The 72,089-nt window shown below is 42.1% G+C and overlaps 1 pseudogene; it reads right to left on the reverse strand.

Annotated features, from left to right (window-relative positions):
* Window positions 1-13,806: 13,806 nt before the first annotated feature.
* Window positions 13,807-41,618, reverse strand: LOC132002065 (large ribosomal subunit protein uL6-like; annotated as a pseudogene).
* Between the last annotated feature and the right edge of the window lie 30,471 nt (window positions 41,619-72,089).

Consider the following 72,089-nt stretch of genomic DNA (forward strand, 5'->3'; position numbering starts at 1 on the left):
GGAGTCCTCACTCGCCTCACTGGGAGGCCAGGGGGGCTCCAGAGACAGAATACTGGGTCTGATCCTGGAACCAGCTCCTCATCTCTGTGGGAACTTGGACAAGTTCATCTCTCAGAGCCTCGGTTTTCTTATCAGTTAAGTGAGAGTGATAATAACAGTGCCGACTTTTTGGGGTTGTTGTGTGGATAATTGAGGCAATTCGTGAAAGATGTTTAGTCTGGCTTTTGGTACATGATTAGCTTTTATTATCTTGATAGTGCCTCGGTTTCCTTTTCTGTAAATTGCCGATAACAATGATCCACATTTCATAGGGCCTCTGTAAGGATTAAGTTTAATAAAGGATGTAGATTGCTAAGCCTGCTTCTTGGCACATAGTAAGTATTCAAGAACTACTACTAGTGGGAAAGAAAGGTCACTTTGTGCCAGGAGAGTCAAGGAAGGCTTCCTGGTAGAAAAGAGACTTGAAGGATAGTTTCTGGAAAGACTAGAGGAGGAGGGATTCTAGGAAGGGCACAGACATCTAAGCAAGGCTTGGAAGTGGGAATACATAAGGTGTGCTCATTAGAGGGTAAGATCCCTGAATGGAGCACCAGATCAAATCAGAAACCTAGAAAGACCATTAGACTCAGTGATGGCCACGCCACATTGTGGCAACCCAGATTGCGGCTGACTTACAGACAAGTCATTTTGACAAAGCCACTTCCCTGTCTGGGTCTCAGCTTCTGGGCTGGAAAGATTGGACAGGAACAATTCCTCATCAGGGACTCTTCCAGTGCTAACATTCTCCATCTGAGTCCAAGTTTGTTCTACAGTGGATTAAAATAAATACGTGAGCATGCATGTTTACACAATTGAAATTCACATGGAATGTCTATGCTTGCACCAGGAGGCAAAGTTTCCTCAGAGTCTCTCGTTCATTCTTTCATGCTTCCCTCCATCTAGTCGTCCATCAAATGCTTACTGAGCACCTACTATGTGCAAAACACTGTTCTAGGTGCTAGGATCCAAAACCAGGATCTGACCTTGTCACAGCTCTGCTCAGATACTTTCAATGACTTCCCACTGCCAAGTGGAAATTCCAGGTCACACACACCGGGTACTTTGCCCACCTGCATGCTTTCCTTGAAGCAGTTTCCCCTCTCTGGATTGCTCCACCTCGTGATGCAGATGCTTTTGAGATGTCTGTCATCTCTCCTCTCTGAAGTTGTCAGCAAAGCTGCCTCAGTTCCTATCCCTACCCCAGGCTGGCGTCGTGCCCTCTCCTCTGTGCTCACATGGTACTATCACCTGTTACTGTACTTGTTGCCTTTTGCTTTAATTCATTGTTTGTGTGGCTTTCTTTCCAGAATTTTTAATTCCAGGAGGCAGAAACAATGTTTTGTTCCTTTGTAACCTCAGCTCCTAGCATCCTGCTTGGCACAGGGGACGTCATGAAGTCTTTGAGGAATTTGCTGATTGAGACTTCAGAAGTGGTGGAGAAGGGTGAGAGGAAGAGTACTGACAATAATAGTAATTCTCTTATTTCATGTGTTTCTCACATGCCAGCTCTGAACCAAGAGCTTTAGAGCCATGATCTCTCTAGTTTTGGTCCCCACAATGCCCTGTGAGGTTGGAGGATGAACTGGTGAGGGGTACAGTGTCACTGTCTGAGTTTTTCCTCCATGAGAGCCTGGGACAGCCCTGCACTTTGTGCCAGGCGTGAGGGGGCTTGGCTAGGGAAGCAAGAGGGGCTAAATGCCCTTTCTGTTTGCCGAGCCAAGCTCTCTGGATCAGGGCTACATCTGCCCAGAGGAACGAGGCTCCTTTTCCAAATGTGAAAAAAAGACAATGGCCTCACTTGCTCCGCCTCCTGCCAGCGGTGGCCTTGTGCACATTCCTTAACCCAGTTTTTGCCTTGATTCTTTACCTGTAGAATGGGCTAATAGCACCCCAGCCTCAGAGGGTCCATGTTAGGGTGAAGCGGGATAATGCATGGGATATGCAGGCACCTGTCTGATGTTTGTATTCGGTAAGTGTTAGTTATTGTTGTTATTATTAGTGGCAATAGCCCTATTTTCTTTTCTTTTTTAAAATTTTATTTATTTATTTATTTATTTATTTATTTTCATTTATTTGACAGAGAGATCACGAGCAGGCAAAGAGGCAGGCAGAGAGAGGGGGAAGCAGGCTCCTGCTGAGCAGAGAGCCCGATGCAGGGCTCGATCCCAGGACCCTGGGATCATGACCTGAGCCAAAGGCAGAGGCTTAACCCACTGAGCCACCCAGGCACCCCAGCCCTATTTTCCAAACAAGAAAATATCAAGAGAAAAGGCTTGGCAGAGAGAAGAACGTAAGGCATTCCTCCATTTAGGGGCATCAGAGGAGCCAGGAAAGAGAAGGGTTGAAAAAGCATTGAGGAAGAATGAGTTAGAAGAGAGGCTGGTCAGGTGTCAAGTGCTTCTGAGAGATTAAGTGGGAAGAGGCTGAGAAAAATCCCCCGGACTTGACCGTTAGAGGTCATTAGTGACCTTTGTGTGAAAGTATCAGGACAGTGGTGGCAGAGGAAGCCAGATTGCTGTGGGTTAAGAAATCAGTGACTGATAAGGTAGAAATAGTAACTCCGGCCTATTCACCAGAAGTCGGGGCATGAAGGGTCAGATACATAAGTCGGTTGTCTCAGTGAGATACAGGATGGGTAAACAGCCCTCTCTTACATACTTTATTTAGGGAGAGAAGCATTCCCTTCAAAGGGCCAGATCCATGGAGCTCTCAAAGAGCATGGGCCAGCCGCTCCTTCTCCCTGAACCCTAAATCTGTTTGGAGCATCTGGCAATCTGTCCAGACTTCCGGGATGACAAACAGGATGACTGGCCTCAACTACCCAGCTTCGAGATGGGACCCTCTTTTCTTTAAGGAGAGAGGAGAGTTACATGTATATTTGGGGGCAGAAGACAGTCCACAAAATGCAGGTGCAAAACAGAATACAGGATGGGATCGATCCCCCACATCGATGGAACCATCCTCTGGGTGGTGTGCGTGGGGAGAGCAGGGGTGAAGACACATAGACAAGTCAGGGGTGTAGCAGAAGGAAGTTGAAAAACTTCCAGGTTGGCCTGTCTTTCTGGGAACAAAAAGAGGCGAAGTCCCTGAGAAAGTGATGGGTGTAAGGTGAAGAGCTGTACTTGCGTCTGGATAGATTAAGTGCTGTAACCGGCCGTCCCTGAGTTTTGGTGGCTTAGGAGAGACCTTTGTTTTGTGCAGTGATGAGGGACTCGGCCGCCATTTTATGGATTTCCCCATTTTGTGGTTCCTGTAGGATCCCAGAGTCCTGTTCTGGACCTTCTGCATCGCTGGCCAACACAAGAAGAGAGAAAGACCGTGGAGGATTGTGTAGGAAACTTTGTAGGCCACTCTGGGAAGCGTACACACCACTTTGCTCGCCAACAGCTTCCATTAGCCAAACCTCAATCACATGGCCACCCCTAACGGCCACGGAGGCTGGAAAATAGTAAATGGTGTACACGACACGGTCTGTACTTTCATGCCTAGCACATCGCCTAGAATAGAGTGGGTGCTCAGCACCACAAATACACGCCAGAAGAACATGATCTCGTTTGCTCATCATCACTATTTTACTCGTGTCTTGCTTTGGGTTCAGAGACAATATAGACCCACTTTCCTAAATATGAGCTGAAGGTCGGGGTTGTACTTAGAGTTTTTCCTCCTGTGATGCTGATAGACTGCAGGGATCCATTCATAATTAGTACTGGGATGTTTGTACCTGCGTTAGGCCTGAAGTATGTGGTTAATGAAGCTGGTAGAGGGACGCTGGCTTGTTTTCAGAGAGATACAGATCAGGGTCTTTCTTCCAAAGCCCAGTGTTATAGCAAGTTGAGTTAATCAGCCAGAACAATATATTAACTAACCCCTGAGCTATAATTTCTGACCCAAATATGAGCTAACCTGACCAAGGTTTTGTTAACCAGATTTCTGCTGAGCTATTCGGCGCCTTGCTAAACTAGCCAGTCCCAAGATGAATAGACTGGTCACTGAGATAACCATCCTCCAGTTAAGCTAACTGGTTCTAAATCAGACTATTTGTCCTGAAGTTACCACTGAATCAACTATATCTTACCGAAAACATTTAAAACTCAAGACTGGGATTAATCTTCTCCATGACCTTTATAATGGCCCCTTTTATGGATAACATGAGCTCTAGAAAGGGAAGGAAGGCTGGTGATATGAGTCATAACTTCCCTAAAGAGCAAGTAAAGGGCTCCTTATCAGGCTGGCAAAGCTTGGCTGCGAGGAGAGCATGACGCGGAACCATGTCGGGCAGCAAATGCCAGGGATATTTTTATAAATGACTCCAGAGATATCAACAATGTGGGGCTGGTGCAGAGATTCCCATATTTGCAGATGATATTCCGTTAACAAGGGTGCCCGCAAATGAGAGTGAGTGCCAATGAGCCCAAGAAGGAAGAAGGGAGCGGAGGCAGAGGGTTATAAAACAAGTCAGGGTTTCAGACTTGGGGAGACACAGAAGTGGGGGCCGACATCTCTGAGTCCTGGCTGGGTAGCTGGGTGCTGGGGCCATGTGAATAGGTACCCAGGGCCAGAAGCCCTGCCTGGATTGAAGGGACACCAAGGATGAGGGTTCTGATGGTGAGGAGATGGGCATCCCCTTCAAAGGGCCAGATCAACAGAGCCCTTAGGGAACATAGATCCTTCTCCCCTACCCGAACCCCAGATCTGTCTAGACAATATGGCTGTCTCCAGATCCCTGGGATGGTAAGAAGGGTGATTTGCCTCAGCTACCCACCTCCAGGCAGGACTTCGTTGAACTGCTCATGTTAAAGTAACTCATTTCAAAGCAACAGTTGCAGTGTCCTGCTTGGAAAGAGGCTAAGATTTGGAATCAGTGGGTTCTAATCCCCCCACCCCCAATTGCCTCATAATAACTCTGTGGCCTTGGGCAATTCATTCAGAATCTCTGGGTCTCACTTTTCTCTTACCTAAAACAGTAATGCCATCTTAGTTTGCAGTTTAGTGAGCATTTAATGAGATTGTGCATGGGAACAGCCTAACCCACTGCCCAGCAGCAGTAGGTACTTAATATAAATGTTCCTTTCCCTTACCTTCAAGCCCCATTTTTGGTCCTTGGGCTAGGCCCCATCCTTCCCTCATCACAGTGGAGCCCTGGGCTGACCTGTTTCCTGGCTCCTGCAGTGCCCACCCTGACCGGCCTGTCTGGGCCACACGGCCTGCTGATGGCTCCTGTCTGCCTGGCAGGGATTCCAATTGCTCCCTGGTTATGATTAAGACTCAGGCCCAGTCTCCTTCTCTGGCTCTTGGGAAGTACAGGCAGGCAAGATACTGGCAGGCAGGCAATTGAGACTGGGAACCTCGGCCAGATTTCACATAAAGAACCAGAGCCCGTCTTGTGAATAAAGGCAGAAGTGACTCAGTCCCCCATGCCTCTGACGATGGCCAAGTTAATGTCCAGTTCTGCAAATAAACTTCAGATTCTAAAACACAGTGCCGTTACCTGAAGATGGGCTAAAATTTAGACTGTGTAATTTCTACGAGCTGAGTTGGCGTGAACGGGAATACATACATAGGTTACTAGGAAGAGTTTTGCATTCTTGAGTTAGGTTGGGGTGGTGCTGATTGTGGTCTAGGGAATCCTTAGCACATGGAAGATTCTGGGCTGCCATTTATTACAAGGTAGGGGGAGTCTCTGGATAACCTTTCCCAGCACCCCCAGGGATGCTTATGTACATTAAATTCTGGAACCCCATCCTTCCTCCTCGACCCCGTCTGCTCTCCCTCTTCACTCTCTCACTCTGCTGTTGCACCTTTGTCTTCCCACTTGAACACTCCAAGCATTGCCACCACAGATTTGTTTCTGCTCTTCCTGCTGTCTGAGATTCTCTTCCCTCACCTCCTTCAGGAATCACCTTCTTGGGGCCTCTTGCTGACCCTTTTATAAAACGTCAGCCCATCCCATCATCCTCTATTTCCTTATCATGATGATTTTCTTCTTGGAGATTAGTGTTAGACCTATCACTTGTTTAGAGGTCTATCATCTGTCATCTGTCTGCCCCACGCCGAGTGCAAGCTCCATGAGAGAGAATTCCATTTTGTTTGCTGCTGTCTTCTCAGTTCCTAGAGCTGCCAAGCCCCTAGTAGGCTGTTGATAAATACTTGGTGGATGGATATTGAATTTCACCTTCAATTTGGCCTCCCCCGCCCAGATTTATTTAGAGAGAGAGTAAGTGGAGAGAGAAGTAGAGGGAGAGAATGTCAAGTAACTCCCTTCAGAGCATAGAGGCTGACATAGGACTTGATCCACCAACCCTGAAATCATGACCTGAGCCAAAACTGAGAGTTGGGCACTTACCTGATTAAGCCACCCAGGTGCCCCTGGTCTTTTGTCAATATTGTGAATTAGGTAGAACATCATAAGTCACATTATACAGATGAAGAAAGTGAAGTTCAGAGAGGTTAAGTGACTTGCTCTGTGTCACCAACTAGTTAGAGACAGAGTCTTAGAGACAGAGTCAGGACCAGAACCCAGATAACCCAAGTCTCAATCTGACGTGGGTGCCGAAAGCCACTTGTATCTCCTTCATTCCTCAGCATGTTGCATTGCCCTCAAGACCACCCTCAAGGGGAGCACTGACACCATTTAAACTTGATTGGATTTGCTCATGGGCTTGTCAGAAACCGGAATTTAGAGGTAATAGGCAGGGCCTATGGGTTTTTTGGTAAAAACCACTTTTCAGTTCTCCCAGCCTCTACTCTGAACTCTGTTTATTCCAGGTCTAATGCAGAAAATATACACACTAAAAAACAAATTAAAAATAAACGATAAGTGAGTTAGAAATTGCCCAAGGCTGTCAGGAATTTATGCTCCGTGCTATGTGGGTTTTGAGTAAATATTTGCTTTGCAAGTCAAGGAGCAATACATATTTACTGAGGCAGCCTCCGGCTGAAGGGCACATATGCTACTTTTGGGAGTTGGCACAATTTCTCCAGGAAAGTGTGCACACAGGCCTAAGCACCATGGCCTTTTGCAAAGAAGAGGCAACTTGGCATCAGGAGGCCTGGGTTCTCCTTTAAGCTCTGCCCCCTCTCTTGTTTGGTCACGTGGGGCAACTTATTGCCCCCTCTTGAACCTTTTGTTTTTAGTAGCATCTATGACTTCAAGAGAGAATATCAATTTTTTGATCAGTGACTCAGAGGAGAAAGAGAAAGAACCTCAGCGCACCCCACCCTTTTTTTGTCTGTTCCACTGAGTCAACTCTTTTCTCTCTTAATGTTGTCCCCAATTCAAGCATCTCTTTTTCGAAGAGCTTGTAACCAATGCCAAAACCTTCTGTTTTGGCACTGTGCCCAAGACCCTCTGGGCTTGTGGAGTAAGTGGTTGGCTCTGTGGGGTGACATGAGGGGCCTAAGAGAGGAAATACATTTATTCTGCAACTATTTATTGACCTTTTGCCACAGGGAACAGAACTCAGACCTCACCCTTCTGAAGCTTAAGGTCTGGTGGTGGAGTAAGAGTTAAGAAATCAGGCACATTTCAGGATCCCATGGCACAACTACATAGGGAGATATATCTATATCTATATCTATATCTATATCTATATCTATAGGAGGGTTACCTAACTTGGACCTGTTAACTTTAAAAAATAAAATTGCCAGTTATTTATGCACAAAAAAGATTTTACTCCAGAGTAGCAGAGAATTATGTGGGACACTCCAGCTGTGACAAAACCATAGACAAATCTACAAAAGTGAGGATCTACAAAGGCAAGGATCCTTCTTTTATAGAGGAAGGTGGGGGAGGTTACAAAGACTGCTAGAAACAAAAAATCCATTGGGGTAAACTGGGAGTTTGAAGTATAGCGGTTTTTCATTGGCTGAGCAGTGACAGGCTCTCATTGGCTGGTCTGTTGCAGAGGGAGAAGGAAAAACTGTCTTCCTCCTGCTGGGATAGTAAAGTGCTAATTACCTGGCAGGTGGTATCCTCTCTTCCTTTTGGGTCTCCAAATAAGGACGGGTGGTAGGGCGTGAGGGCTCCCCCTGCTGGCCTCCTGAATCCACTCTAAAAGAGTTTCCTTTTGGTAGACCTGTTTTGGGAGGGAAGCTTCTGGCAAACCTTACCGAAGTAGATGACATCTAAACTAGGAGACATTAAGAGAGGAGAAGTTATTCAGACAAAGGTGAGGAGGGGGCAAGGATTCAAGGCTGAAGGTATTTAAGTGTAACTGAAAGAGCCAAGTTCGGGATATGTGTCTAGGGGGGCTGAGTGGCTAAGCAGAGAGTATGCGTCATGGAGGGACAGGCAATGAGGTCTGAGAGCGAGGAAGACACTCTTGCTGCAGGGTGTGGAGCTCCCTCTGCAAAGAGGTTAGGCTGGAGGACCAGCTATGCCTCAGAGGAAGAATAATGCAGAAGAATCTTTTGACTCCAAGAGCAGCTTTGGAATTTCAAGAATAAAGTTTGGCTCCTGTCCTTTCTCAGACCCCCATTGTTCCTTTTTTCCATGGGCCACAGCATTCTCAAATTTGATTTCAGTACATTCTGGAGCTTTTATCACATAAAAGCAATGGGATCCAAACCTTTCGAGGATAACAACCCTTGGTTAATGTAAGACTTCCCCCCCGCCACCCCCCACGTCACAGTCTTGCGGGTTTCCTATCTGTTCATTGAGAAAATACCCAAAGAACAAAGTCCTCGGTAGGTGCATGCACCCTTGAAAATTATGCCTGTGTATAAGTGGGAGCCAGTATTTAGCTAGTCGACTGACATGGCTCTTGCAACATATGGGTCCCCAGAGCTAGCTGAAAGAAGTCTGCATCCCCCTGAGGGACTGGGAGCCACTGCTCTGGAACATGGGCCTTAAGAAGCCACATAGACATCTGTCCCCTGAGTGCCGTGCATGGCTGCCTTCTCTGTAAACCGAGGGGTGCATAAGCTCAGCTGGTTCTAATTGCACGGGGCATGCCATATTGTTGCCCGATGTAATGTCAATTTTTATTTATTTGTGTTTGTGAAAAGCAGGGCTGATTAGACCACTTAAAACTACACAGGCCAGCTAGAGCCAGGCTGGCGTTAGTGATTTCAGCTGCCCTCTCCGAAGTCCTCAGCGCTCACAGCCCTCAGCCTCCCTCTGAGAATGTAAACTTGGGGCCTTGTGCTATCATGATTTCTATTTCATCCTGACTCTTATAAACTACCATATAAAAAGCAGCCGCTGAAGGTTTTGTGTTTTTTTTTTTCCAATTTCATTTTGAGGCTTGGAAAATCACAAAATAAAAATAGCCCTGAGAGTGGAAAGTTTGGGGGAGTTTGTTTAGCTTTCTTTGAAATGCACTTTGTGAAGGAATAAGTAAGTCATAAGATCCCTCTTTGTGGAGTCCTTTACAGTTTAAATAATTTTTTCACATCCCTTTCTTCCTGTTTGATTCTCATGGAGACTCTGTGAGGTGTGGATTATTACTATCCTCCATTTTGCAAATGAGAGAGAAACTCCAGGAGATGAAAAATCCAGCCTGGGCCAGGATTATGTGACCGGGTAATGGCAGCATCAGTCCAGGTAGACCCTTACCCGCTGCACTCCTTAGTCTCTCCAGAAGTCCCCTCACCCAGGCCTGGCTTGTGTCTTCCTCCTTCCTCAGAGCCATTCTCATGAAGGATGGTCTGGACAAGCAAGTCTCCGTGCTGGATCTGGGGTTTCTCTTCCCATCAAAGGGCTTACTTCTCAGTATAACATTTACTTAGAGACCATCTGAGTCCCCTCACAGGTGGCCAACTCCTGAACTCAGAGCCTTTTTGCTTTTGTCAATTCTGTGTCCTTTGGGCGCAGAGCAGGGTCGAGATATAGTAGGCACTCTGTAAATGTCTTCCCAGTTGAAACACAGTTGAATAAGAAATCTTTATTTAAATTTTTTAAAAATTTATTTATTTATTTGAGAGAGAGAGAGAGAGCAATCGAGCAAGGACAGAAGGAAAGGGAGAGAGAGAATCTTAATTAGACTCCGTGCCGAGCACGGAGCCCAACACGGGGCTCGATCCCATGACCCTGAGCTCATGACCTGAGCCAAAATAGAGTCAGATGCTTAACAAACTGAGCCACCCAGGTGCTCTTAAAGTTTGCTTTTTTTTTTTTTTTTTAAATCATTCTTCTATTTCATTTGATTTATTTCCTGATTTATGAATTGGCCATTGGAAGACAGTAAAACCTTGAGGTGGTTACTTGGCTCATTATTTTCCAAACTGTATTTTGAGGAATGTTATGAGACACATCAACAGATATATTCCAGAAAAATTAAAAGTTTTGTGGTCAAATAAGTTTGGGAAATAGTGATTCAGTAAGTTCAACAGATTTTTTAAATTTCCTGAAAGCATAGATTCTCTTCTAGGTCTGGCTCCCTTCAAGATCTCCCCATCTGTGTGAGTTTCAGGCGTACCTCTCCATTCTCACGATTATTTAATGAGTAACTCTTAAACATGAACATCTGCACTCATACACAGAGCTGTTTTCCCAAATGGACCAGAGTTTTCAAGGCTGCTTCTCTCACAGCACCATAGTTCTCAGCAAAGGGCATCCCACCCACGGCCAGACCATAGCCTTCCTGAGAGCTGGAAAACTCCCTTTCCTCTAGTTCCTTCCCCTTAGCCTAACATCTCTTTCATTTAAAGAAATCTATCCCTGACCATACCACCTCAAGCTGTGGCTCCATTTCTCTGCTTCTCCTTGACTTCAAACCTATGTGAACAGTTGCTCTCATCCAAGGTCGCACCCCCTTCCTGAGGGATCCTGAGTTCCATCCAAGGGGTCTGAAGTTCCATCTAAGCTCCAGAATGCCACCTGGGATTAGCTGAGATCTTTGCTGTGAGACCTTTTGTTGTGCTTCAACACCCTAACTTCTTCGTCTGGCTTCAGTTCTGCTTTTTCATGCCCTTCAGTGTGTTTATTCTGAGAGTATTCCCCCAGTAAGTTTATTAGATGCTAATGTCCATCCCAGATTCTGCTTTTCAGGAAATCTGACCTGCAGCAGTCAGTTCCTGGAGTGTCCAAGAAAGCAGATGTTAATATGAAATTTTTGAGCTAACTGCTGGCAGTAAGAATGCCATCACTGGTGGAAGATAAAATACATATGTTCCTGGCATGAGGTAGCAGTGCAGTTGTTAGAATTTTCACCATGGTAAACTGGGAATATATATGAATGTATTTCTACTCAGTGGTGCGTCAAGTATTTGGGTAATAAAGAGGAAACAAGCTATAAAGAAAATGGAACTGAAAGGGTATGATTGGGAGTAGTTGATGTTTTTGAAGAAAGGTGTGGTGAGTCAAGATTTTGGTTGATTTGGAGACAAAACTAAAAAAAACATTTAATTTACAAAATAATGATAACATCTAATGTCTGTTTGGGGCAGAGAGACTAGAATTATAATACGGACAAAAATAGTATGCAGTGGGGTGCCTGGGTGGCTCAGTGGGTTAAAGCCTCTGCCTTCACCTCAGGTAGTCATGATTCCTGGGTCCTGGGATCGAGCCCCACATCAGGCTCTCTGCTCAGCAGGGAGCCTGCTTCCTTCTCCCTCTCTGCCTGCCTCTCTGCCTACTTATGATCTCTGTCTGTCAAATAAATAAATAAATAAATAAATAAAATCTTTTTAAAAATAGTATGCAAGATTGGAGGAGTGGGTGATTAGATTTAAGGTCTGGCCCTGCCAACTTTGAAGCTTATAGTATTTTTTTGAGAAAAAGGCAGTGACACCATTTAGACTTTGTTGAAAAAGATAGAATAGGGCATTTAATGTCCAAACAAGTAGAAAGAGAAGTAGGATGGATGAGAGAAAAAAAATGCAGTCATGTCAAAGAAGGTCAGAAGGGTGGTGTGAGAACATAAAAGTGGTATGAAGAAAAAGACAAATAGAAATGAGAGAGTAGAAATAAAATTCAAATTCATCAGTAATCCAAATAAATGTCAATGGATTAAACTCTACTGTTAAAACCTAAAGACTCTCAGACTATATAAAAACAAGATTTAGCTACATGCTTTCTATAAGAGACTCAATTATAATGTATGAGCACAGAAAACTTTTAAGTAGGAGACCAGAAAAAAATGTACCAGGAAAATACTAACCAAAAGAAAGTAGGTTTAGTCAAATCAATGCAAATCAAAATAGACTTTGAGAGAAAAAGTTTTAAGGAAGATAGCATCATGCTATGAGCTTCAATTTATCAGGAAGGTAACAGTTGAAAACATATTCACTGAATAGCATAGCTTCAAAATACATAAACTCTTTGTTAGATCTACAAAGATATTAACAAATCCTTCACTATTTTAATACAGCTTTCTTAGTTATCAATAGGTCAGCAGAAAATAATATTGGCAAAGATATTCAATTTGACTTTTTTTTTTTAAAGAAGATTTTTATATTTATTTGAAAGACAGTGAGAGAGAGAGAGAGAGCATGAGCAGGGTGAGGGGCAGAGGGAGAAGCAGACTCCCTTCTGAGCAGAGAGCCCGACGTGGGGCTCAATCCCAAGACTCCAGGATCATGACCTGAGCCAAAGGCAGTTGCTTAACTGACTGAGCCACCCAGGTGCCCCAGGATATTAGATTTGAAAAGCACAATCAACAAAGCTTTGGAAATTGCCTTGGTTTACCATTCTCATAACCCATTCCCCTGCCCCCATCCAGTTTCCTCCTTTACTGCAAGTATGCTCCCATCACTCTTGCTTCTAACACTTCCATTTGCTTGTCCCAGGGAAGCTCTTGCTTGTGTCCCGTGCCTCAGTTTTACTTTTTGTTTCTGATTTGAGGCTCTACTCATGCCCTCAACGTGGCTTCCTCAGCTTCTTAAGCAAGATTTTTCTCTTCCAGTGTCTTAGTAGAGAGAAGCCCCTAGAAGGCAGGGCCAGACTTTAAACCTTCATGGTCCTTGCATTTCCAAGTGAGTGGGAAGACAGTTCCAACACTACGTAAAGGTTAGTGGTGACGCATGTTAGATGAGTGCTCATGAATGTATGTAGATTAAAACAGTAAACATGAACTTATTTGAGGAGTTATCTCCCAGCATCCTTTACTTCCAGACAAAAGTGCTTGGTCATGTCATATTGAAGAGAACCTGATCGACCTTCACACTCCCAGGCCTGCATCCTTACACATTCCGGGTCTGTACTTTCTTCTCTATTTAGTACCCATTTCCTACCACCTAGTGCCCATTGCAAGATTTGAGAGTCTGGGAATGGTTTCTTCAGTAGGTCTTGTGACAGGAACAGCGGTGACAGATGGAAACCATCCATAATATCTACCACATATGCTGGGCTCTCCCAGCTGACAGCCTTCTCAGAAAATGAAAATTCATCTGGCAATAAACAGCAAGGACTACAAAGCTGTTCCTACTCTTCGATCCAGTAATTCTACTTCTGGGAATTCACTCCAAGGAAATGAGGGGGAAAAAATGTTCATAGCGGTCCAATTCATAAGAAAGGAAAACTGGAAACAATCCAAATTGCCACCACTGGAGAAATGGCAGGGAAAATTATGACATTATCGCAATGGAATACTCTATAGCTATTAAAAATGACAAATATAGACAGCAGGCCAGTTCTTGGAAATGTATTTGTGAGGTAACGTCCAGTGAGGGGCAGCAGACCAGAAAACAGTTACCAAGTGTCTCTTGCATAGAAGACACTTCAAATCCTGAAAGGCGAGGGATGATCTGGGTATAAGGATGAGGGAACTGAGGTGCAAGGGGTCTAGTGGTCTCCTCGAGAGGAACCAGAATTCAAGTCTGTATCTCTCAGATTCCAAAGTCCACATCTTCTTGCAAATGCAGCTCCTGGCTGGTCTGATTTTCCAGCAAAGATCTAAAGAAAACAAAGAGTGAGCCAAAGAAATTCAAGTTTATTTTTAATTATCTTATTAATAAAAGTTTGTTTAAATTTAAGTTAGAAAAAAGAAATAAAATGAGTTCTGCCTGGTCTCCAAAGCTTGGCTAGGCGGTCCCCTATTAGGATCTGTGTCATGCAGAAGACCACACTGTCCTCCATTGTGCATCCAGATCACGTGAGGGGCTTGTTCAGTTCACACATGCGCAGTCTTCACCGCACGTTCTCAGCGGGCAGTAAAACTCTACGTCTGGGCCGTAGTGAGTTGCTGCTCCTGGTGGAAACATGAATACTTATTTTTTGTTTGGAGCCAAAAGTGAAGACTGAAAATCACTGATTACAGATTTTCCTCAAAAGGTCCCTATGAAATCCCAAGAGCTTGTATTTCAGATGCAGAGAATAAGCATTTCTTACACAAAACATGTCACCTGTGCAGGTGACGTTGGATGATATGCAGGATGCATGGTGTTTGTGTGGATTTTGGAGTAAGGGTTATTTAAGTTGTTTACAGTCTTGGCTCAACTGTAATTTTGGGCAAGAACTATTTTATTTTATTTTATTAAGATTTTTTTTTAAGATTTTATTTATTTATTTGATAGAGATGACAAGTAGGCAGAGAGGCAGGCAGAGACACAGGAGGAAGCAGGCTCTCCACGGAGCAGAGAGTCCGATGCGGGGCTCCATCCCAGGTCTCTGGGATCATGACCTGAGCTGAAGGCATAGGCTTTAACCCACTGAGCCACCCAGGCGCCCCTTTTTAAGATTTTTTAAATTCACTTGACAGAGATCACAAGTAGGCAGAGAGGCAGGCAGAGAGAGAGAGAGAGAGGAGAAAGCAGACTCCCCGCTGAGCAGAGAGCCCAATGTGGGGCTTGATCCCAGGACTCTGGGATTATGACCTGAGCCAAAGGCAGAGGCTTTAACCGACAGAGCCACCCAGGTGCCCCTATTTTATTTTTTTTAAATTTTTTAAATTTAATTTTATTTTTTCAGTATGGTAAGAACTGTTTTAAATACACACACACACACACAGGGCTTGTCCTTAGAAACTCTAAGAATCTCATGTTTATCTTGCCCTTTACCCTAACGAAGTTCAATTTTATAACCAAGGAAATGTCCTTATTCTTGGGCTAATGGTTTCTCAGCAAAACATAAGGATTAGAAATATTTTGTTCCTAATGATTTTGTGCTCCTGGGCTGCTATAGACTGAATATTTGTGTCCCCTAAAATCACATGTTCAAACCCACTCCAAATGGACCTTTGGGAAATTGGGCTTGTGCGAAAGCCCTCATGAATTGGGGCTAGTATCCTTAAAGGAGAGGTATCAGAGAGGTCTGTCCTCCCCTTTAACCCTTTAACGGGGTCACAGCAAGAAGATAGCCATCTGTGAACCAAGACAGGGGCTCAACAGACAAACAACAAGTCTACCAGCGCCTTGATCTTGAACTTTCTAGTCTCCAGAACTCTGAGAAATACACTTTTGTTGTTCTAAGCCACCTTTGCATTTTCTGTTACAGCAACTCGAACAGATGAAGACATTGGCTTATGCTTGTGTTTTGGCTCCTTGTCCTCTCCCTCGTGCCCCCAGAGGTACAATGGCAGCTGTCCTGCTGACTTTTCCTGAGGCCCCTGCACCTGCCCTCCGGCTGGCAGACTTCCCCACCTCCACCTTAATTGCTTGTGATTGGAGAAGCAATGGGATCACATGCTTGAAGTGACCAGCGAATAAAAGGTAAGGAGACGTTTTGAAGTGGCAGCCTCCTAGTCCCAAAGAATCTGTAAAAGCAACCTAGGCAGGAAAATGGAAGAGGTCTCCAAGCTTGAGAGCAACAGACCCAGAAGGCAGCTTGTCATCAAAGGACCAGCTTCTGAATTGTCTTCCTCGGGTACCCTTCAGAGCCAGAGTTGTTCCCTTAATGACTTTGCGGAAGTACCAAGGTGAAGTTCCTGGGAGAAGTTAGGGAACACAGGTTCCTGAAACTCTTGCCATCAGCCCATCTCCCTGCCCGCCCTGTCTTCCTGCTGCCATGACCATTACTTTAGTTAAAAGTAATACTTTTCTTCTTATTAGGTGGCCGGTAGTTGGGATTTTTTACTTTGTTATTACGAACGCATAGGAGGGAAACTACCCATAGGGATTCAGAGCAGGCAGAATGGATACTAAAGTCAGGATCTTGGCCACAGGGCAGGAATTCAAAGCAGCATGTACTGTACAAGCTAGAAGAGCCACTAGCAGATACAATGACTTATTGGTAGTATGATTTGGGGCTAGTACTTAACATCTCTGACCTTGAGGTTCCTTATCTGGAGAACAGGGCTCATTCTTCCCATGTTGCAGAGTTGTTACGAAGATTAGAGAATATGTGTCTCACCTGCCTGGCTACCAGTAGCCACGAAATGAGTGAGATTTACTTTCATTGCCATTGTGCATTGATTTATTGGATTCTCTTTCTCCCCTTTTTGCTTCCAAAAGTGAACTGGCTGTGAATCAATGGGAAAGCAGGCAGGACAGGTGTCACCAGCTGTGTTGGTTAACTTTATGTGTCAACCTGACTGAGCATGGGGTGCCCAGGTATCTGGTTAAATAAACATTATTCTGGATTTGTCTGTGACGCTGTTTCTGGGTGAGATTAACATTTTAATCCGTAGACTGAGTAAAGCCGATTGTACTCTCTAATACGGGTGGGCCTTATGCAGTCAGTGAAGGTCTGAACAGAACAAAAAAGGCTGAGTAAGAAGGAACTCCTTCCACTTGACTGCTTTGTAATGGGACATTAGTCTTTTCCTGCCCTTGGACTTGAACTGGAACATCGGCTCTTCTTGGGTCTTGAGCCTGCGGGCTTTTAGACTGGAAGTCACGCTGTTGGCTCTCTTAATTCTCAAGCCTGTGGATTTGGACTAGAACTACAACATTGGCTCTCCTGGGTTTCCAGCTTCTTGATTACAGATCTTGGGACTTGTTGGCCTCACAGGTGCAGGAACCAACAGCAGGTGTGATAGGGAAGGAAGGAAAACTTTGCCCCATTTCCTTGTTTGTCCACTTTAACTGTCACAGATAGTCTGACCTGGTCTGGCTCGTGTGAGTATTCTAGGAATGGTGCTTGTCTGGCTGAGCCCAGAGGGAGCTTAATATGGAACGAGACAGAATGAGTTGTCCTACCTTCCGTGTGCCCTGAGCATTTTGTACATGGTAGAACTATAACCATGCAATATTCTACCATATTTCAGTAACATACCTGTCTTTCTTTCTTTTTTTTTTTTTTTTAAGATTTTATTTATTTATTTGACAGACAGAGATCACAAGTAGGTAGCGAGGCAGGCACAGAGAGAGGGGGAAACAGGCTCCCTGCTGAGCAGAGGGCCTGATGCGGGGCTCGATCCCAGGACCCTGGGAACATGACCTGAGCTGAAGGCAGAGGCTTTAAACCACTGAGCCACCCAGGCGCCCCCATACCTGTCTTTCTTTTTAAAAAAATATTTTATTTTATTCACTTTAAAGAGAGAGCATGTGCGAATAAAGGGAGGGGTAGAGGGAGAGAATGTTCAGCAGACTCCGTTCTGCCCCCCGTCACAGGGTTTGGTCTCATGACCCTGAGATCACAACATGAGCTGAAATCAAGAGTCAAATGCTTATCCAACTGAGCCACCCAGGTGCCCCAACATGCCTGTCTTTCTTACTGGTCTGTGATCTATGTGAGAAGAGAGATAAAGTCAGATTCATCCCTATTTTCTCAGTGCCTCGCTCAGGTCCTGGCACCATGCCTGGCTCAGAGTGGACACTTTTGTACTTGGAAATTGTAGATTAGTATTTGGGTGTTGGAAACACCTCATTCTTTCCCTCTTTCCCACACATGTGCCTCATCTATTTCTCAGATCTAAAGGAATTTGAACCAAATAGACTTTTTTCCTTTTTTTCTTTTTTTAAATCAGGTTGGGCTAGGCTGTTGTATTAACAGCCCACTCTCAAATCTCAGGGACTTCATGCAAGTTTATTTCTGACTCATGAAAAGTCCCCTGTGGTTACGGGCGGCTCTCCAGGGCAGCTGTTCTCCATACAGCATCTCAGCAATCCCACAATCCTTTGATTTGGTGTCCCCATCATCTCAGCATCAAGCGGGCAAGAACTTGCGGAGAAAACACGTCCTCTCAGCTGTGCCTCAGCCCAGGAGTGCTAGCTGTCACTTCCCCTCAGAGCCCGTTGGTCAGATCTTCTCACGTGGCCACACCCGGTGGCAAGATTGCTAGTATGACTCGTTTTCTGTATGCCTAGGCAGGCGGAGAGAACTGGATGTTGGTGTGTACTAAACATGCCAACCTCAGGAAGGCTCAAGGTGAAATGTAGGGCAGCCCAAATCAAAAGTGAGAAAACTGCCCAAATTTGTCATTCTTGTTATGATACATATGTTTATTTATTTACCCAACAAATTTTTATCGACCACCTACTAGAGGTCAGGTAATGTTCTTGGTACTAGGGCACAACGGTGAATAAAACAAGTCTCAGACATCATGAGCTTACTTTCTAAAATGGGGAGATAAGCAGTAAGTAGTATACAAACTCTCAGAGGGTTATGTGGGCTATGAAGGAAAATAAAAGTGAGTAAAAGACTACAGAGGGATAGAGGAAGTTGCTCTTTTGGATCTGGTAGTAGAGGGAGTCCTTGGTATTAAGAGATTTGGTGAAGTGAGGGAGACATGCCAATGCATGGAGGGGAGGGGAGACAGTATTGCAGGCAGAGAGGACACAGGGCAGTGGTCAATTTATTAATTTGGTTCATTCGTTTATTAAACATTTACTGAGCTCTTATCACTATGCCCTCTCTTATATAGCTGATGATACAAATATGAATGAAACCCAGACAGTGGCCTCCAGCAGTCCACAATCCAGTAGAGAAGACAGATAAGGAGTCAGAAGAGACACAAAAGAGAGAGTTGTGATTTCCATTTGAGTGGAGAAGAGTCAAGGAAGATGTTATGCAGGAGGTGACGTGATGGTCTAAAGTGGAAATTAGGAAAATCTGCTATTAAAACAATGCATGCGTTGTCTACTGCTGTGTAATAGACCTCCCCCCCAATCTCATGATTCTGTGGATTAGCTGGGTATTGCTAGAAAATTCTTCTGGTGCATGTGGTACTAACCAGGTCACTCATGTGGATGCATTCAGCTAGGAGCCTGGTGTGGGTTGTGTATCCAAGATGCTTCATTCCCGTGCCTGGTGCTGCACTGAGGTGGCTGAAAAAGCTGGGACCAACTGGGCTTCTCTCTCTCTCTCTGTGGGATCTCTCATCTAGTCTAACTTGAATTTCTTTATGTGGCAGCTGGATCCCAAGAGCGTACACAGAGGCTTCAAGACCTCAAAAGGCTAGAAGGCAACAGTGTCATTTTCACTGTATTCTATTGGTCAAAACTGGTTAAAAAGCCAGCCAGGATTCAAGGGGGACATAGACTCAACCTCCACATCCCGAGAGACAGGAGGAATTGGTAGAAGTGATGTCATCAGACAATCTGCAGCAGACATAGACCGTATAGAGAAGCGGATATGTGTCAGTGACAGCAACTACTAATTGTTGCAGCACGCTTACCTGCCAAGTCGAAGAATTTTTTCAAGTTAGCTCCCCAGGTGGACTGGCCAAATTGAGGGTAAGAGATGAGGCTCATTTGTTCTCACAGCCATGAAGGAATAAGGCAGCTGCCAAAATGGTATCTGCGATCTAATTATGCTAACTCTATAGCTATTGGGTCTGCAAATGAACTAGGAACAGGACAAGTAGCAGGATGTGGGTGATGCTTTTGGGTCCTGTTTTTGTGATAAGTAGGCAGGTTTAAATACCTCAGAGATACAGAGATTTTAAAAATGATGATTCTATGGGACAAGGATAGGGAAAGGAAGAGAAAACTCTATGAGAGGAGATTTGGGTAAAGAGCAAGAATGGCTGGCTAGAGAGACGGGAACTCGAGGGGGCTCAGAAAAGGAGGCAGGTGACCTAGGCGTGTCAAGGGCTTCTGGAAAAAACAATTTTGGCCTAAGCTCTGGAGACTGTACTTGGTTTCCAGCCAAAATGAGCGTGGCACTCCCCAGCATTGGGGTTGGGGAAATCGTCTAGCTGGACTTAGAGATATAACAGGTTGGAATGCAAACGTAGCTTTCTGTGTCTGACTCAGCGAGCTGAATTCTACAGCAGATTCAGTACTTGCGTTTGACCTGCTTCCAAGAGGTTTGAATCCCCAGACGTACCATAATGTGTTAAAGTCAGTTTTGTGCTCTAAACTGCGGAGAGTGTTATATTTCAGGCACCTCATCGTAAAAGAAGGTTACAGAACAACTGTTAATGCTGCACTCATAAGGCAAGAGGCAAGAGAGGAGAAAGGCAGGCTCTTGCCTTTGGTGGTGATGGCAGTTGAATTAACTAGGCACCAAAGTAAGGGTCTAAGAGGTTTCCTGAGAGATCACATATTTATGGTATCTCCTGACCCTTCAAGTTATAGGTATTTTAGCCCTGTCCCTTCAGCAAAGCCAAATCCCGAGGTGGAGCCACTGTGTGTGATTTAAGGAGGAATGTCTTTCCCTTTGCCCCAGGCAGGAGCGATGTGGTGGGAAACCTGTTGCATCCGCAGTCAGGAGGGTACCGCCTAAGGGGCATCTGCCCAGTGGGATTTAGTAGCATCCTCTAGATTTGGACTGAAGCCAGACGCTGCCACTTCCCAGCTGGACGGCTGGCGTGCCTCAGGCAGGTGAGTTTGTAAGGTGGTTCTAGGATACCCACTTTTCAGAGTTATTGTGAAGGTAAATATCTTCAAAGTTCCCATGGTAAAGGAGTGGTATCCGCAGGGTACTCACTGTCCAGCACGGGCTTGTCTCAACTCCACCGTGTTTATCAGCCCGCAGGCCTTCCGATGAATGAATCTCTCTCTTAGTCAAATCGGTTGACTTCTGCTGCAGCTTGGTTAGAGGGACCCTAGTCCAGCTGCTGAGTGGTCCCAGATGTAGGGGCCCGGGACCCCCTCCTGAACAAATACAAAGAGATCCTTTTGTGTTGAGGCTTCAGGTTGACTCTCTATGAGGCCAGATCACTGTAGATTCTGGAATTCAGGGGAAATTTTTTCCCCAGATAAAACAGAAAATTGTATTTCCTGACATCTCAACCACCATCTGGGTTTCCTTCCACATTAAGTATCATATTTTGGCTACTGTACCCTGTTAAAACATTTACCATAAGCTTTCCCCCAGGGTATGTCAAGGGCCTCCCCATTCAACTTCCTAAGCAGAAAAATCCTCTGGGGATAAGAGGGCTGGTCATGGATTAGGACAAGGATTGCAGCACTTCCATTCATGCCACAGGAAACCTCCCCTGGTGGGACTGTCACAAGGGTATTTTATTGAGGGATTTCTTCTTTTGTTTTACTCTAAGTGTAATGTCACTTAAGTCCAAAATATTTCCGTATTGCTATCTGTTGTCATGTTCGTCCGGCCTGTCTTGTGGAGAGAGGCTCAAAGCTTAGTTAAAATTCTTTCCTGGATGTTCTAGAAATACTCCCTTTGTTTCTGGTCCCAAGATATTTGGTTTCAGGATATTCTGGTTCAGTCTTGCATCCATTTACTATGTTCTTGTGGTGAGGGGGATCTGGGAAGTTATGTGTTGATTGAGCACATGTTGGATGTGTGCTGGGAAGCAGGCCCTGTGCAAGTCCCGGATGCAGAGAACAGTGAGACAGCTCCTGTCCTTGAGCATCTTCTTGCCTAGTGAAGGTTGTCCTTCTGATCATGGGTCTTTCCTGTCTTCAGAAAGGCCAATTAACCTATATGTACCCGTGATTCAAAACAGGTACATATAGGTTAATTTGTTGACTACCTGTAGGCTAGAATGAATTCTATCCCATTATAACTCAGAGCCTGGCACTTCGGCCTCATCTACCATATTTAGTTAAGGTCATGCCAGAAGCTGTAACAGGTAACACTACCCACCTTCCCCAGCGCGTGCGCACACGCACACACACACACACGTATAATGGACCAACAGAATGGAAGCACTTGTTCACATCAAGTCCAAATGTATGTTTCTGTTTACCAAGCTGCTCTTCTCCCAGCAGGGTTGCAGGAAACCTAGTGTCCACAGGATCACTGCTTTCTGCTAGTTGTAGGTAGAAATGGGAGTAGAGAAGGCATACCCATTTCTTCAACACTCTAACCCAAAAATGATATATATTGCTTCTGTCCACATTCTTTTGGAGAGAGCTAGTCACATGGCGATAGCAAGATGCAGGGGGTAAGGGAGACCCTGGCTTGGCAGTCACTTTCTGCAACATCTCTCTGCTATGGAAAAAGAATATGTCACATTGTTGCGAAATTAACTGTCTTATCACTACTGCTTTTCACTGGTAGGTTAAAAAACAACAAACAAACAAACAAACTTTAGTTTCTCATTGATTTGCCTCTTTCACTCTTTTTTGTGTGTTGGGTTTCTGTTGGATCTCCAGGATTTTAAAATTCCTTTTCTGGTATGATGGGATTAGAAGAACTCTGATGGAGGGCTCCTGGCAGGCTTAGTTGGTAGAGCATTTGACTCTTGATCTCAGGATCATGAGTTTAAGCCCCACATTCAGCATAGAGCTTACTTTAAAAAAATAAATAAAATAAAGAGCTGGAAGTCAGATCTGGGTTCTAGAATTATTAACACTATCTCACAGGATAATCCTGAGGAAGTAATTTTCCCTGCATGTGCCTCAGTTTTCTTATCTGTAAAATAAAGATAATAATACATCCCATACAGGGGTGTTATGAAGATTAAATGTGATTCATATCCAAAGCACCTAGCAAAGTGCCTGACAAATAAGAGAAACTCAATATATATTTACTTACTGTTGATGAAATTTATCACTGATGAATGATGAAAGAAATGTTTATCTGCTATTTTCCTACTAACTTCCCCTGGTTCCTATGATGGTGTTTCTTGACATTAGGTATGTGGTGGGGGTAGGGAGGAGGAGGGAGGACTAGAGTTTTACAGATCTTCAGTAAATTCACTGAAGGCAGGAGCTATGTGTGAGCTCCCTTACAGTTTGTCTGTATTATATGGATGCCTAGTAAGTCCATGCTGGGTGAATGAGTTTTGTTGAACTATGAATAAGTGATTTCACCATTACCTCCAATGGGCCAAACACTGAGGTGACCATGGTGTTGACCATAGACCAGAGCTGGGTTTGTTTAACCTCCAAGAATCAGACTATTTTTGTTCTTCTGGTTCCAGGATGTGAGGTATCATTTCCAAGTTGGGGAAGTTAGTGTTGGTACTTTGCTGACTGAAAGTGTGAGAGGACCCTTCTGCTCACCAGGTAGTTGGCTTTTGGCCTCCAGCTGGACATTGGCTAATGAATTTCCCATGTGGGTATTCAAAGCAATGAGTCTTTCTAGCAAATCATGAGGAACTGTAGTTGGGCTTGAGTTAGACACCAAAAGACTTGGTTTCAAGTCCTGAATGTGCCAGTTAACAGGGCGGAGTGACAGAGTGGAAAGAGCATGGGCTTTGTAGTCCCACAACTCTGGCTTCAAATCTGGGCTTGCCAGGAAGAATTTAGATACTTTAGTCAACCATCGCAAGCCTTGGTTTCCTCATCTGCAAAATGGGAACCATAGTCCCGCCACTTTCTCTTCGTGTCTCCTTCTCTCACAGGGTTTTTGGGGAGTCAGGGTAAAGGTTGGGAGGTTAGACTCTAGAGGCAGACTTTATGGCCTCTTGTGATTGTGGGGTAGTTATTTAAACTTACTGTGCCTCCATTTCCCCATCTGTAAAATGGGGACAATAATATGTCCTACTGTATATGCTTATTGTGAGGAATAACTGGGTTAATTAAAGGGAAATGCTTAGAAGAGTGTCTGGCATAAAATAAGCAATCAACTGCAGCAAGTAAGGATAGCTGTTGTGGTGATGATGATGAAGAAATGAATGTAGAGTTGCTTGCTAACTCCAGAGCTGCAAATCTCAGGTTTCATTACTAAAGCAATAGGCCTTTCCCCATGCCCACCCAGCTCTATTTTCTGACCTCCCTGGAATCGTGGGAAGTTTCTCAGCATGGAGGGAACACTTGCTTGACTTGTAAGCCTGTGTTCTGGTGCTTTTGCCCCATTGTTTTTGGAGTCCATGTTCCCATCTGTGCAAGTCCTCATTGCACTAACCAAAGTTCTGCCAACCATGTGTTTACACTGTCCCTGGGAGTGGGAGGGAGCTGGCCCCAGACCAGCACCACAGGCTACAGAGGAGAAACTGGGGCGCCAGGACCTCTCTTACTGTGAGCCATGTTCTGATACTTTGCCCTGGGAAATGGGGCAGGCACGGAGTTAGTGGCAAGAAAGACCAAACACCCAGAAGCTGAGTGTGGGGCTTGAGGTCTGACCAGCCTGTGTCTAAGTCTCAGCTATCCCTTTCTGCAGCTGTGTTACATTGGTTTGTTGACTTCTGTTTGAGCCTCAGCATGTTCATCTATAAATGGGCATGATAATTCCAATTCCATAGAGTTGTGGTGAGCATTGGATGTGATGGTTCAGAGTCTGCCACACAGCAAGGGTTCAAAAAATATGAACTAAAGCCAGTTGGCATGGGGACAGCTGCTACCATTGTCCTGCAAGGCCATGGGCAATTCCGTTGATTTCTCTGGGTGGTAATTGTCTTCATTTGTCAGGTCGGTGTGGTGGCTTGCTACTGTGTCAACTCAGCTAAGCTGGAATTCTGGTTCTCAGAATTCCCTTCCTGATGGATCTGCCATAGACTTGGCCCCAGGGCACCTGTGTGCCAGCTTTGGAGGCGAGGTGAAAGTGAAGCAGGAACTGTTTTCCAGCTGTGTTTAGGCACTGTGGCGGCACGTGTTGCTGCTGGCCTGCTAGCTCGGCCAGTTGGTGAAGCTGGGCCCACAGTGCCTTCAGCTCCTGCTAGATCCTTCTGTCGCTTTGGCAACTCCTGACCCAAGTGTGTGCAGTTACGTGCAAAGGGCACAGCTTCTCCGGCAGGTCTTCTGTGACACTGAGATTGGAGGTGGTGGAAGACCAATGCGGGTTCCAGTTATCTCCATGGTCTCTAGATCTTCCACGTGGGTTCTAGTTTGTCCTGGCTCATGTTATTTCATGTCCAGCTTTCCTTCCCAACTTCCAGCCCACTGACCTGTATCATCTTGAGGCCCAGCAGTGATGTCCTCTTCTCTGGCAGTTCACACACTGCAGAAAGGCTTACTTCTACAACAGATGCCTTATTCTTTATCGGCCCAGTGACCACTTCTCTACTCCAATTCTCACCGACCCAATGGACCACAATGGCAGCCCCTTCATGAGGCTGCTTTAAGGATCAAATGAGGACATGGAGGAGAAATTGTTTTGAAAAGTATAATGTGTATTATGCAAATGTGAGCCTTTTCTTTAAAAAATCACACATGGAAAAATTTCTTAGTAAAACTCAAAAGTATAATTCTTTCAAATACTTTTAAAAAGCAGAACTCCTCATCTCCCAGGACTTACAACACTGTCCTCTTTCCAGTTGTTCAGGCCGAAATTGGAGCTCATCCTTGATATAATTCTCTCCTACACATCCTTTCTTCTATTCAGACTCCTGTCACTTCTCACCACCTCCACCACTGACTCCCCACTCCAAGCCACCTGTCTCTTGTAGAGATTATGTTCTCCTCACTGGCCTCCCTGCTTCCACAAGGACAGGTCTAGTCAGAACTTAGCTAGGTCACAAGATGCTCTGCTCACAGCCCTCCAGTGGGTTTCCCCCTCCATGATGCTACAGGCCCTTGTTACTTATGCTTCTCTGAGCTCATTCCCTCTTACCATCTCCCCTGCTTGCTCTGCTCTAGCCATACTGTCTTCTTGACTACTCTTCAAGTGTGTGCCATTAACTTATAACAGGACAACATTTTTCAGAGAGGAGGAATCAGACATTGGAATGATGGCTATCTTATGTTCCTATTGGCTTAGACACATCTGGGGACGTCGCTTGCCATCCATACACAAGTATTTACCAGTAAACTATATGACACAGACCAAAGCTGGATGTCATTCTGAAAAGTGCTTTTTACCAGGAATTCAATGCAACTTGAATTTACTGTTAGTATTACAGTTATCAATGACAATTTAGAATTTAATAATTATAATCCACAATAACATCTCCTGTCTTATGGCTATCTGGGATTTTCAAAGCACTTTTGTGTCTGTTATCTTACTTAAATTCCACAACCATCTCTAGTGAGGCATTTTTTCCATTTTATAGGTAGGGAAACTGAGGTACTCAGGAATCAGTTGACTTACCTAGAATCAAAGAACTAGTGGTTGAGAAGACTAAATCTAAAAAGTAGGCTTCCTGATGCCACGTTCAGCATTCTTGTAAGGAGCTACTTGTAAGGCCAAACTGAGTTACAAATAGGGTTGGATGGAATGAAAAAATTTTGCTTTTTTCATTGCCACCATCCACAACTGAAAATATTCCTTGGATGCCTGGCTGGCTCAGTCGGCAGTGCTTATGACTCTTGATTTCAGGGATGTGAGTTCAAGCCCCATGTTGGGTGTAGAGATTACTTAAAAATAAAATCCTAAAAAAAAAAAAAAAAAAAAAAAAGTTTCCACCATGCCTAAGCCCAAAAGCTTACACTTTTTTAAAAATGCAAATATCCCTAGGATTTGTGCCTGAGCCAGTTAGCTTGCTTTCCTCCTGAGAGTTTCTCCACAGAGAAAATAACCTTTTATTTTGTGGAAATGAGGAAGAGTGAGAATAGAAAAGTGTGTGGGGAAGCCTATGGTTCAGATGAGTTGAGTAAGTACATTATCCTTGTTTTATGAATGGCTAGTATGACTCAACGTGCTCAAACAAGCAAGTTGACAAGGACAAAGCCATCATATCATGTTTCCCATGTAAATGAGGTATGCTTGGGAGTGAGACTGCCTGGGTTCAATCCCCCCTTCTCCACTTACTAGTTGTATGACCTTGGGCAAGTCACAGAACCTCTCTGAGCTTAAATTTCCTCATGTTTAAAATGGGGATAATAGGGACACCTGGGTGACTCATTTGGTCAAGAGTCTGTCTTTGGCTCAGGTCATGATCCCAGGTTCCTGGGATCGAGTCCTGCATCAGGCTCCCTGCACAGTGGTCAGTCTGCTTCTCCTTCACTCTCTCACTCTCTCAAATAAACAAATAAAATCTTTTAGCAAAAACAAAATGGAGGTGATAACTAATCTTTTCCAAGAATTAAGTGAGGTGATCTACATAATAAAGGACAACATAAAAGACCTGGCTAGTTGTCAGCATCAAGAAATTTTGACTGCTTTTATTATCATATGGATATTTTTTTCTGTCCTCACATGTGTTGCTTTCGTACAAAGACTGTGATGGGAGTTGGGGTGAGTGATCCACGGGGAAGTAGGTGAATGCCCCCGTTTCCTCAGGGCCCCTCACATTGAGTAAGCCCCTCTGCATTAGGAAGAGGCCTCCAAGAAGTCTGCTGGACCCATTATCTCCCTATTTTCTGTCAGTTCCATTTCCCTCCTGTGCTAATGAACACAGGAGGAGAGCAGCTTTGGGTCCTGAAGTGATGGGGGAGAGGGGAGGAGAAGGGTGGAGGAGAGTAATGAGTTCCTGTCAGGTGGGATGGAGACACATGCACTCTGGGCTGGCTGTCGGAACCCAGGAAGATTGGTGGTTTCTGCATTTCCAGTGTGGGTGGGACAGGGGGCCAGGAATTCCAGGCTGACTGTCATGGAGGGCAAGATGGGAAGTGGAGAGGCTGCTCTCTTGTTTGTTCCAAGGGCCTGAGGGGCAGAACAGATTGTCTAGAGGTTTTGTGTTCTTTCCGTGGAACAAAGTATCAAGGACCTCCAGGTTGTCCAAGCTCCAGGTCAGTGGAGATGAGAAGGTGCGGGAGGTATGGAGTAGAAAGGCCTGCTCCTTTCAGGGAGGACTTCTCTCCTCCTGTCAAGGGTGCACATCGCTGGGTCTGAGGGACTTGCCTGGAAACGAGTGACTGGACAAGCTCTCCAACCAGTTGAGGTGACCCCCTCTCCTGGGCACAAATGAATAAGAAACAACCAGACTTGAGGCCCCCAGTCATTTCCCACCCTCAGCATCGCCCAAGGCACTCCCGGGACATCAACTTGGGCTTTGAGGAGAGAGTGTAATTTTGAGGGTTTTTATGTGGTCTTTTTCTTTTGTAATGCTAGAAATATAAGCTGTTTATACTGTTCAGTGAGACTGAGGGGAAAGATTGTGTTTGGCACAATGGGTACAACAATGGAGACCTCAGGATCTGACACGTAGCAGTTGTTCAATAAATATTTGTTGGATGGTTGAGTGAAGTTCATACAGAGGGAAAGACTTGCAGGGGAAAAAAAACACACACAACAAAACCCTAAAATGTTGTTATGGGCTAGTGATAGGATTAGTGGTGATTTTTGTATTTTCCCTATCCTCTAGAGCTTTGTATTGTGGTAATAAGATTATTATAATAACAGGTAATTATGACCAAAAGGAAATTAGAGCCAAAATTAAGGGGGTCATTTTCTTATGAAGCAGAAGCCTGCTTATAGAATCAGCAGCTCAGCTGTGGGAACCAAGGCCTGTGGGGGAGGGTTACATTTTTATACCTCTTTCACCTTTGTTCTTTCTCTTCAAAAAGGCCTAAATCTCTCCCTACCCTGAGTGAGTGCGTGCCAATCCCCTCTGCCCCAAATTAATCAGTGCCCAATCGAATATCCCAACAAGATTCTCAAAAGGGAAGATTTTGTAATAGGTAAGACAGGAGGCTTTAGAATAGACAAATTTGAAGGTCATAAAATATTCTGTTAATTTTGAAGAGATCTCCTCAGGACATGTATTTTTTTTTTCCCCAAAAAAAGCATTTTCTCCTGGGTTTAGAACTTGATAAAGTTTGCACTCAACAGCCCTCTTACCGTCTGCTGGCTTGGTCCTCAAGATTGACTGTTGTCCCGCCAGGGACAGATTAGATTTAGGGAAATCCTCTCCTAGGCCTCCCTGTTCTTTTACGAGGAGTTGGTCCTAAAATATTTGCCCATTATCTTCTAGCCCCATCACCCTCCAGGCTCAAATAAAGCCTGCCAAGGGAGTGGTGGCCACTCGGGGATCAGGGCCGGAAGAGCCTGGCTCCCATGCTATCTGGTGACATGATTCAGACACTAGATGGGATCACCTTCTTTATCTCCTGAGAGCTGCTTGCAGACTCTGTGGAAGTTATGGTTGCTATGGTTACATAGGCACACCAGGAACAAAGGTGTTAATTTTTAAAAAATATTTTATTTATTTATTTGACAGAGAGAGAGAGATCACAAGGAGGCAGAACAGTGGGCAGAGAGAGAGGGGGAAGCAGCCTCCCTGCTGAGCAGAGAGCCTGATGCAGGGCTCTATCCCAGGGCCCTGAGAACATGACCTGAGCCAAAGGCAGAGGCTTAACCCACTGAGCCACCCAGGGCCCACAAAGGTGTTAATTTAAAAAGAAACTCTCCTTTCCTTAAACCACTAAGAAACCCACTTAGAAGCAAGGTCAGGTTGAGGTATTGAATTTTGGGTTTGACAATTCCTAACGTAGGCGATTCTGGGCTGTGTCCTCCATCCCAGGGAGTTCCCAGCCCATCTTTATAAGGGCAACTGCTAGGGGATCTGGGTTTTACTCTAGGATCTGCCAAGAACTTCTTGGGTGACTCTCCTCAAGTTACTTTGTTTCTTTGGTGCCTCAGTTTCATCATTTTGCTCCTGCAAAATGGGAACAATGATCCCCACGTCGTACGGTCATTGTAGAGACGAACAGAATATAAGGTAGGTGAGGGGACCTGATGGGGGTGGGGGGTGCTCGATCACTGATCGTTTGGACCCCTTCCTCCACCACAAAGAAGCAGGACCGTGCCCAGCGCACTCAAGGTTGACAACTGCCGCACCAGCCTATGCTAAAGCCCTCCACACACAGCACCTGAGTCAGGGCTTTTACTGAATGCCAGGTGAACCCCAGCTAGGCTCGAACCGTCCAGGAGCTCTGAGGCACATTTCCTGCAGGGTTTCTCGCAGGAGCATTTTGGGAAGGACTCATGCTGCTGCTCCGGGTGAGTGGGGCCACACCCTGGTGCTTGGGAGTTGGTGGCGGTGGCTGCATTTTGTTGTTGGTTTGTTTGTTTTATAATATCCACATCCTGTCCCACAGCTGGGGCAGAAAATCAAGCTTTAGTTGTGGGATTTTTGTTTACTTTATTCACTGACTGGGTTGGTCAGGAGTTTACCGAAGGTCAATGCCTTTATGTTGCTTGGATTCTGCGAAGAGACTCCAGCAGTTTCTAGCTGCTAAATCTGCTGGTGTGAAAAAAAGGAACTTTAAAAAAAAAAAAAAGCTTGACCCATATGGTCTGACTGCTTTTAGGATAAATTCATTTTTGTTTTGCTTAAAAAACAATAACACCCTCGTAAATGCTTATGTGTTTTTGTTTTGCTCTGGCAGCTTTGGCAGTAGGATTTTTTTGGTAGAAAAAAAGTAATTAGAGAAACAAATGTAGCAGCCCTCACAGCTGCAAATTATTGATTCCGCTCCACTTGGGGAGAGAGGGAGAAGAAAAAGAAAGGAGGAAACAAAAAGGAAAAAGAAAGACAAAGAGAAAAAGAGGAAAAGCGATTAGCTTTCTTGCCAGAGGATAACTCTGTCAGTTCCCAAGAAGTCTTCCTCACATCCTTTCTCTCAGGACGCTTCAGAGGTCCTGAGAGTGTTTTATTTGTAAAGGCTGTGAGTAGACAAAAGAGAGCAGCTCAAAAGTCTCTCTCAAAATTTTGTAACTAACATTGTATTCTATCCACGATAAACCCAATATATGTTCATTAAAGAGAAGGGAGAACATATTGAAAAGGAGAAAGGAAAGGGTACCTGGGTGGCTCAGTGGGTTAAGTGTCTGACTTTCGAGTTTCGGCTAAGGTGGGCTGGGGGTTGGGTCTGGAATGGAGCCCTGTATCGGGCTCCCGGCTCAGCTGGGAGTCAGCCTCTCCTTCTTCCATTCATGCTTTCTCTCAAATAAATAAATAAACAAATAATTCTTAAAAAGAAAGAAAGGAAAGGAAAAAATTCCCGGCCATCCAAACACAATTATTGTTGACATTTTCACGTACTATCTAGCAATCTTTTTGCTTTACATATGTTTCTTCATTTATTTCTCATGGATATAAGGTCAGGGTGTGGACGCTTCTGCACTCTGCATCTCTCACATAGCAGATAATAGCATTTATGGAAGCCTCACTACATGCCAGGTAATGTTCACCACTACTCAGTGTCCCTCAACCTGCCTGACCTCCTCACCTGTCCATCATCAGCCCCAGCCACATAAATGTGGTTAAGTTCCCACCTGTTTCTTTGGCATCACCTCGTGTGAAAACAGCTGGATGAAGTTTCACCCAGTTTGAAGGGCATTTGGAGATGATCTTACTTCAAATGAGCTATAGGACATGGAATTTTCATCACGGGAAGCCTCAGGTGTGGGGTTGGGGGCTGGAGGGCGTTGCTCAGATTTTTATGTCTACCCAGAGGGAGTACTGTGACTCTTCTTTCTGAAAATTTTACTAAGTCAAGTTCAGACATTTACGGTTTTAAAAGTTTGCTATAATTTTATGGATGGGTTCAGTATATTTCAAAATAATCATAATTTTCCCCCAGGGGTACATGTAAGAAATTATACCTGGCCTAATGCCCTCTGAAGACATTGATTCAATGTTAGGAAGAATTTTTTAAAAAGAGAACTTTAGAAGAATCTAACATGTCAAAATGGGATCTTGTTTGAAATCCAAAGAGGAGATCTGCAGTAAGACTTTTCATGGCAGTTGGCCAGGAGAGGCACTTTTCTAAGGGAACCCAGGCAGGTGTCCAGCCTAAGAATGTTGAAAACACCCAACGTGAGAGGGTTTCAGCTTTCAGAGCAATGAAACTGAGGTACGAATAGAGGCATCTCTGATGCCAAATGGAAGAGACGGGCATTGGATCAAGGTGCAGTGGACACAGAAGACAGCAGTGATGTCCAACAGGCTTTACCCAAAATTCCTGTGCACAGATGCTCCAAGGTATAATTATGTGAATCTGCTTCTTATATGACAACTATACTTAATAATGATTCAGAATAAGACATGAAGATGTATTCATATATATTCCAACTCATAGGACAACAAATGTGTGTATAAAAACATTGTTTTCCACCAAGTTGAAAATTTTTAGAAGTCTGTTTGAACCATTACAACTCTAAACATTAATTTTCAGATAGCTTCTATTATATTTGATGATTCTCCTGAGCAATTTCATACAAAGCAGTTCGAAATGATAGTAAGGACTGCCCTTAAAACACTTTAATAAAATTTGGTAAGAAATGCTAGTGGCGGGGCGCCTGGGTGGCTCAGAGGTTTAAGCTGCTGCCTTCGGCTCGGGTCATGATCTCAGGGTCCTGGGATCGGGTCCCGCATCGGGCTCTCTGCTCGGCAGAGAGCCTGCTTCCCTCTCTCTCTCTCTGCCTGCCTCTCCATCTACTTGTGATTTCTCTCTGTCAAATAAATAAATAAAATCTTAAAAAAAAAAAAAAGAAATGCTAGTGGCTTATGACAGGGATACCATTATTACCCCTATTTTATAGAGCTGGCTCAGGACTAGGGTGAGGCAAGTGAGTTTCCCAGAGCACAAAATTTTGTCAAGCCTACAAGTAGGTGCTTCCTTAAATTTTGAGTTCTGAGTGCCTTATTTATCTCATTCTAGTCCTGATGCTTTTATAGATGGAGGAACTGGGGTTCTAAGAGGCTAATTGTCTGAAGTCCTCACCTAATAAGTGGCAAAGTGAAAATTTGAGCCTGGTCTTGGTTAGCCCCAAGTGATTTCAGTTCTTCATTTACCAAATATTGGCTGAAAGTCTAAGATGGGCACCATGGAAACACAGCTTCTACCCTTCAAGAATTAATAAACACGGAGGGAAACACGTATGTGTACTACTATGAACTGTGCATTATCTTAACTGTAGATATCAACTAGCATCTTTAAGGCAATGAGCATTCTTCATTTGCAAAAACATCTTGATAAATTCCTGAGGTAAAGGAGAAAGTCTGAAAAATAACGAACAAAGAGAGTAGTTAATTTGCTCATGGGAAAATGAGAAATTGAAGAAGGAGAAGGAGAGGAAGGAGGGAAGGAGGGAGTGGAGAGGGAGGAGTAGGAAGAGATGGGGGAGGAGGGAAGGGAAAGGAAGGGAAAAGAAGGGGAGTATTGCAGAGATGGGTGGGACGAGAGGATCCAATGAGCTGGTGTGAGGTTGGGGATTATAGGAAGAAATGGCGCTAGAATTTCCCTGGTAAAGAAGAAACTTAAAATAGTATTTTTGAGAATAGAAATGCCACTGCCTGCATTTCCCCTTGCCCCTCCCACCCCAGGTGTTCAAGTAGTCTTCTGTGTCACAAATGCTTACTCTAGGGAAGGGTGTGTATTGAAAATTTTGGAAGGGCACGGAACCACTGCCAGCCCATGGTGCACATTTGTGCAAATTGATGAAAGGAGCCCCTTCTGGGTGGGTGCAGAAGGTGAGCAGGGCACAAGTTGGTTTTTCCGACCTCCTTGCCCCCTTAGCTTGGTGGTACCCTTGAGCAGAACACAATCTATATAGGCTTATATAATGGCTCTGGTCATATTGGGGTCAACATTGTGCAGATCAGAGGCGACATGCCTAGATGCAGGAGGTGCAGCTGGGGGCCAAGGAAAATACAGATCCCTGGGAATTCACAGAGGCCACAGGAAAGGCTTCAGACTTCCACAAGGTGCAGAATTAGAATTCAATGAACCTTATCCAGCTCTATGGGACTATGATCTGGATTGCCCTTATAGACACACAAATACACCATAGCATGGTCCTGCTTGGGAGAACTGGGAGGTTTCTTAGTGGAGGTGACATTTAAGATGGTATTCAAAGGCTGAGCTTGCTGAGAAGATGCTGTGTTAGGCTTAGGGAGAAATCCAATTTAGTAGTAGCAAGGCTTGTGCATGGGGAAGTGACATGGCATGGGAATGGAGGAAAGCCACAGCTGAACTATTAAGGGTCATAAGTGCAAAGTTTTGCACTTTCCATTCCTACAGGAGCAGAGGAACCACTGGAAAATGGCTAAGTAATTAGCAAGGATTTTTTGGCATGGAGGAAGAGGATGGAGCAGGCTGGGAATCTTTGCCATATTCCAGGTGGCTCAGGATGAGACCAGAACTAAGGTAATAGCAGTAGGGATGAAGAAAAATGTACTCCTTTAAGCAAAGGGTTGCCAGGACTGAGGAGTCCTATTGGTCATAGCTGAATGGAATTTTCTAGTTTGGACCACTGGGCACATTTTTGTTTTCTAGTCCCCAAACCAAAGTGCTCATTGTTGCATGTTGAGGGTCTCACCTGCCTCCATGCCTTGTGCTACGGACAACAGAGAAGTTGTTTCTATCCTGCACCCAGGGTCAAGGAAAGGGGGACATCCAAGGGCAGGGAAGCTCTGCACAACTTGGCTTTTTCTTACACATTCAGGACAGAGTAGCATCAGGTCAGTCTGGAAAGAGCTTTCCAGATGGTGGCTGATGGAGCAGGGAGTAGGCAGAGAGCGAGAAGGAGGCCTTCTATGTGCCTTCGCCAAATTCCTGAGAGCAGAGCAAGTGAGCTGAGCTAGCACTTGGCATGAACGTGGAAGAATGTCACTAGCACTGAATCAGTTGACAAATGTCCTGATAGTAGAAGAATGACTGAACTCCTCTCCCCCCCTCAAGAACCCTATCTTTGTGGGTCAGCCTGAGTCAAGGCTTTGTTCCAAGGGGCTCTCAGGAGCAGGAGAGGCCATCTGCGCTTTGAAGCTGAAGGATCCTCTAAGGTGAGTGCTGTAGGTTTGACAGGTAATATTTCTCCCATTTTACAGATGATGGTATTCAGGCCCAGGGAGACTAAATAACTTGTTCAAGGTCTTCCAGGCAAAGGCCCAAAGCTAATAATGGCAGGTCCATCTTTGGTAATGGGTACCCTGGGCAGGTATTTTTCTCAGCATGGTGTTTTTTCTTTCCAGTTTGATTGATATATGATTGGTATATAACATTGTATTAATCTAAGGTATACCAAATAATAATTTGATATCTCTATATATTATGAGATGATTACTATAATAAGTTCAGTTAACATCTGTCACCTCACATAGTTACTATTTCTTTTCCTTTGTGATGAGAACTTTTAAGATATATTCTCTTAGCAACTTTCAACAAATGTATAATACATTTCAACAAATGTATAATACAACAAATGTATTATACATTTCAACAAATGTATAATACGGTATTATTAACTATAGTCACCATGCTGTACATTACATCCCCAGGACTTATTTATCTTATAACTGGAAGTGTATACCTTTTTTCTTTTTTTAAAGTGTAACTGGAAGTGCATACCTTTTTTTTTTTTTTTTTTTTTAAATGTGGGACTCAAACTCACAACCCAGAGACCAAGACCTGAACTGAAATCAAGAATCGGATGCTTAACGACGGAGTCACCCAGGTGCCCCAGAAGTTTATACCTTCTGACCACCTTTACCCATTTCTTCAGTCTCCCACCTCTGTTTCTGGCAACCACTAGTCTGTTCTCCGTACCAATGAGTTTGGCTTCTTAGGGTCCACAGACAAGGGAGATCACACTGTATTTATCTTTCTCTGTCTGATTTATTTCATTTAGCGTAATGCCTTCAGGGTCCACCCATGTTGTCACAAATGACAGGATTTCTTTACTTTTTATGGTTGAATAGTATTCACATTTTCTTCTTCCATTCTTCTGTCAATGGACGCTTAGGTTGTTTCCATGGCTTGGTTCTTGTAAATAATGCAGCCCTGACCATGAGGGTGTAGATATTTTTGAGATGGTGAGTTTGTGGCCTGGTTTTTAGCATCTTCTTTGAATCACATAATCCCTGTGACATTGACACTTTTTAAGCCCCATTTCATAGATAGGGAAACCAGGATACAGAGAGCTTAAGTAACCTGCTCATATGTATGGAGCTGAATTTCAAATCCAGGCAGTCTAACATCAGAGTGGGCCCCATCTTGCTCCTTTGACTTCAGCACCAACAAAGTCTGGTCTTTTCAATACATTAACAATCAGTTCTTGGCATACAGATGCCAAATGTGATGGCAATCATTTCACATATAAGGGATTTTAAAGGCATACCTTTGGGAAGCTCACTTCAGCTGTATTGTAGGAAATTGCTGGAGTTTAGAGTCTTCAGATCACAAGCACAGTATTAGCAGTGGGGTGGAAGTATTAGTAATATTCATCTTATTAAAAGAACTTCTTTTTCCTGGAATTCAATGGCATTCCCATATACATACAGACAGGCTCGGATGCTTCATGGAGAAAGCGTAAGTATATTTCCTAATGCAACTTTCTCACTTATAGAAATTATAGAGATGGAATCAGTGGGTAAGCAATCTGAATTTTAGTACCCCTAAAAACAAGGCATTCTTTTATTTGCCTGACTATAGAGTCATTATAACACTCCCTTCCTGATCTGGTGCCAATAAGACACACAAAGATTGGACAAAGATATGGCATTTAGTGGACAATAGGTTTTTGGCAGGGAAGTGGGTGTGGCCCAGGATATTGGAAAATGACACTGCTTTTCATCTACTTTTGGGATTGAGATTGAATCCTGTGGTCGAATGACTAAAAAGAAGAAAAAAAAAAAAAGCCTGCCATTCTCCAAGAACTTTGTCATAGGACTTTGTCAGCCATTAAGAGATGGCATCTTTTATCCTACCCGTTGAATCTGGGTTGTCTTCTGAATTGGATTGGCTGGTAGAATGGGGCAGAAGAGATGGATGTCAGTTCCAAACCTAAAGTCCAGCCCACTTCTGCTCCCCTCTTGCTCTTCTGCCTTCAGTATGAGAACAATACTGAGCTCGCCTGCTGGGAGATGGGATACTATGTGGATCAGAGCTGAGGCATCCTCCAAGCTGAGGCTGTCCTAGATCAGCCACTTCCAGCAAAATTTCTAGCTGGTGGCAGACACGGGAGCAAGCCCAGCTGACATCATGTGAGCCCATTTCAGATAAGCATAGATGTTCAGCCAGCCCCTAAAATGCATGAGAAACAGTAAGTGGTTGTGATTTTTAAACCACTCATTGTTGGGGTGGTTTGTTAGGCAGCAGTTATTAATGGCAGTAGATAAATGATAAAAGTACCAAAGGCAAATCTCATCAGTGATACAGCATGTCTGTTCCCCTCCAACATGCCCTCTTTCCTATGTCCCCACTTTCTTCTTTTGCATTTGCTTCCAGTAGTGGCTGCAGCTCCTTCCTCGCCCAGACCCACAGATGTCAGGCCACGAGTTACCTATTTGGAAAAAGTGGCCAAGTCTTATATTACAAATGTACTGAGGAAACCACACTCATGCTCCCCTAGCCCAGAAAAACAAGTCACTGACATGGAAGGAATCCAGACCTTTCTCCCTTATTCCCGCACTTATATTTTAATCCATTTCCGCTCAATTCTCAACCCTGGTTTCACTTCCGGTTTAGAGGGGTTTATGGCAGAGAGTTTCGAATCAGGAAACCTGGAGTTGCCCAGATCTGGATTTAAACTCTGGCTCTGTTGCTTACTAGTTGTGTGTTTCTAGAAATGTCCCTTAAATCCCTGAGCCTCAGTTTCTTTGTACTAAAAATGGGGATGAGACTATCTCTAGGATTATTGTGAGGATTCAGTGAAGTATGTATTTAGGACATATTAAGTGCTCCATAAATAGTAATTTTGACTAACTGGTTGATTACCTAACCCATTCTAACTCTGGGGCTCCCTTTCAGAACTCGATTTGGATTCATACTGCCCACTCTCCCCACACAGTATTCCCAGGGAATCTGGTTCCTTAGGACGTAAGCCCAGTCTCCAGTGCCTGTGAGCCCCGGGCTGACGTATTAGTGGGCCCTGGTACAGATTCACTCTGGAATGGCACAAAATGCAGTCAAGGCCCTTTTGCAAGTGGGTCAGTGGGCAAGCCCACCTCCCCAAACCCCCAAGCTCTGCTGACCGCTTGCTATTATTTTCATATGATGCAATGTTCCCTCTCCCCTTTGGAGCAGTATTAAGTTTCCTTCCATTCCCATACACTTCAGAGACTGCTGCCCCTCTCACATTTCAGACGCTGACCCGCTCCTTTGCACTTTTCCCCTCTGCTTGTCTGGAGACCTGCATAATGAAATTCAGACAGCGGTGACTTCTGGGCTCTGTCTAACTTCCCCTCAGTGTGGGTGACGAGGGCTGGGCTGCCGGGCCTTGCAGGGAGCGGGCTCCTCCGATGGCCTAGATGTAAACCGGGGCCACAGCAAGCCTGGTGACTTCATTTCTTTTTGTCAGATCAGAGCTTCCTCGCTCTGAGGAGAAAGGCAAACACTTTTGATCTGACTGTGGGGGGTGGGGTGGAGGATACATGCGATATATAAAATGAAACAAGCTTTCCAAAAACAACAAGGCTGAATCATAATAACTTACATTTGTGGAGCACTGTAGCTTGGAAAGCGCCTTTCACACGCGGTGTCTCCTTGGATTCTCACAGCAGCCCTGGGAGGCAGGCGGGACAGGGATTAACATCCCTGTTTAACCATGAGGTCACACGGCGAGTTGGGTGACAGAGTCCCAGCCCACACGCACGTCTCTGGACCCCACACCCAGCACTCCATCCTCTGTTGAATGCTGTCTTCTCTCTTGCATTTCACGCCATGACTTGGGCCCAGCATTTGTAAAACTTTCCCATAGAATCATCCCCTTCGCCAGAGGGAATGAACATCCTAGAAATGCAAAATTACTACCAGATTCTGTGTTTTATTTAAAAAGAAAAGTTCACTCAAGCTATGAATTCTAATTCAATAGTTATGTCATATTTATATTAAATATAGCTTTATTGTCTTAATATACAAGTACGGTTTTATGGTAGCTTCTCTCAGATACCATATTCCAGGAACATGGTTTTGCTTAACCCCTGGTAACCCCTGGGGTTTGTGGCCCCAGGTTCTAGATGCTTTCAACCAGTGGGCAAGATGAGTGTGCAACACACACTCCTATAACCACAGCAACCACCTGAAGAAATGCTTTATATTAGCCCTGACCCTGGTGAGGATGTGCTTTTTTAATTGGCATTTTTGGATGGCCTTCCTTTAAACCATCTGCCGCAAGCATTTCATCTTGTGTCGACAATGGAAAGACACATGTTCCTAAGGTATGTTCAGCATCTGAGAGGCTGAAGGAAGGAGCTTTCAGGCATTGCCAGATGCACCAAGTGCCTGGGCAGAGCAGAACACGCACACTCTCGGCAGGAACCAAAACTGGAGAGCAAGCCCAGCTGTGTGGCGTCCCATCCAAGGGGTGGAACATGAGATTTAGGACCTTGGAGTAGTCATAAGCTCTACGTAGTACCTCACATCACCCTTTGAGCAACTTTCTTTAGGCAGAGCCTTGAAGAGGGATCCCACTGTTACCCAGGGATCATTATCCTCTCCACTCCCGACAGGTCTCTAAATCCTCACTTGGACTCCAAAGGGCCCCGCTGGCTCCAGCTAGCCTGCCAACCTTGCTCATGGGCTGTTTGCTTCACAGAGGCCTCCTGGTGCCAGCAATCTACGCAGGTGGTAGGGACAATTGCAGCATGCTCTTCAGAACAGATGAGATGTAGCCCCGAGTCAGACATAGGTAGACTCTCGTGAGAGCTGATTCCTTTGGTGTGGCTTAAGAAAATGGGAATATATTCCAAAGTGCTCTTTGATTAATTGGTTGCAACCATGGACTTGAGATTTGCTGAAGGAAAGAAAGAGGGATGATCTCAATAGCTAGCATGTACACAAGCTTCTTCTGTGCCAAGAGCGCATTTAAGCATCTAAAATGCATTAGCTCATTGTCTTCTCACCATGATCCTACAAGCTAAGTGCTATTGTGATCATCCCCTTTTCACTAGTAAGCACACTATAGCACAGAGAGGGTAAGCAGCGGGTCCAAAGTAAATGGTTAGTATGTATGTAGCAGAGCTGGGATTTCAACCCAGGGACTCCATACTTTTAATCATACCATGCTGCCTCTTATTGCCTGCACAATGCACCCAAGGATAATAGTAACAGAACCTTCTTTAGTCTTATTCATGCGAAGCACTGGGCTCAGTGCTTGACATGCTTTATCTCCCACAATCGCTAAAACAGTCTTGGAGAGAAAGTCGTGTCATTACTTCCATTTTCTAAATGAGGAATCTGAGGCTTGGAGATGTTAACTTGTCAGACGTGACATAGCTAGTAAATGACTCGAAAATCCATGCTGTTAATCATTTTAATTTACTGCCCTTCCATGTAAACTGCTCACTGCAAATAGCACAAAACAAATAAAACAGTTTTGCAAAGAATTTCCTTTGTATTTGGGACGCTGAATAGGTACAAATTCCTTTCCAAGGAAACACTGTGGGATTTGAGATCTGGGAGGAGGCAGTGGGGTGAAAAGCAAAGGACCCCAAACTCCTGGTCAGAAGGTCTAGGTTCACATCCTACCTTTGGTGCTCGCCTTCCAGCCTCAGTTTCCTCATTTGTAAGGTGGTGATGACGGCAAAACCTAGCTGTGGGGATTACATGGTAAGGCATATGTGGTGTTGTTATTATTTAATGTGTAGAAGGTGGGGCTTTTTGATTTTGTTTTTTCATTACAATTCACTCCTGATGGTGTACATTCTAAGGATTCTGGCAAGTATGTAATGACATGTATCTACCATTCTAGTATCATAAGGAAGAATTTTAGTGCTCTAAAATCCTCTGTGCTCCACCTGCTTACCCCTCCCAACCCTCCCAACCCCTAGCAATCACTGATCTTTTTAATGTCTCCGTAGTTTTACCTTCTCCAGAGTGTCGTGTAGTAGGAATCACACAGTACGTAGGAATCATACAGTACATAGCCTTTTCAGCTGCTTTCACTTACAGTATACACTTCAGTTCCTTCTGTCATTTCCCTGCTTGATAGTTGATTTCTTTTCAGTGCTGAATATTGATCCATTATCAGGATAATTATAGTTTATGTATTTATTTTTTTTTGTATTTATTTTTCTTTCCCAAATCAGTGTCCATAGCTGGACACCTTAGATCTAATTCATCCGTCTGCTGAACCGATCCTTTTTCAGAAACATAGATACCTCATCATCCAGAAGTTTTCTGCTCTCCTTGTTTTCAACTTTTGAGGTATGCTGCATCACAGCAGATGACTTTGATGTGAGTTCAATGTCATTTCCTTCAAGAACTAACTCAGCTTTTTGGGCCTGAGATACTGAACAAACAACACCTGTCCACATCTGAACTCTGTGGATGTAGTTTTTATCCAGGAAATTTTGGATTTCAACAAGAGAGTCCTTCTCCTGAATAACAGCATGGATGGGGAAGTGAGCACATACAGACCTCATCTGGTAACGGGAGCCCAGGGCGACGCCCTTGATCATGTTCTGTATGCAACTACAGATAGGGCGAACAGTAGCCAGTTCTTTCCTAGTTTCCCACCATTTGTCAACCCAGAGTGTCATCTTTTTCTTTCCAAGGAGACTGAACTCTATATTGATGTGATTGAAGTCCCTTTGCAGGGCTCCTCTGGGGCCCTTTGCAATGAGAGTGGGTCCTTTCCTAGTGTTGTCCACAACCATTGGAATGTTGATAGTCTGATTGATGAGAGTGGTCTTCATTCTTGCAGTAGGTGTGGCAAAGAGCAATAATTTATTAAGGTCTATTTTTTTTTAAAGCCCAACTCTTCTTTTTATAGTTGAGAAAACTGAATCCTAAGGAAGTTTGAAAAACTTGCTCAAGTCCCGTAGCTAGTTGGTGACAGTCATGACTTGAAAGTCCAGCACTTTTGGCTCCTTTACTGCGCTAAGATTCTAACATTTTCTGGAGTTTTTGTTTTAGGATCTCCTCTTGTTACTTGCATTCATTTGCTAATTCTCTTGTATTTGTGGAATCAGAGGTCAAAAAGAGTTTGCATAAGGCAAATGCACATTCTCCACAACTGTCTGGTGGTTTAAGGGCTTCTGCTTCCTTCTTCATGTAAAAGGCATAGTAGGGATTCCTGAGGTAGTCTCATGTGTTGTAATGGCAGGGGTGGTGTAGTGAGAAGAGAGAATAACTAAAAAAGAAATCCAATCAGAATCAAAAGAAAGCCCCACACTTCAGTTCAAAAAAGCAATTGCACCAGAGGTAGCGAGTGGTAGAATATTCCACACAAATAAGGCCTTGGGATTTTAATTGTATAAGCTCAGTAGGAAACATTATTGCTACGGGGTTGTCTAGAAAGCTGTCACACTCTTAGAGTGCATTAATAGGGCTACTTACTGATGCTGAGCCTGTCACAAACTGATGGAGAGACTCGAGTTTTTAAAATGTCGATGAGTGAGGAATGTTGTAATCCCTCTGTATTCTGTATTTAAGTACAGATGTACAAGAAGGCCCATTTATGGATGTCATATCCATACTGTGTACTGGGGCACTGGGGGGCTCAGTCAGTTAAGTGTCTGCCTGGGATGGAGCCCCACATCAGGTTCCCTGCTCAGCAGAGAATCTGCTTCTCCCTCTCCCTCTGACCCTCCTCCCTTCTTGTGCTCGCTCTCTCTGTCTCAAATAAATGGATAAAATCTTAAAAAAGAAAGAAAGAGAGAGAGAGAGAAAGAAACCATCCACCGACAAGCTGGAGTATGACCAGAGGCTGCTGATGGGGCCATGGGCACTGGAAAGGAACCCACTTTGTGGGGGGCTTCTAAGTACTAGGTACTGGGCCAGCGGAGCTTTAGCTACATGGTTTCAGTGCATCTTCACACCAACTCTGAAATAAAGTTCTTATTAATCTCATCTACATATTTTGAGAGGAAGACATTTACCCAAGATCATTCCCCTTGAAAGTGATGGGGCTAGAGCTTAGCACCATGTTCTTCCCACTACCAGGGAAGTGAAAGCTCTTAAAAACCATATCATAAGAGCAGAGAGGAAGAAACCGGGCACACACAGCTATCCAAATATATTTGAAATATTGTCAAGTGAAACCAGAAGCTAGATTTATTCCTCTTTGGTCCCAGAGAAAATTAGAGCCTGAAGATAAGTGTTGCGGGGAAGCACATAAGAAGTTAATGTCAGGAAGAACTTTCTATCAGAGGATGATTCCGTAAATGATCCAGCTGCCTTCATTCATCCCATGTGCCTCCTCACCGGAGGAGCATTCAAGGAGAAGCCAACTGGCCAGTTGTCGGGGTGTTCTTCATTCACTCAACCGGTATTTAATAAGGGTTATCCCTGCTTTAGAACTTGAAGATTCAGCAATGAACAAAACAGGAAAAACAAAACAAAACAAAAACCTATAAATACTTGTATTCTTGCCTTAATAGGGTTTACATAGCAATGGAATATAGTGGTAGAGGTCATTGCAGGATTCTCTGGTCTATTCAACTAGCAGTTTGAGGTGACACTAAGACACCAGTCATACATGGTCATTTGTGCCTGCCAGTGTCCCCTCATCTTTACCACTGCTGGGCATGCTGGCTTAACCTCTAATTCCCAAATCCTGTGAATCTTTGCTGAGGGCACTGTGTAGTCACTGGAGCCCTTTCTAGCACATATGCTAGAAGTGATGAAGAGATTGGCATTCCCCCAGCAGCTGTCACCCAATGACTGATGAGAATAAAACTGTGGTCTCGTCTCTCAGTTGGGATAACACTGAGACAGGGGATCCACGGGGCCTCCCTGATTCCCTCAGCAGGATGGCGCTCCCGTTTCCACAATGGAACCTTGCTTGATCGGTTCTTTCTTGTTCCTATCTGTTTCCCATTGTCTGACTTATGATCCCTGGAGCTACTTCCCAAATAAACCACGTGCACTTGCATTCTTGCCTCAAAGCCTGCTTCTGGGGGTAAGCCTGCTTCTCAAAGTAAGCCAACCCTTGTGATTCTTAAACACTGGCTGAATGTCAAGGGATCTGAGTTTTCATCATGGCCCTTGGCTCTGTGTAAGTCACTAACCCTCCCGCTTCTCATATTATCACTTGTAAAATAAGAGCATCAGACTAGATGAAATATATGTGCATATAATTTGAAATATATGTCTATATTCCTACCCACAAACATGCCTAGTATTTAATTTTGTAGCCTCCTTTACATGGTTTTGACAGAGTCTTCACATTCATGTCCCACTGATCCTCAAAATACCTCTGTGAATTAGACTGAATAGGGACAATTTTGCCTATTTAAGAGGTTAGACAATTGCACCACCATAATAACGGGTTTCCTTTTTCCTCTTCTAAACATTTAACTAATGTCCCAGAGTTTGAGTGATCCCCATCCTGTTTTCCTAATCTCTATCTCCAATCTGATGCAAAGAACAAATTTCCTGTTTCTCGATGATTGGATCAAGAGGTTATGGCCAGCAAATGGCTAGACTCATGGCTAAAATAAGAAGGGATCCAGATTCTTCGGAATAGAAAATTCCATCAGCGACCCATATGGGTTAGGTGCTGTGTGGGACAAGACTGTGGGAGCAGACACAGACCTGGGCTACATGCAAGTAGCTTTGTGAGTCCCACACCCCACACTCTGGTAAGAGGCAGGATGGGATCCATGTTTATATTTTCTATGGTTTATAAAAGCACTTTTTGCACTCACCCCGTGAGATACAAGTTTTATTATTCTCATTTTGATGGGAAAACAGACGCTGGGAGAGGTCAAGTAGTTGTAATAAATGTGCATTCTCCCTTGAAATGTTAAGGCAGGTGCTAGTGGAAGTTTATCATGCCCAGGCCTGTCCCCTGGAGAGCTGTGGTTATGAGTTCTCTTGTAGCCATGTAGATTCCAACAGAGGGGGCTTTCCAGAATACACTGGAAGAGCTCAATCATAAGGAGACAAAGAGTAAAGACAGTGACGCTACAGATTCTTTGAGGTTATAAGTAGAGAGATGTTTCCATGTCACCAGGCAGAGAGGGAAATCAGATGGTCACACTCCAGTGAACCTTAGAGATCATCCTGGTCCAAATTCCTCTGTGAGCCAGAGCAGGGAGGTACTTTCTTTAAGGCTACACAACTTGTCAGGTGAGCCATCATCCTGGTTTGCCCTGAAAGTCCTGCCTTCCAAGAAACCGGAGTCTGGAGCCAACTAGGACAGTTGGCTACTCTACGACTGATAAATGTATCTGACATTCCCCAGTCTGTCTGGTTCTAGAAGACCACTTGTTTAACTACACCGACACTGAGTGTGATCGTGAGGGAGTCACTTTGCCCCCTCCAATTTCATGTTCTCATCTGTAAAATGGAAACAAAAATACCAAATATAAAGAGTTGTGCAGGGCGCCTGGGTGGATCAGTTGTTAAGTGTCTGCCTTCGGCTCAGGTCATGATCTCAGGGTCCTGGGATCGAGCCCCACATTGGGCTCCCTGCTCGGCAGGGATTCTGCTTCTCCCTCTGCCCCTAACCCCTGTGCCCCCTCATGCACACGTGCTCTCTCTTTCAAATTTAAAAAATAATAATAAAATAAAAAAGGATCGTGTGGATTAAATAAGAAAATGCATGGAAAATGCTCGCTAAATAGTACATACACTACTATTGTCACTACTTACCAACGCTAGAGATAGGTTATCCTGGACTTTGGCCTTCCTCTCTGTTACTGCTCTTTCTTCCAGCAGGATTCCCAAATCACTATCATGGTTTTTTCTGCACTTGAAACAAAGTCTTCATTTTATAACTGGAAATGTTGGTAAACTTGTATGCCTAGGAAGCGTACCTCTTTTTAGTGACCAAAAAGCTTTTGCTTTCCATACTTAAAGTCACATGTTCTGAGAAAGGAGTTTTGCCATATGGTTCCACTATACCCAAATGGTCTTTTTTTTTTTGGATTGTGAGAACAGCTACTATCCAATGCACAATGAAATGGAAGGATTTAGATGTATGCGGCACCAAGGGCCTCGCTAATGTCGTGGCAGGGGAGAAAGTATATTTCTTAAATCACACCCAATTTGGTAAAATAAGACTATTTTGGATATAGCTACAATTGCCTCACATTTTTCTGTTGCTCTCCCTCCCCATGCAACCAGGCTACATGACGTTATATATAGAGAGAGTAACAATGTCCAGCATTTCATGCTAGTTGTAGAAGGCTGTCTCCTTCCCCTGTTGACGCGTTCAGAGTGGGCGTTTGAACTCTGAAACCCTGCAGACTGAGCCCCTGAAACAGGCTCTTTCTGTGTCTCAGTGGGAAACTCTTTGCTTCTCTTCTTCAGTTTCTTCAGCTGTAAAACAGGAATCCAAATAATTCCCTTTAGCTCAGGGATTCTCTGAGCTCGTCTGTAAAATGACACAGAGATGAAAACCCTTTAGTGACAATGCATGCCTAACACTGTTACAAGTCTAGAGCTCAGAGTTCAATGAGATTTTTAAAAAAGGAAGAAAGAAAAAAAAAGAAAAAAAATCCTCCATCCAAGAGGAAAACCCAAAGTACTCTCTGATCAAATTTCGCGGATAACTTTTGGGGATCAATTTCTGTGCAACTTCCTGGGGTGAACTTGCAAATGTTTTTCTACTCACTTCCCTAAAGGAAGCCTCCTCCATTCCAGTTTTATAGGATTCCACCCACTTTTTTTTTTTTTTTTAGCTGTAGTAAAGAAAAAAAAATTAAGTACAGCTTCCTTGCAGATTGTGGAGAAGATATCTTGTATCTCATTGGAAGCTTGCTGATCAAAAGATCTGTGTCATCTGTGGGTAGTACATTTCTCTGAGGGGAAAAGAGAGTAATCAAGAATGTTTCTCTTCTGAGAGGAAAACAGATACACTGTGTGTGCATTGGGGCTGTGTTTAAAAAACCAAGTCAAGAGCCTGGGAGAATTATAATGGTGTTCTCCCTGCAAAAATATGTGGGGATAAATGGTGGCTCAAAGAGAGACCTCACATTCCAGAACTTTTGGTGTCAATGGCAAGAAGCAGATAAAATGCGACAATAAAACCTGGCATTTATTAGAGAGATAAAGAAGCCTGGAGTAAATGGTGTACTCTGAATAAGACAGGAAAACAGCATTTCTGTACCTTGTTACCAAATTTTATCTCAGGCCGGGTGGTAACGGGGTTTATTATTTAGAATTTTTAACATATTCCCTTAAAATGATTGTTCCTTTTTGGAGTGCTCTCGCCTCCGCTTGCTAGTGTTTACCAATCACACCAGGCAATAGATTTTAACTCTATTATTACATAATCATAATAGAAAGTGTGTAGTGCATTTTCTCGAGGGAATGAAATCACAAAAATAATTAACCACAAGCATTTCACTATTTGAAAAAGCAAAACAAAACAAACCATAGATGTCCAGAGAGGCAGTTGATTCTCCTCCAGGGGTGGCTCTTGGTCTAAGGCAATTATGTTTGCAGTGACCTCTGTTTCATAGGGGCAAAATCCAGGATAGTCAGCATACTTAAAAGTTGGTTATTCTTGGGGCACCTGGTGGCTCAGTTAAGCATCTGCTTTCGGCTCATGAACTCGGGGTCCTGGGATCAAGCCTCTTGTGGGGCTCCCTACTAAACAGGGAGTCTGCTTCTCCCTCTCCCTCTGCCCCTCCCCCTCTACCACTCATGCTCCCCCCACATCCCGCCCCACCACTGGGCCCCAAACTCCCACCCCCAGCTCATGCTCTCTCTCTCACTCATGCTCTCTCTCTCAAATAAATAAATAAATAAATCCTTTAAAAAAAAAAAAAGTTGGATTCTTCTTTGTATTTTGTAGTTATGGTGAGAGACAAATGAGAAGTCCTTTTCTCGGGTTTCAAAAATGTTTTTAGATTGGCTTGTGCTATATAGTTCATTACAGGCTTCCTGATCCACTGTTTAGGATGAAAGAGGAAAAATATTTTGTATTGACAGAAGATCAAGAGCAGATGTACACCAAGGTCTTAGGCATACGTTTTAACTTATTTTTGCGTGCTGTGAGGAACTATTGCAGAGCCAAAAAGTGATTTGTATTCACTAATTGTAGGCAGTTTGGTAGTTTTATATATAAAAAATAACGTTTTAATGTGTTATCTGCTGGTTTTCCTCTCTCTCTCCTCCTGAATATGTTTTGTGTTTTTACTTCCTGTGCTCACTTAAAGTTTAATGTGGAACTGTCTCAGTGTCCTGGGCAGCACTAGTTTTCATAACCTCAGCTTCTTTAGAAAGTTTAATGTGGTTATGAACCACTTAAAATATTGTGGCTCTGGGAGCACAGGTCTATGGAAACAGGGCAGTTGTCTGGTAAATTTGATCAAGGTAAAATATCAAGTTGGATCATTCAAGAGTCAGGACCCCCAAAATATATCCACTTTCATGCCCAAGAAAGTCCAGATTGAATATCTCCATGCCTCAAAGATGCTGGAAGTTTGCCAGATTTCTGCTTCAGTGGATGTGCATGGAAAACTGCTTATACACACAGCCTCGAGGGAGGCCATCCTGTAGAGTGGCTGTCCGAGTGTCATCATAGCTCACTGCCATTTCTAGATGACAAATCATAAACATGGCTGGCCCTCTGGAAACGGTGGTTAACTCTATGAGGCAGAATGGTGGAAAATGTGGGTTGCACATATAAATGTCCACAGGTGCCAGGTCTATATTATGAGGCAGGTCTAGTGTCAGGGGGTGAGGGATAGTAGGGACTGCAAAGACCTGAGGGGACTCACCCATCTAAAGGGGCATCTGCTCCTCACCTCCTGGTCTCCACTGCCCTTCCTTGGTAGATGCTCAGTGTTGTCAAATATGCTCATTTTGGGGGCACCTGGGTGGCTCAGTGGGTTAGTCCTCTGCCTTCGGCTCAGGTCATGATTTCAGGGTCCTGGGATCGAGCCCCATGTTGGGCTCTCTGCTCGGCGGGGGGCCTGCTTCCTACTCTCTGCCTGTATCTCTGGCTGTGTCTCTGCCTACTTGTGATCTCTGTCTGTCAAATAAATAAATAAAATCTTAAAAAAATATATGCTTATTTTTTCCCAAAACAATCAGGAAATTCAGATTTTTATGTGAAATTTCTCAAACTTTAAATCTTTACTTAAATTTCTTAAAACACTTTGCACTCAGAATCTAAATAGTTCAGAAGGCTAAGTATGGCCACCAGGCTGCCATTTTGAGACTTCTGAATTAAATGACTCTCTGAGAAGAGAAGACTTTCCCTACTCTACATTTAGAGATGGTTTTTCCAGTAACCTTGGCTAGTGTCTTTTTTTTTTTTTTAAAGAAAAGAACACTGGACTGGGGTTTAGGAGATTGAGTAAAGCCAACTCTACTTTTCCTGATTGCATGATCAAGGGAAAATGCTTAACTTTCCTTATCCTCAGCTTTATAATATATCAATTAATAATACTTATTCCCCCCATCTATCTCACAAATAAGATTCACTCAATTAATATTTATTACAAATTTACTTGACCAGGGATCCTGGGTGGCTCAGTTGGTTGGGCATCTGCCTTGGGCTCGGGTCATGTTCTCAGCATTCTGAGATCAAGCCTTGCTTGGGGCTCTCTGCCCTATGGGGAATCTGCTCCTCTGTCTCCCTCTGCCCCCCCCCCACCTTGTGCTCGCTATCCCCTCTCTCACTCTCTCCCAAATAAATAAATTTTAAAAAATTTACTTGACCATAACTTATTCTACTTAATTCTTAAGAAGGGCTTATAAGGTAGGTTTTCTTGAGGTGCCTGCGTGGCTCAGTTTGTTAAGCATCTGCATTTTGGGTCATGTCAGGATCTTAGGGGCCTGAGATCAAGTGCCATATCTCGCTTCCTGCTCAGTGGGGTGTCTGCTTTTCCCTCTCCCTCTGCCCCTCCTCCCTTGTGCACATGCTCTCTCTCTCTTTCAAATAAATAAGTAAAAGCTTTTTAAAAAAACAAGGGAGATATTCTTAACATGGATGTACAGATGAAGAAACTGAGATTCTGCAAATTTTAAGGAAATTGCTCAAGCTCATAGAGCTAATTAGTGTTGGAGTAGAGATTCAGACCTAGAGCTTTTGATTTTAAGCTCTGCTTTCCATTGTGAAAGCAATTCTTAAAATTGATAAGGAGCTATAGCTAATTTAAATCATCATCCTCATTAAGAATATCATTTTGGCTTATTCTTGTCTAGACACTAGCTACAGAGTTAACAAGTATAATCTTACCTGGGCAAATCATTGTATCTCTCTAGGTCTCAGTTTTTTTGAACTCTCGAGTGGTCATTGGTATTTCAGCAGCTATGTTTTGCTCAGAGGTATTTTTAGTTGGGCCTAAATAATTTTTTTGTCCTTTTTTAAAAAAACAAGTTATTGTGGGAGTATCGCTGACATAAACTAAAGAGCACATAATATAAGTGTATAATTTGGTTAATTTTGACACATGAACACACCCGTGAAAACCATTACCACAATCAAGATGATGAGCATATCCATCACCCCAAAAGTTTCCTTATGACCCTTTGTAATCCATCCCTGATATTCCACTCTTTGTTTTAGGTAACAACTGATTTTTCTTTTACTATACATTTGTTTGTATTCCTTAGAATTTTATATAAATGGAACCACACAGGTTATACTTTATTTTGACCTAGTTTCTCTCACTCAGCTTAACTATTTTGATATCTATCCATGTTGTAATGTGTATCATTAGTTCATTGTTTATGATAGCTGAGTAGTGTTCCATTATATAAAAGTACAGTAGTTTGTTTATTCACTTAGCTGTTGATGGACATTCTGAGCTGTTCCCTGTTATAAATGTACCTGCTAGATTGTCTAAGCAGAAGATCAACAAGGAAATAAGGGCTTTGAATGACACAATAGACCAGATGGACTTCACAGATATATTCAGAACATTCCTTCTTAAAGCATCAGGTATACATTCTTCTTGAGTGGACATGGAACATTCTCCAGAATGGATCACATGCTGGGTCATAAATCAGGTCTCATCTGGTACCAAAAGACTAGGATTATTTCCTGCATATTTTCAGACCATAGTGCTTTAAGACCTGAACCCAATCACAAGAGAAAATTTGGAAGGAACACAATACGTAGAGGTTAAAGAGTATCCTACTAAAGAATGAATAGGTCAACTAGGAAATAAAGAAGGATTTTTTAAAAATTTATGGGGATAAATGAAAATGAAAACACAATTGTTCAAAACTTTTGGGAGTAGCAAAGGCAGTCCTAAGGGGGAAGTATATAGCAATACAAGCCTTTCTCAAGAAACAAGGTCTCAAATACACAATTTAACTTTATAGCTAAAGGAGATGGAGAAAGAACAGCAAATAAAGCCTAAATTCTGCAGAAGATAATTAATAAAAATTAGGACAAAATCAATGAACTAGAAACCAAAAGAATAGATCAACAAAACTAGGAGCTAGTTCTTTGAAATAATTAATAAGATCAATAAACTCCTTGCCAGACTTATCAAAAAGAAAAGAAAAAGGACCAAAATAAATAAAATCATGAGTGAAAGAGGAGAGATCACAACAAACACCAAAGAAATACAGCTGTAAGAACATATTAAGAGGGGCACCTGGGTGGCTCAGTGGGTTAAAGCCTCTGCTTTCAGCTCAGATCATGATCCTAGGGTCCTGGGATCGAGCCCCGCATCGGGCTCGCTGCTCAGCAGGGAGCCTGCTTCCTCCTCTCTCTCTCTGCCTGCTTCTCTGCTTACTTCTGATCTCTGTCAAATAAATAAATAAAATCTTTTAAAAAAAGGAACAACAACTATATGCCAACAAATTAGGCAATCTGGAAGAAATGGATGCATTCCTAGAAACATATAAACTACCAAAACTGAAAAGGAAGAAATTACTATTATTGTATTACTGTCGATTACTTCTTCTATGTTTGTTATTAGCTGCTTTACATATTTGGGCGCTTCCATGTTGGGTACATAAATATTTATAATTGCTGTGCCCTCTTGGTGGATTTCCACTTTGTGATTATAAGTGTCATTCTTTGCTTTTTGTTACAGTCTTTGTTTTAAATTTCATTTTGTCCAGTATAGATATCGCTACCTCAGTTTTCTTTTCACTTCCATTTGCATGCTAAATGCTTTCCCATCCCTTCTCTTCCAATTTGCTTGTGTCTCTAGGTCTGAAATAAGTCTCTTGTAAGCGGCATACAAATGGGTCTAGCTTTTTTATCCATTCCATCACTCTATGTCTTCTGACTGGGGCATTTACTCCATTTTCATTCAAAGTAATACTGATAGGTATGTACTTATTGCCATTTTGTTACTTGTTTTATGGTGATTTTTGTAGTTCTTTCCTGTTCCTTTCTTCTCTTCCTCTCTTCTTTCATGATTTTATGTCTTTACGATATATTTGGATTCGTTACTCTTTTTTCTTTGCTTACCTATTATTAGTTTTTTGATTTGTAGTCACCATTAGATTTGTATATAACATCTTATGCATATGGCTGTCTATATTAAGTTAATGGTCATTTAAGTTTGAACCCATTCCTTATTCCTTTCTCACCCATGTTTTTGGTATATGATGTCATATTGTACATCCTTTTGTGAATTTCTTGACTGCTTTTTTTTTTATAGACCTACTTAGTTGTACTGCTTTTGTTTTGTGCCTCTTACTTTTCTTACTCCTGCTTATGTTCTTTCCTTTCCACTCATTGTTGCCTTAACATTACTTGTAGGGCTGCTTTAGTGGTCATGAATTTCTTTAACTTTTATTTGTCTGGGAAACTCTCTCTCCTTCTATTCTGAATGATAGATTGATGGATAGGGTACTCTTAGGTGCAGGTTTTTTTCCTTTCAGCACTTTGAATATCTCATGTCACTCCTTCTGGCCTGTAGTTTCTGCTGAAAAATCAGCTGGTATCCTTATGGGTTTGCTCTCTTGTATATAACTGTTTTCTTTTCTGTTGCTGCTTTTAAAAGTCTCTCTTCATCATTATTTTTTGCCATTTTAATTATGATGTGTCTTGATGTGGCCCTCCTTGGGTTGATTTTGTTGGGATCTCTGTGCCTTCTGGGTCTGGATTTCTGTTTCCTTCCCCAGATGTGGGAATTTTTCATCTATAATTACTTCAGATAAATTTTCTGCCCTCTTCTGTCTCTCTTTCTGGGATCCTTATAATGGGAATGTTATTATGCTTTATGGTGTCACTGAGTTCTCTTAGTCTACTTTCATCTATTATTACTATTTTTTTTCTCTCTTTCCTGTTCAACTTGATTGCTTTCTATTACTCTGTCCCCCAGGTTGTTGATCTGTTCTTCTTACTCTAGTCTACTATTTACTCCATCTAGGGTATTTTTACTTCCAGTTACTGAGTTCTTTATCTCTGATTGATTCTTTTTTATGTTTTCTCTCTCTTTGTTGAGAGTCTCACTGAGGTCCTCTGCTCTTTCCTCAAGTTCAGTGAATGTTTTGATGACCATTACTTTATTTTTTTATTAACATATAATGTATTATTTGCTTCAGGGGTACAGGTCTGTGAATCATCAGTCTTACACAATTCATAGAACTCACCATAGCACATACCCTCCCCAGTGTCCATAACCCAGCCACCCTATCCCTTCCTCCGACCCCCAGCAACCCTCTGTTTGTTTCCTGAGATTAAGAGTCTGTAACAATTTGTCTCCCTCCCCAGTCCCATCTTGTTTCATTTTCTCCCTCCCTACCCCCCCATGACTCCCTGGCCTGCCTCTCAAATTCCTCATAGCTAAAAGATCATATGATAATTGTCTTTCTCTGATTGACTTATTTCACATAGGATAATACCCTCTAGTTCCATCCATGTCATTGCAAATGGCAGGATTTCATATTTTTTTTTAAATTTTATTTCTTTATTTGACAGAGATCACAAGTAGGCAGAGAGGTAGGCAGAGAGAAGAGAGAGAGGAAGAAGGCTCCCTGCTGAGCAGAGAGCCTGATGTGAGGCTCCATCGCAGGACCCTGGGATCATGGCCTGAGCCGAAGGCAGAAGCTTTAATCCACTGAGCCACCCAGGTGCCCCAGGATTTCATAGTTTTTTGATGACTGCATAGTATACCATTGTATATATATACCACATCTTCTTTATCCATTCATCTGTTGATGGACATCTAGGTTCTTTCCATAGTTTGGCTATTGCAAACATTGCTGCTATAAACATTCAGGTGCACGTGCCCCTTTGGTTCACTACATTTGTTTCTTTAGGGTAAATACCCAGTAGTGCAATTGCTGGGTTGTAGGGCAGCTCTATTTTCAACTTTTTGAGGAACCTCCATGCTGTTTTCCAGAGTGGCTGCACCAGTTGCATTCCCACCAACAGTGTAGGAGGGTCCCCCTTTCTCTGCATCCTCACCAGCATCATCATTTCCTGATTTGTTAATTTGAGCCATTCTGACTGGTGTGAGGTGGTATCTCATGGTGGTTTTGATTTGTATTTCCCTGATGCCGAGTGATGGTGAGCACTTTTTCATGTGTCTGTTGGCTATCTGGATGTCTTCTTTACAGAAATGTCTATTCATGTCTTCTGCCCATTTCTTGATTGGGTTATTTGTTCTCTGGATGTTGAGTTGGATAAGTTCTTTATAGATTTTGGATACTAGCCCTTTATCTGATATGTTGTTTGCAAATATCTTCTCCCACTCTGTCAGTTGTCTTTTGGTTTTCTTGACTATTTCCTTTGCTGTGCAAAAGCTTTTGATCTTAATAAAGTTCCAATAGTTCATTTTTGCCCTTGCTTCCCTTGCCTTTGGGAATGTTTCTAGGAAGAAGTTGCTGTGACTGAGGTCGAAGAGGTTGCTGCCTGTGTTCTCCTCAAGGATTCTAATGGATTCCTTTCTCACATTGAGGTCCTTCGTCCATTTTGAGTCTATTTTCACATGTGGTGTAAGGAAATGGTCCAGTTTCATTTTTCTGCATGTGGCTGTCCAATTTTCCCAACACCATTTGTTGAAGAGACTGTCTTTTTTCCATGGGGCATTCGTTCCTGCTTTGTCAAAGATTAGTTGACCATAGAGTTGAGGGTCTATTTCTGGGGTCTCTATTCTGTCCCATTGATCTATGTGTCTGTTTTTGTGCCAGTACCATACTGTCTAGATGATGACAGCTTTGTAATAGAGCTTGAAGTCTGGAATTGTGATGCCACCAACTTTGGCTTTCTTTTTCAACATTCCTCTGGCTATTTGAGGTCTTTTCTGCTTCCGTTTAAATTTTAAGATTATTTGTTCCATTTCTTTGAAAAAAGAAAAACGGTGGTATTTTGATAGGGATTGCATTAAACGTGCAAAATTGCTTTGGGTAGCATGACATTTTCACAATATTTGTTCCTCCAATCCATGAACATGGAACATTTTTCCATTTCTTTGTGTCTTTCTCAATTTCTGTCATGAGTACTTTATAGTTTTCTGAGTACAGATTCTTTGCCTCCTTGGTTAGGTTTATTCCTAGGTATCTTATGGTTTTAGGTGTAATTGTAAATGGGATTGAATCCTTAATTTTTTTTCCTTCTGTCTTGTTGTTGGTGTGTAGAAATGCCACTGATTTCTGTGCATTGATTTTATATCCTGACACTTTACTGAACACTTATCCTGACACTAGCAGTTTTCAAGTGGAGTCCTTTGGGTTTTCCACATAAAGTATCATATCATCTGCAAAGAGTGAGAGTTTGACTTCTTCTTTGCCAATTTGGATGCCTTTAATTTCTTTTTGTTGTCTGATGGCTGAGGCTAGGACTTCCAGTACTGTGTTGAATAGCAGTGGTGATAATGAACATCCTTGCTGTGTTCCTGACCTTAGGGCAAAAGTTCTCAGTTTTTCCCCACTGAGAATGATATTTGCTGTGGGTTTTTCATAGATGGCTTTGATGATGTTGAGGTCTGTACCCTCTATGAGTACACTTTGAAGAGTTTTGATCAAGAAAGCATGCTGTACATTGTCAAATGTTTTATCAGCATCTTTTGAGAGTATGACATGGTTCTTGTTCTTTCTTTTATTAATGTATCATATCACATTGATTGATTTGTGGATTTTGAATGAACCTTGCAGCCCTGGAATAAATCCCACTTGGTTGTGGTGAATAATCCTCTTAATGTACTGTTGGATCCGATTGCAGAGTATTTTGGTGAGAATTTTCGCATCTGTATTCATCAAGGATATTGGTCTCTTTTCCAATGAGGTCTCTGTCTGGTTTTGGGATCAAGGTAATGCTGGCCTCATAAAAAGAGTTTGGAAGTTTTCCTTCCATTTCTATTTTTTTGGTAACAGTTTCAGAATAGATAGTAATTCTTCTTTAAATGTTTGGTAGAATTCCCCTGGGAAGCTGTCTGGCCCTGGGCTCTTGTTTGTTGGGAGATTTTTGATGACTGCTTTCATCTTCCTACTGGTTATGGGTCTGTTCAGGTTTTCTGTTTCTTCCTGGTTTGTATGTCTCTAGGAATGCATCCATTTCTCCCAGATTGTCCAATTTGCTGGTGTATAGTTGCTCATAATATGTTCTTATAATTGTTTGTATTTCTTTGGTGTTGGTTGTGATCTCTCCTCTTTCATTGATGATTTTATTGATTTGGGTCCTTTCTCTTTTCTTTTGATAAGTCTGGCCTGGGGTTTATCAATCTTGTTAATTCTTTCAAAGAACCAGCTCCTAATTTCGTTGATTTGTTCTACTGTTTTTGTTTGTTTGTTTGTTTTTTGGGTTTTTTTTTTTTTTTTTTTTGTCTCTATTCCATTGATTTGTGCTCTGCTCTGCTCTTTATTATTTCTCTTCTCCTGCTCGGTTTAGGCTTTCTTTGCTGTTCTTTCTCCAGCTTCTTTAGGTTTAGGGTTAGATTGTGTACTTGAGACCTTTCTTGTTTCTTGAGAAAGGGTTGTATTGCTATATATTTTCCTCTCAGGACCACCTTTGCTGTGTCCCACAGATTTTGAACGGTTGTGTTTTCATTTCCATTTGTTTCCATGAATTTTTTCAATTCTTCTTTCATTTCCTGGTTGACCCATTAATTCTTTAGTAGGATGTTCTTGAGCCTTCATGTATTTGAGTTCTTTCCAACTTTCCTCTTGTGATTGAGTTCTAGCTTCAGAGCATCATGGTCTCAAAAAATGCAGGGAATGATCCCAATCTTTTGGTACCAGTTGAGACCTGATTTGTGATTGGAGAATGTTCCATGTGCACTAGAGAAGAATGTGTATTCTGTTGCTTTCAGATGGAATGTTCTGAATAAATCTGTGATGTCCATCTGGTCCAGTGTGTCTTTTAAAGCCTTTATTTCCTTGTTGATCTTTTGCATGGATGATATGTCCATTTCAGTGAGGGGGGTTGTTAAAGTCCCTTACTATTATTGTATCATTGTCAATGTGTTTCTTTGATTTTGCTATTAATTGGTTTATATAGTTGGGAGCTCCCATGTTAGGGACATAGATACTTAAAATTGTTAGATTTTGTTGGACAGACCCTTTGAGTATGATATAGTGTCCTTCCTCATCTCTTTTTATAGTCCTTGGCTTAAAACCTAATTTGTCTGATAGAAGGATTGCCACCCCAACCTTCTTTTGATGTCAAGTAGTATGGTAAATTATTTTCTACCCCCTCACTTTAAATCTGGAGGTGTCTTTGGGTCTAAAATGAGTTTCTTGTAGACATCATGTCAATGGGTCTTGTTTCTTTATCCATTCTGATGCCCTGTGTCTTTTGATTGTGGCATTTAGCCCATTTACATTCAGGGTAACTATTGAAAGATGAATTTAGTGCCATTGTATTGCCTGTAAGGTGATTGTTACTGTATATTGTCTCTCTTCCTTTCCAGTCTGTTAGTTTTAGGCTCTCTCTTTGCCTTGAGGACCCCTCTCAGTATTTTCTGTAGGGCTGGTTTGCTGTTTGGAAATTCTTTTATTTTTTGTTTGTCCTGGAAGCTTTTTATCTCTCATTCTATTTTCAATGACAGCCTACCTGGATATAGTATCCTTGGCTGCATATTTTCTTGTTTAGGGCTCTGACTATATTATGCCAGTCCTTTCTGGTGTGCCTGGTCTCTGTGGATAAGTCTGCTCCCAGTCTAATATTTCTACCATTGTATGTTACAGACTTTTTGTCCTGAGCTGCTTTCAGGATTTTCTCTTTGTTACTGAGACTTTTAAGTTTTACTATTTGATGACAGGGTGTGGACCTCTGTTTATTGATTTTGAAGGGGGTTCTCTGTGCCTCCTGGATTTTGATGCTTTTTTCCTTTGTCATATTAGGGAAATTCTCTACTATAATTTGCTCCAATATACCGTTTGCCCATCTCTCTTTTTTTCTTCTGGGATCCCAATTATTCTAATATTGTTTCATCTTATGATATCATTTATCTCTCGAATTCTCCCCTTGTGGTCCAGTAGTTGTCTCTCTTCTGCCCACCTTCTTTATTCTGCATCATTTGGTCTTCTATATTACTAATTCTCTCTTCTGCCTCATTTATCCTAGCAGTAAGAGCCTCCATTTTTTATTGTACTTCCCTCATTAATAGTTTTTTTTTTATTTCACCTTGGTTAGACTTTAGTTCTTTTATTTCTCCAGACAGATTTCTCTAATATCTTCCATGCCTTTTTGGAGCCCAGGTAGCACCTTGAAAACATCATTCTGAACTCTAGTTCTGACATATTACCAATGTCCATATTGATTAGGTCCTTAGCCTTCAGTACTTCCTCTTGTTCTTTTTTTGTGTGGTGTGTTTTTCCACCTTGCCATTTTATCCAGATAAGAATATATGAATGAGAGAATAAAATTCTAAAAGGGTGGCAAATACCCCAGAACAATGTATGCTAACCAAATCAGAAGAGACTCCCTATTGCAGGAAGAAGAAAGGGGGTAAAAAGAAGTATAAAAAATTAAAAAAATATATATATGTATGTATTAGACTGATGAATAGAACAGAGCCACCCACTTGATTTTGGGTGTATTTTGGTCTCTTAGAAGAAACTACCTCCCAAAATTTTAAAGAAAGAAAAACTTAAATATATATAAAAGCAAGGGTAAAAATTATAAAGGGATGGAATTTGACTGTAAAGATGTCAATTTAAAAAAATTCAGAAAAAGGAATTGATAAAATAAGTTGGTCGGAAAAAGAAAGTAAAAGAAAGTGGAGAGAATTTGCTCAGGCTGGAGACTAGAACAAAGCCCTGTGCTATATTTAGGGTATATTTTGATCTATTAGAAGAAATTGTATCCCTAAAATTGCTTAGAATAAAAAACCCTATATGTGTACAAAAAATAAAGTTAGATACAATGAAGGATAAAATATGACTATAATAATGAAGGTTTAAAAATATTCTTTTTGGAAAGGTATTGTTAAGATAAACTAGTTAAAAAACATTAAAAGAGGAAAGAGAAAAAGTTTTAAAAAATTAGAATATGAAAAAGAAAAAGTAAAAACATTAATTAACTTTACAAGACTGAAGAATCAGTCAGAAAGCCATGAATTCCATGCTTTGCTTTCCCCTCCTCTGGAATTCTGCTCTTTTCCTTGAGCAGTGAGCTTGGTCTTGGCTGGATGTTCTTCCTGATCTTCTGGGGGAGGGGCTGGTTGTAGTGATTCTCAAGTGTCTTTGCCTGAGGTGGAATTGTGCCGCCCTTCCCAGGGGCTGGTCTAAGTAATCTGCTCTGGTTCACTCTCAGGAGATTTTGTTCCCTGAATGCTTTCCATAGAGCTCTGGAGGATGGGAATTAAAATGGTGGCCTCCTAATCATTGGCCCAGAGGAGCCAAGAGCTTGGGGCCCCACTCCTCAGTGCATCCTCAGAGGAAAGTACTCAATCACTCCCATCTCCCTGGTCTCTGGCTGTGCTCCAAGCTCAACAGGCCTGTGACCAGGCGTTTCTGTCTCTGGCACATAGCCCTGTTTGGATTCTCCAAACCCAGCAGATTTCTGCCTCCAGAGAAGGAAGGTGGGTTTCTCCAGATGTGCTGCTTGTGGCACATCTGCTCAAAGAGCAGTGGCCTGACTGTGCTGCGGATCACAGCTTAAGGAAACTCAGAGCTGAGAGCTCACTCCTCAGCTCTGTCTCTGAGGTGGGCTTCCCTACTTTAATATCTGTGAGCTCTGAGACACTCAGACACCCCTAATCCTTCTGTGACCCCGCAGGACCTAAGACCACACTGTCTCCATGAGGGCTCTACCCTTGCTTGGTCTCTAGAATGGTGTCCCTCAGTGGAGCAGACTTTTAGAAGTTTGAATTTTGTGCTTCACTGCTTTACTGCTTGCCAGGAACTGGTCCCTCCCCCCACGGTCTATCTTCCTGTTGCTTCAGATTCACTTCTCCACACATTCTACCTTCAGAAACTGGTCAATTTTCTATTTCTAGTGCTGCTCTTCTTCTCTTCAATCTCCTGTTGGTTTGTAGGTGTTTGGAATGGGTTGATAACTATCTAGCAGAACTCCTGTGACCTGATGTCATCTCATTCTGATACTCCTCCACCATCTTGACTCCCATATTTTTGCCTTTCCTTTTTTTTTTTTTAAAGATTTTATTTATTTATTTGACAGACAGAGATCACAAGTAGGCAGAGAGGCAGGCAGAGAGAGAGAGAGGAGGAAGCAGGCTCTCCGCGGAGCAGACAGCCTGATGCGGGGCTCGATCCCAGGACCCTGGGATCATGACCTGAGCCGAAGGCAAAGGCTTTAACCCACTGAGCCACCCAGGTGCCCCTATGCCTTTTCAATAAAAGAAATTTTTATTTTCTTGCCTCATGACACTGGCAAACACATTAATGTGATATTGAATAGAAAGTTGAGAATGTACATTCTTGCCTTGTCTCCCACAGTAATGGCAACACGTTTAATAATTCATCATTAATCATGATGTTAGCTGTAGGTTTTTCTTAGACACCTCTTATCAGATTGAGGAGCTTCTCTGTTATTTCCCATTTTATAAGGTATTTCTTTTAAAAGCATAAATGTGTTTTGGACTTTTTCAAGTGGTATTTTTCCTTAATTATTGAGCTCATTAAATGATTTTATCATTATATTGTTAATTACATTGATTAGATTTGTGAATTACATAGTTTTAGGATGTCAAAGAAACCTTGCATTAGTGGGATAAACTCAACTTGGTCACAATATATATCCTTTTTAAATTATTGAATTTAATTTGTTAATATTTTGTTAAAGAGCTTTATGTCTATTTCATGAGAAATATTGGTTTGAATATTTCTTTTCTTGACATACCTTTTATCAGGTTTTGTTATTAAGGTCATGGGCTTATAAAATTAATTAGATGGTGGTCTCTGTTCTGTCTTCCTCCATTTTGTAAGAGTTTATGTGGTATTGGTATTATTTCTTCCTTAAATGTTTATTATAATCCACCTATAAAGCTATCTAGGCTAAGGGTATTCTTTGGTGGAAAGGTTTTAATTTAAGAATTTAGTTTTCTGGGGTGCCTGGGTGGCACAGTGGGTTAAAGCCTCTGCCTTCGGCTCGGGTCATGATCCCAGGGTCCTGGGATTGAGCCCCTTATCAAGCTCTCTGCTAGGTGGGGAGCCTTCTTCCTCTTCTCTCTCTGCCTGCCTCTCTGCCTACTTGTGATCTCTATCTGTCAAATAAAGAAATAAAATCTTTAAAAAAATTCAATTTTCTTTCATAGGAACACAGCTACCTAAATCTATCAGTTGTATTAGGTTGTGTTATTCAAAAAATTCATTTATTTCACCAACAGTGTTTAATGTGTTGGCATGAAGTTGCTTATAATACCACTTTATAATAGCCCCATCCTTTAATGTATATAGGATCTGATCTTGATGTTGGTAATTTGTGGAGTGTTTTCTCTTATTTTTTTATTTTTAAAGATTTTTATCTTCAAGCAATCTCTACATCCAACTTGGGGTTCAAACTTACATCACTGAGATTAAGGGTTACATGCTTCATGTACGCAGCCAGGCACCCCATCTTTCATCTTATTTTTATTGGCCAATATCATTAGCAGTTTACCAATTGTACCAATATTTTCAAAGAGCTCACTTTTGACTTTATTGATTTTCTCTATTATTTGTCCTCTATTTCACTGAAAAATCTTTTTACCCTTGCTTTTTTCTTCCACTTACTCTGGGCTTATTTTGCTCTTTGTTTTCTAGCTTCCACATCTTGTTTTCTTACATAAGTATTTAAAGTTATGAATTTCCCTTTATATATGAATTTCTTCATTTTGATGAATTCCCCAAATTTTAATGTGTTGTGCTTTCCTTTTCATTTAGTTCAACATATTTTCTAATTTTCTTTGTGAATTGTTCTTTGATCCCAAGGTTATTAAAAATGTTAATTCTTAAGTTTCTTTGGATATTCTCCATATAATTTTATATTAATTTCTAACTTAATTGACTTGTAGTCAGAGAATATATGCTATGGTTTCAATATTTTGATTTGTTCAGACTTCTTTTATTTCTCAGCATGTGGTCTTTCTTTATGAATGTTCTGTAAGTGCTTAAAAAGAAAGTGTATTCTTCAGTTGTTGGATAAAGTGTTCCATAAACATCTGCTATATCATGCTGGTTGATATTGTCCAAATTTTTATATTCTTACTAATTATGTATGTTTATGTTAGTTACTAAGAGACAGGAGTTCAAGTCTCCAACTAGGATTGTTCATTTTCTATTCTCCCTCTAATTTTGTTAATTGTTGTTTTCCATATGGTTTTGAACTCTGCCATTAGGGCATACACATTTAGGAACATATACACATAATAACACAAAAATTTGGGATTTTTATGTGTTTTTGATTAATTGGCTCTTTTGTCATTATGAAATACCTCTCTTTAGCGATACTCTTTGTTTTGAAGACTATTTTGTCTGTTAATAGGAAAGTCATATCAGTCTTTTAACGTTACTGCTTATGTGGTGTGTCTTTTTCATATTTTTGCTTTCAGTCTGTGCTTTTGTATTTCACATTTTATATTTCAGTAAATAGGAAATTTGTGGTTACCTTCCTCATAACCCTTGGGTTTTGTCTCCACAGAAAGAACTCTTCCACTATGATCATGATAAAAGTCCTATTATGGGCACCTGGGTGGCCCAGTCAGTTAAGCATCCACCTTCAGCTCAGGTCATGATCTCTGGGTCCTGGTCATAATCTTGGGGTTCTGGGATCAAGCCATGTCAGGATCCCTGCTTACTGGGGAATGGGCTTCTTCCTCTACTTCTGCCCCTCCCACTGCTTGAGCGCTCACTGTCTCTTTCTCAAATATGTAAATAAAAATCTTAAAAAAAAAAAAGAGTCCTATTAAAATTTAAGCTGCTGTCTAGTTACTTTGGATTCCTCATGTCAAGAGACCCATAGGAAAGTAAAGACATTATCATCCTGGGAGAAGTACTAGGCTCTGATCATCATGAAGAGGATGCTGTTTTTTGAAAGCATTTGATTTTTTTACTGTACATGGCATGGCTGTGCAGAATCCTAGCGATCTATACTGTGATTCTCCTACTGAAGATTGCCATTAACTCTATAAAACATATTTTCCTGCCATAGACATCCTCCAATAACATATGGTCTACCAGATCATATGGTCCCAAGCAGCAGGGCCAGTTGCACCCCATGTGGTTCTGGAGAGGAGCTCTTTCTTTTATATAATTGCTGCACTGCTGTAGGAACCTTCTTCCCGAGGATCTGGCTTCTCACTTAGTCAATTGAGTTCTGGTCAGAAACTGGTCCTTTCCTAGAACCTGGATAAAGAACCATGAATTTTTACTGGGGGAGCAGCCCTGTGTCTCCTAATGATCTGCCCTTGATTTCTTTTGGCTGGCTGATTTAACAATTCCCTGGGTGGGAGGCTCATGTTTTTTGCTTCTAGAAATGCTGTGTTGTATTAAACATCTCCATCATTCTGTGAGCCAGGCTTCCCCGATTGCCCCTCCAACCACATTGCTGATCACAATAATTGTGTCCATGTTGTGTCTTCAGTTAAGCACTTCCAGGTTCCAGTCTTAAAACAGCATCTCTTGCCCCAGGCTGCAGGGGGGGCGCCATCACAGAGCATCACAGTGAAGCTGGTGTGCTACCATCATCCGTCCCCTTTCCCATGCCTACCCCTTGATTTCAGGTCTTTCTTTCAGCATTTATCTTCATGATCTTAAAGAACAAGCTACAGCTTGATATTTCAGTTTTAGTCATTATCTATTAACTGTCCACTATGAAATATGAGCTCTGTCTCACAATCCCCAACACCAGCACCATTACCATACACTTCTCATCCTCTTACTCTTCCATCATAATTGATTATAATTTTGGCGAGATTCACTATTTGCAATATGATGCCGTTGTTAACTACTGTTAAGCCATGCAGCATACTATGTTTATTTTTCCTTTTTTGGACACATTTTTATATTCAATGGGGTAATAATTGTTTGTAGCTTTGCTTATTTAGTTTTATATATGTCTATCACCAGTTCATCCCAATTTCCTGAAAAGCAAAAGTTTCTCTCAGGCCTACATCCACCTAAGAGTCTATCAGATGGTGCCTTTTCTCTCAGAGTCTTAAGACTTCTTCCAGTCTTGGATATTTTCCTCTAATTATTTGTTCAGTTTTCTTCCTGGAACATGCCTTGTTATCCTGGAAATTCCCCTTTTCTCTCTTTTTCCTAGATCCCATGTGTTCTTTTTTCTATGTTTACTTCCTGAATAACTGGACTATATCTTCTGATGGTGTCCTTAGGGAGGGTGTGTGGCAGGCTGAGCAATGGCTCCCTGAATGTCTTTGTGGCTTAATCCCCAGAACATAGCAAAAGGGACTTTATAAGTGTGAGTAAGTTAAGGATTTTGTGATGAGATTATCCTGGATTGTCCAAACGTGTCCTGTGGAATCCCAAGGGTCCTTATAAGAGAGGAGATGTAAATGTGGAAGCACAGTGAGACTTGAAAAACACTACACTGCTGGTTTTAAAGATGGGGGAGGGGACCATGAATCAGGGAATGCGAAACATGGAGCTCTAGAAGCTGGAAAAAACATTCTGTCCTAGAATCTTCAGAAAGAATCAGCTCTGCTCACACCTTGACTTCTTCCCAGTAAAACTGATTTTGGACTTCTGGCCTTCCAGACTAAAAGAATAAATATGTATTGTTTTAACCTACCAGGTTTGTGGTAATTTGTTACAGAGGCCATAGGAAACTCACATAGAGTATATGGCAGATAATTTTGAGGCTTTGAATGTCCCAGATGTTCTTCTCTCTCTCTAAATGATAGTTTACCTGAGTATAGAATTCTAAGTAGAAAATAATTTTCCTTCACAATTTTTAAAACATTTCTCCAAGGCCACTTTTTAAAATTTCAGCCATAATAATTATTTTTAATTTCCAGAACTGTTGTTGTCCACTGCCTCTTCCTCCCCTTCCCAAATCCCTGATGTTCTTCTTATTTCAAAAAAGTAATATCTTCACTTATCTCTCTGAATGTATGAATGATAGCATGTGTGTAAGTTTTCTTCTACCTAAATAGTCTATTGTTTACAAGCTGTTTTTTTCTTGTTTATTTTTACCTATTTTATGTTTAGAACCTTTCTTCAAATGGTGTTCTTTGACTGTCAGCATGTTGTTTTGAAAGTTTATTGAGGTAGAACTCACATATATTAAACTAACTATATTTAAAGTGTGCAGTTTGGGGTACTTGGGTGGCTCAGTTGGTTAAGCGACTGCCTTTGGCTCAGGTCATGATCCTGGAGTCCCGGGATCAAGTCCCACATCAGGCTCCCTGCTCAGCAGGGAGTCTGCTTCTGCCTCTGACCCTCCACTTCTCAAGCTCGCTTTCTCTCTTCTATTCACTCTCTCAAATAAATAAAATCTTTTATAAAATCTAAAATAAAAAATGAAGTGTGCAATTTGATGAGCAAGTGTTCTGAGTGTGTGAGTTGGGGGAGAGGCAGAGAGGGAGAGAAAGAGACTCTTAAGTAGGCTCCACGTGCAGTGTTAGAGCCCAACACGATTCAATCTCAGGACCCTGAGATCATAATCTGAGAGAAATCAAAAGGTGGATGCTGAACTGACTAAGCCATCCAGGCACCCTTCTACGATGAGTTTTAACATATGTATACACCTAGGAAACCATGACCACATTCAAGATAGTAAATATAATATCACTTCCATGCCATGTCCTTATGCATGCTTATCTTCTGTTTTCATTTCTCTGGTCCCAGATAAACAGTAGTCTGCTTTTTGTCCCTATAGATTAGTTTGCACTTTCTAGAATTTTATATAAATGAAATCGTGTAGTATATATTCTTTACAGAAAATCTACTTTTACCCAGTATAGTTATTTTTATAGTCATCCATGTTATTATATGTATTAATAACATTCCTTTTTATTGATGAGTAGTGTTTCATTGTGTGAGCACAATGGAGTTTATCCATGTACCTGTTGGTGGACATTTGGGTTGTTTCCAATTTTTGACCATTACAAATAAAACTGCTTTAAATTTTCTTGAGAAAATTTTTTTGGAGTAGGGAACTATTTGATCCAGTTGCTTTATTTTATAGATGAGAAAATTGAGGTTCAGAGAGGTCAAATGACTTGCTCATTTGGCATATAAAATCCATGACAAAGCTTAGATATCTATGCAATTTTCTCAAACACCAATAAATTGTCTTAACTCACTTGACTGTATTATTCATATTGACATGACTTGAATTAATTAATTCAGGAACTATTTACTTAGCATCTATTTATTAATTTAAACTTCTGGGACACCTGGGTGGCTCAGTTGGTTAAGTTTCTGTGTTTGGCTCAGGTCATGATCTCAGAGTCTTGGGAGCCCTGTGTCACTTTGAGCTAACTGCATGGCAGGGATCCTGCTTCTCCCTTTCTCTCTGCTGCTCCCCTGGTTGGGCTCTCTCACTGACTCTCCTTCTCTCTCTCAAATAAATAAATAAATAAAACTTTTGTTAGTTACAGAGACTAGGGATAGTTAGGGTGCTTCACTCTTATATTGGTTCAGTTTTACTAATTTTAAAATGCTTTTCTGGGGCCATCTGCCTGGGTCAGTTGGTAGAACATGTGATTCTTGATCTCAGGGTCATGAGCCCAACATTGGGCATGGAGCTTACTTTAAAGAAATGAAATAAATGCTTTTCTCTAGTATTTTCTCAGACCTATGCTATGTGAAAATAAGGCTTTTTTTTTTTTTTTTAAATGAGTCTGACTGCGGTGATATTCACAGCAACATTTTAGGAAGGGATTTTATTACCCCTACCTGAGGAGGCTCTGTTAATAGCCTGGAACAAAGACTGTTCTTGATGACCTCTTTCCTTGATTCTTACAATACGTTCCATTCTAAATATTTTGATAAAAAACACATTTTAAGTTTAAAATATGATCATTGTATTAAGAGCACAGGATTGTGTAAGTCCCTAAATTGAGTCAAGTCTGGAAAATATAACCATCATAAATATGTGCTAGTAGAGTACATTAAAGGATAGAAGATCAGTTGTCTGAGTCTGGTTCATGATAGGGCTGAGAACAGACATGTTTGCTGCTGTAGGCTTGAGAGAACTGGAGATGGGGAGACCTAGAATTAAACATTCTCACTGGTTAAGGAGTCAATCCCATTTACAATTTACACCAAAAACCATAAGATACTTAGGAATAAACCTAACCAAAGAGGCAAAGAATCTGTATTCAGAAAACTATAAAGTACTCATGAAAGAAATTGAGGAATATACAAAGAAATGGAAAAATGTTCCATGCTCATGGATTGGAAGAACAAATACTGTCTAAGATACCTAAAGCAATCTACATGTTTAGTGCAATCCCTACCAAAATACCATCCATTTTTTCCCAAAGAAATGGAACAAATAATCCTAAAATTTATATGGAACCAGGAAAGAACTTGAATAGCCAGAGGAATCCTAAAAAAAAAAAAGCCAAAGTTGGTGGCATCGCAATTCCAGACTTCAAGCTCTATTACAAAGCTGTCATCATCACGAAGGTATGGTACTAGCACAAAAACAGACAAATAGATCAATGGGACAGAATAGAGACCCCAGAAATAGACCCTCAACTCTATGGTCAACTAATCTTTGACAAAGCAGGAAAGAATGCCCCATGGAAAAAAGACAGCCTCTTCAACAAATGGTGTTGGGAAAATCGGACAGCCATATGCAGAAAAATGTAACTGGACCATTTCCTTATACCACACATGAAAATAGACTCAAAATGGATGAAGGACCTCAGTGTGAGAAAGGAATCCATTAGAATCCTTGAGGAGAACACAGGCAGCAACTTTTTCGACCTCAGCGGCAGCAACTTCTTCGACCTTAGCCGCAGCAACTTCTTCCTAGAAACATTGCCAAAAGCAAGGGAAGCAAGGGCAAAAATGAACTATTGGGACTTCAACAAGATCAAAAGCTTTTGCACAGCAAAGGAAACAGTCAAGGAAACCAGAAGACAACTGACAGAATGGGAGAAGATATTTGCAAACAACATATCAGATAAAGAGCTAGTATCCAAAATCTATAAAGAACTTATCCAACTCAACACCCAAAGAACAAATAATCCATCAAGAAATGGGCAGAAGACATGAACGGACATTTCTGCAAAGAAGACATCCAGATGGCCAACAGACACATGAAAAAGTGCTCACCATCACTTGGCATCAAGGAAATACAAATCAAAACCACCATGAGATACCACCTCACACCAGTCAGAATGGTTCAAATTAACAAGTCAGGAAGTGATAGATGCTGGCGAGGATGCAGAGAAAGGGGAACCTTCTTACACTGTTGGTGGGAATGCGACTGGTGCAGTCACTCTGGAAAACAGCAATGGAGGCTCCTCAAAAAGTTGAAAATAGAGCTACCCTATGACCCAGCAATCGCACTACTGGGTATTTACCCTAGATACAAATGTAGTGATCTGAAGGGGCACATGCATATGAATGTTTATAGCAGCAATGTCCACAATAGCCAAACTATGGAAAGAAACTAGATGTCCATCAACAGACGAATGGATAAAAAAGATGTGATACACACACACATACACACACACACACACACACACACACACACACACACAGGAATACTATAAAGCCATCAAAAGAAATGAGATCTTGCCATTTGTGACGACATGGATGGAACTAGAGGGTATTATGCTGAGCAAAATAAGTCAATCAGAGAAAGCCAATTATCATATGATCTCCCTGATATAAGCAAGTTAAGAAGCAACGTGGGGGAGTTTGGGGGTAAGAAAGGAATAAATGAAACAAGACGGGATTGGGAGGGAGACAAACTGTAAGAGACACTTAATCTCACAAAACAAACTGAGGGTGGCCAGGGGGAGGGGGATAGGGAGAGGGTGATTGGGTTATGGACATTGGGGAAGGTATGTGCTATGGTGAGTGCTGTGAAGTGTGTAATCCTGGCGATTCACAGACCTGTACTCTTAGGGCTAATATATTATATGTTAATAAAAAATAAATTATTAAAAAAAAATTCTTACTGGGACTGGGTCAAGTATCAGGTAATGGACAGGTGTTCAATCCAGCAGACACAGTCCAGAGCCCAGAGGGTTTGGATGACATTTGTGCTATAACTGATGTGTTTACTGAGAGTTCTCTGAATGAGGTCTTCCAAAAAGAGAAGGAAAAAATTTGTCATTGCTCATCTAATCAGATCTGGGAGCCAGAGTGACCTGATTTTGGTGCAATTGTACCTGTTGTCCAGTGGAAATAGGCCCAGAGAAGAAAAATATATCTAATGACTTTAAAAAATAAATCCTCTAAGACTATCCAATGCCCTTTATTCATGTTCTTTGTTCATTACAACTCCTTTTATTTTATTTGCTCCATGTGAAAGTATTTGTATGGACATATGTTTTGATTGGTCTTGGGTAAATACCTCAAAGTGGAATAGCTGGATCATGTGATAGATATAGTTTCGCTTTTAACTATAAATCTGTTTTCCCAGGGCGCCTGGGTGGCTCAGTGGGTTAAGCCTCTGCCTTCGGCTCAGGTCACGATCTCAGGGTCCTGGGATCGAGGCCTGCATCGGGCTCTCTGCTCAGCAGGGAGCCTGCTTCCCTTTCTCTCTATGCCTGCCTCTCTGCCTACTTGTGATCTCCCTCGTAAAACAAAACCACCAACTCTTTTCCCAGGTGACCATACTGTTTTTCATTTCCATCTGCAATGTATGAAAGCTCTACTTGTTTCATATCTTTGACAGCACTTGATGTGGTTCATCTTTCGAACTTTAGCTATGCTAATAAGTATGTAGTAATATCTCATTATGGTTTGAGTTACATTTCCTTGATTATTAGTGATGAAAACATTTTAATGTATTTCTTTGCCATCTGTATTTTTACTTCAGTGGTGTTTGTTCAAATATTTTGCTCATTTTTTTTTAAAGATTTTATTTATTTATTTGACAGAGAGAAATCACAAGCAGATGGAGAGGCAGGCAGAGAGAGAGAGAGAGGGAAGCAGGCTCCCTGCTGAGCAGAGAGCCCGATGTGGGACTCGATCCCAGGACCCTGAGATCATGACCTGAGCCGAAGGCAGCGGCTTAACCCACTGAGCCACCCAGGCGCCCAATATTTTGCTCATTTAAACAGTTAGATTTTTGTCTTATCATTGAGTAGTGAGAGTTCTTTGTATATGCTAGATGCAAGTCTTTAACTGGACATACATATTTTGCAAATATTTTACCTCAATGGCTTACTTTTTATTTTCATAAAAGTTTCTTTTGAAAAGCAAAAGGTTTTAACTTTGAAGAATTCCAACTTATCAATTTTTTCTTTTGTAGTGCGTGGCTTTTGTCTGTTGTTTAAGAAATCTTCGGCAAACCCAAGATCACTAAGATTTTCTCCTATGTTTTCTTTCAGAAGTTTAATAAACTATAGCATCTTGGTATTGGTTTTACTTAAAAAACCCTACTGTTCTTGAATTTCTCGTTTGTGAACTTTGATGATGATACTAGATATAGAAGCTGTTACACACACACACACACACACGGCAGCAGAGAGATACAGCATGGACAAGGAGGGCACATGGACTACAACAGGGAAACCAATTTGTCTTTTGAATCATCTTTTTTGCCTACTATGCAAATGGACCTGTGAAGCTAATGGAACAAAATATATGAAATCAAGATTGTACTAGAAGTCCAGGCTGTATGATCACCCAGTTTATGCCTCTCTTGCACACCATAAGGTTGAGGTTTGAAGAAAAAAAGAATAACAAGTCACAATTTGTTGAATAGGTGCCATGCCAAACACTGTGTTGATAACTTTATTCTAGGTGTAATGTATATTATTTTATACTTAAAATGACTTCATATGTTGGTTCTATTATTATCTCTTTTTTCTTTTTCCATGAGAAGATTATATCATAAAGAAGTAAAATAACTTACTGAAGTCATCTAGTCATGTCTATCTAATGGTAGAGCCCATGTTCTTAATCACCAATAATTATAGCTAATGAATATTGGCTGCTTACTGTGTGATAGACACTGTGCTATACCCTTTACAAGTATTAACTAATTAAAAAAAATTTTTAGAGTATTAAGTAAGTTAATCTTCAGAACAAAACTAGATGGTAGGTAGGACTATAATGCCTTTTTTATAGATGAGGAAACTGACATGCTAGACTCCAGTTCTCACTTCTACTAAGAGGAAAGTCAGGATTTGAATCCCTGTGATCTGGCTCTTGAGTCTTCACTTGTAACCATTATGCTACTCCATTTCTCCAAGAAGAATAATTGATGGCTGAATTTGTTGGGTAAATCAAGCAAATGCCCCAAATGAATCTCCCTCTCCAAAAACTTTTCCAGATGTAAGATGGTTTCTTTTACACCCCTCTTGGCACCAGCTCTCAGTGACTTGTCCTCTCTTGTTCCTTCCTCACCTTCCCACCATGGCTTACCCTGACTATGCCTTCTAAGTGTCTATGGTGATAATAAACAGCCATGAGTGTGCTAGTGGGAGAGGCCAGGGGCGATGTCTGTCTCCCTCAGCAGCAAGAGCCTCAGGAAGTACCACAGAGCTTGAGCTAGGACCCTCTAAAGAGATTGACTCCTCTTGTAGTCTTTAATCCATTTGTTTCCACTTCTGGTTTGGTTAAGGGAGAGGAGAGGGCCATTGAAGACCCAGAAGAGGAACCTATGGATTGCCTGCAGTTTTTTGAACATCCCACTACTTGAGTACTATGCAGAGAGAGATGTGACTTAGGCTTGACTCCTACATTTTTGCCTTAATTCTTGTGATGCTGGGCATTTTAAAAAAGATTTTATTTATTTATTTGAGAGA

This window comes from Mustela nigripes, chromosome 14, assembly GCF_022355385.1.
Source record: "Mustela nigripes isolate SB6536 chromosome 14, MUSNIG.SB6536, whole genome shotgun sequence".
Lineage (NCBI taxonomy): Eukaryota > Metazoa > Chordata > Mammalia > Carnivora > Mustelidae > Mustela > Mustela nigripes.